The following is a 72089-nucleotide window of genomic DNA, read 5'->3' on the forward strand; positions in this document are numbered from 1 at the left end:
GTGGGCAGAGGCGAATCAGAGTCCCTAGGCGTAAGACAGCAGCCTTGTCTTACTCTTTTTCGTATTTGTGTGCAGTTGATAATTTTTCGTATTACTCTTACTGGCGCTGCTACTCGACCTGTAGTAAACATAAAACAATCACCGTATGAACAGGCCATGAAGTCCCAAAGGTACCGACCGGCCGCCGTGTCATTCTCAGCCCACAGGCGTCACTGGATGCGGATATGGAGGGGCATGTGGTCAGCACACCGCTCTCCCGGCCAAATGTCAGTTTCCGAGACCGGAGCCGCTACTTCTCAATCAAGTACCTCCTCAATTGGCCTCACAAGAACTGAGTGCACCCCGCTTGCCAACAGAACCTGGCATACCGCGACGGTGACCAATCCAAATGCTAGCCAAGCCCGACAGCGCTTAACTTCGGTGATGTGACGGGAACCGGTGTTACCACTGCGACAAGGCCGTTGGACACTGTAAACATAGAATAGAATAAATGTGCTAGACATGGCCGTCTGCTCCCGAAAGCCCTATACTGTCGGCCCGATCTACAATGTTCACCTCTTTGACGAAATTAGTTCACACGATGAGACATGTTGGAAGGGTAAAAACATTGTATAACCATTGTTCACGAAGGAGGTTCGGGGAAACTAAGTATGTCTCCTATAACGTTTGCGAAGAAAGTTTAGCTACCTTCACTTTATTCGGAAGAACTCTGACTGTAACTGGACATACAACCGCGTTGCGAAATTTTTCAAAGGGGACGTTTCATACTTTTGAGAAGAGCTTTATTTAAACGTAAAACTCTACACTACTTCGGCGGCATCTGGGACGCAGACGTTAGTTCACGTAACAGAAGGAGGGTGGTCGAAGGATTCACTCTAGTCTGAATATTTCTTTTATGTAGTGGTGCATGTAAATAGGGCTCTGTTCCTGTAAGTGTTCAAAATGGAAGACTTTAAAATTATTGAAGCTGAGGTGACAGAGGAGCTGCTTCACTTGACACACTGCTGTTTCTCAGAACAATATGCGGTAACAAAGAAAACCAATAGCGGACGAAAAAGCTAAAGTCTAACGTGGTCTGCTTATGAACAATCTGTTCTTCTGTACACGTGTAAATATTTGTAAAGACAAGTCAGGAGTTGAGATTCTGGTGTCTTGCGATGTTTCGACACTTGAAACTTATCGCGGGTAAGAGGCGGTAATCTTAAATTCAGACAGATGTAAACTTTTATCACTTCAGTGACATGAAACGAATCTAGATTTCCAATTCACTTGAGATAAACCTGCTGTTTATCTCGGAAGAAAACTCTACTTAGCATTAGGGACTGGACTGCCTTCTTGCTTTCTTCTTCCCTAGCTCTTTTTTTTTTCCTTATATGCTTGGTTTGCACCAACAGCGACTCGCTCACAGCAGCATCACTGCTTATTCTTCGGAACATCCGTGATGCTAGCCTCTTCTCTTCCTTTCGTTCCACTGTAAAAATGTTATATCCAAATTACAGCTCAATATTAATAGTTTTACAGTTTTCTTGATACGAATTCCGCATCTTTACCTTTTTTTTTGTTTTGAAAAAGTCTTTTCGCTACAGATCAGCTGATAAACTTCGCCTCGCTGTTCCATCTGGCACGTCCACCGTATTTCTCGGCCGAAGAGAGCTGTGTGCAATGCCCTAATTAAATCTGAGAAGTTGCACGGTAACCCAATAAAAGCGAGCAGTGAAAGTGTTGCGTGGACGGACTTCAGAACCACTCCTTTCCGCCGCCAGAGAGCTGTCTTTCAACTCCTTTCCCGGTCATAAAGGTCAGGAAAAATTACGTTACCGCTCAGTAAACGTGTTATCGTCGTAATCCCATCTGATAGGTCCCGCCAGAACCGGAAAGTTTCATTAGCCCAACCGACCGCCAAATTTACACTCGTGTGTTCAGGCTGCGCCGCTGGTCGGTCTCGGGCTGGCGTTCGTGACAAGAGGCCCCCGGTCGTGTCCCGCGCATCGACCCGTTCGACGTTTCTGTGAAACTACTCTCGTGCCGGCAGCGGCCTGTTTGCTACGTAGCATAGCGCCGGCCGACATTGGCTGCTCGCCAGTTTCCCACTTGCTTTGTCATGCCTGTCTGTATCTGCTGCCTATAGAACGCCTTGGAGCTCTCCATCAGCCCAGATATTTTCCATTTGGACTCGATTTCTTGTGCTGTAGCCTACGGGAAGTAAATAAAACACTTTTACTGACCATCAAAAGTTAATATACACTACTGGCCATTAAAACTGCTACACAAAGAAGAAATGCAGATGATAAACGGGTATTCATTGGACAAATATATTACACTAGAACTGACATGTGATTACATTTTCACGCAATTTGGGTGCATAGATCCTGAGCAATCAGTACCCAGAACAACCATCTCTGGCCGTAATAACGGCCTTGATACGCCTGGGCATTGAGTCAAACAGAGCTTGGATGGCGTGTACGGGTACAGCTGCCCATGCAGCTTCAACACGATACCACAGTTCATCGGGAGTAGTGACTGCCGTATTGTGACGAGCCAGTTGCTCGGCCACCATTGACCAGACGTTTTCAATACGTGAGAGATCTGGAGAATGTGCTCGCCAGGGCAACAGTCGAACATTTTCTGTATCCACAAATGCGGTCGTGCATTATTCTGCTGAAATGTAGGGTTTCGCAGGGATCGAATGAAGGGTAGAGCCACGAGTCCTAACACATCTGAAATGTAACGTCCACTGTTCAGAGTGCCGTCAGTGCGAACAAGAGGTGACCGAGACGTATAATCAATGGCACCCCATAACATCACGCCGGGTGATACACCAGTATGGCGATGACGAATACACGCTTCCAATGTGCGTTCACCGCGATGTCGCCAAACACGGATGCGACCATCATGATGCTGTAAACAGAACCTGGATTCATCTGAAAAAAATGGCGTTTTGCCATTCGTGCACCCAGGTTTGTCGTTGAGTACACCATCGCAGGCGCTCCTGTCTGTGATACAGCGTCTAGGGTAACCGCAGCCATGGTCTCCGAGGTGATAGTCCATGCTGCTGCAAACTTCGTCGAACTGTTCGTGCAGATGGTTGTTGTCTTGCAAACGTCCCCATCTGTTGACTCACGTATCGAGACGTGGCTGCCCGATCCGTGACAGCCATGCGGATAAGATGTCTGTCATGTGGACTGCTAGTGATACGAGGCCGCTGGGATCCAGCACGGCGTTCCGTATTACCCTCCTGAACCCACCAATTCCATATTCTGCTAACGGTCATTGGAGGATCTCGACCAACGCGAGCAGCAATGTCGCGATACGATAAACCGCAATCGCGATAGGCTACAACCCGACCTTTATCAAAGTCGGAAACGTGATGGTACGCATTTCTCCTCCTTAAACGAGGCATCACAACAACGTTTCACCAGGCAACGCCGGTTAACTGCTGTTTGTGTATGAGAAATCGGTTGGAACCGTTCCTCATATCAGCACGTTGTAGGTGTCGCCACCGGCGCCAACCTTGCGTGAATGCTCTGAGAAGCTAATCATTTGCATATCACAGCATCTTCTTCCTGTCGGTTAAATTTAGCGTCTGTAACACGTCATCTTCGTGGTGTAGCAATTTTAATGGCCAGTAGTGTAACTAAAATAGATGGGCATTGTATCCTGGAAAAATATAACGGCCACAAGAAAATAGGCGACGTACCCTGCCTGCCAAAAAAGTGGTACATTCGGAAGTGCAGGAGGAAACTAAATTTAACTTCGCGGATTCCACTTATCTTCCTGGCCATGCATCCGCTAAATTGATTCCACTTATCTACCTGGCCATGCATCTGCTAAACTGATTCGACTTATCTACCTGGCCATGCATTTGCTAAATTGATTCCACTTATCTACCTGACCATGCATCCGCTAAATTGATTCCACTTATCTACCTGGCCATGCATCCGCTAAATTGATTCCACTTATCTACCTGGCCATGCATCTACTAAATTGGTTCCACTTATCCACCTGGCCATGCATCCGCTAAATTGATTCAGCCCTCTGCCAGTGGTTGTTGTTGCTGTATTGCATTGGAGGTCATTACTTTTATCAGTATCTTAAATGAAACTTCAATTCTGAGAAAATGGTGGCCCAATCATTTTGTATTAATATATCAACATGAGATTATGGTTTATAAGAAATGGCAACAGCTTATTAATCATAAAATAGAAGCAACAAATAATTAGCGGTTCACTGAAAACAAACGCCACCTAAAGACTAAGGTTTATCTGCTTAATCTGTATACTGTGTGTCAAAACATGCACAACGCAATCTGAAATTATCTAATGGTGAATAGACTTTGATGGATTTGTCCTATATGGAAGTTACACTTATTGGTGCAGCTGAGAACAAGTGGCGAGACTGTGATTCTGTTTGGTCTAACGAGCCGGAGCAACAATACTCTTTCTCGATGCATCCCTCTGTCTCAGATGACCGTCATGGCACAAGCTTCACTAGAGTAGCGATGTGCGGCGCCTGTAATTCGTTATATGAAATATGAAATGTCTAGCGCAAGTTTTCTGTCCGACGGATCGCAATTACTCTGTAAGGGAGACCTGAAATATCGGCAGATTCGAGCGTGAGACACTCCCGTTCGCGAATCGTACCATGATCCAGTTTGACTCATTTATTCGGCAGTGTGCACAAGAGGATCCTGCAGACCTGATATGAATGAGAGTGTCCTCGGCACAGCGAGCTGTCCAAGGTGATTAGGTCTAAACTGCCGGTACAGCTAAGACTTCATCACAGGCTCCCCAGTCAAGACCAGGGCGTGTGGAAAGTCACGCTCAGAACAAGTGTCTCAAGTGCAGCCCACACATAACAAGAGTCAAGACGAGAAATCTCCCCTCCAGACTGGAGTCTGAATCAGAAACAAAAATATCTCCCCACGTCCTTTTCCTCAAAACTCAGTAAACTCCAAAAGTGCACCAACACAACCATCCCCATATGGGTTTCATGCCAATCACAGGACTCCACGAGCACCATATTTGCCCTCTAGCTCGTGTGCTCTACCTCCTAGCCAATCCTAACCAAAGTTAATAATGTTCTTTTCCCTGTTGGAGAAGCAGACAATCCCTGACTCATAAATTTCCGCCCAGGGAAGAAAAGACGTTACACCCCTGAACTATCTATCCCACATCCACATTAGGCAGCATGTAATGAGAATTCTCGCTTAGGCCTAAAGTGAACAACACATTTTTCAGAGAGATCACTATCTTGACGGGTCAAATGTTACAGCATGTCCGACCAGGGGCCTCGGCTAATCTAAAAGAAGTGCTTTTGTGTCCCAACACAGACCATTTCAGAGCTGCCATAAATTTTGCATTCCATCCAAAAATTCTTTTGAAAGCGTGAGACTTTCCAAGAAACTCAACAGGCAGATCGGTGACACCATCTGATGGCCCTGCCTGTAACGTTGGATCCAAGGTGAACGTGGAACCTCGCGGATTTTTATGGACGCCAGATATGAACACAATTAGTATTTACGACACTGTCGGAACTCCTTGGGTGGGCGACTCACTTTCTCTCCCATGTCCATGCCCCTGTCCCTGCTGTGCCATAAACACCTAACAGGAAGATCCAGGTGGGCAGTTTTTCGCCTCTTTGGCCGAAAGCATTGTCTGCACACCTTTGCTAGAAATTCTTGGGATCTGCATCCTGTTCCTGGTAAGTGCTTTAGTTCAAATGGCTCTGAGCACTATGGGACTTAACATCTATGGTCATCAGTCCCCTAGAACTTAGAACTACTTAAACCTAACTAACCTAAGGACAGCACACAACACCCAGCCATCACGAGGCAGAGAAAATCCCTGACCCCGCCGGGAATCGAACCCGGGAACCCGGGCATGGGAAGCGAGAACGCTACCGCACGACCACGAGATGCGGGCGGTAAGTGCTTTGAGACGTTCCTCTCCCTAACAGCTACACGTGGCTTCCAAAGCCCAAATGTCCACTGCAAGATTTACTGTTAAATAAACAAACCACCTGCTTGCTCTCAACTCCAGAAAATTCTATTTTAAAGAGAGCTACCATAAGGATCCCACATACATTAACAATGTACATGCTCCCATCAACGCCCGCTCATGTTAATACTTTCTTGTTGTCTCACAGAAAATGATGTCTGGGGTGTTGGGTTGGGTTGTTTGGGGGAGGAGACCAGACAGCGAAGTCATCGGTCTCATCGGATAAGGGAACGACGGGGAAGGAATTCGGCCGTGCCCTTTCAAAGGAACCATCCCGGCATTTGCCTGGAGCGATTTAGGGAAATCATGGAAAACCTAAATCAGGATGGCCGGACGCGGGATTGAACCGTCGTCCTCCCGAATGCGATCCAGTGTGCTAGCCACTGCGCCACCTCGCTTGGTGTCTGGGGTGTAATAACAACATGAAAAATAGCCTTGAATATGAAGATAAGCGATAGATTGACTTGTCGCCTCTCCATGTGACATTATTTCGGTGATTACAAAATCGCCTCAATTTACAAATAACATGGAAGTATGAGCCGATTTTTCAGTATAACGTTGTATCCACTCTGTCCAGGACGCAAGCACTGATTCATTTGGGATGGGTGTCTTGAAGTCATTGTATCCTTTCCTGAGGCAAGCTGGCCTACAACAGTCGTGACTAGTTATTGATATCCTGAATTTTGGTACTGGGACGAAGTTGACGTCCAAACTGATCCCACACGTGTTCTGTCAGTGACATATCTGGATGCTTTGCATGTCACAGGAGTATCTCCATCAGGTGGACAGTGAAAGACGTCAATGAAATTGAGTACATCCTCCACTAGAGTCTAGCCTATCAATTAGAAATGGCATTTTATCATTTTCATGTCTCATCTTCGTCATTTTTTGTTCAGACCCATGTCTATTAGAAGTCGTCTGTGGGGCATGTTTCTTATTTAATCTTGGCTTTACCTTTATGATCAGCAGCGTCTATTTTATGAACACTCCCGGTCTTGCATAGTATCCGTTCTTTTAGCCTAGGCTGTGGGCTAAGACGAATTTTCTACTCCCTCCAAGCTTAGAAACGTAGGGCTAAACCGTTGAAATGCATGGGACAATAGCAGTGGAAGTAAACAAAGAACAAGAAGAGAAATGATGGCAGAGGACACCAACCGTCTTTCTCTTGGTGCACGTGACTTGGGGCACGTAGATGGAACGATCTTTCCCTCGCGAATTCATTGGAGTGTGTTTCCATTGGGTGCTGGAAGTTCGCGGTAGAAGTTTCGAGACAGCCTGTCCGTTAAAACGGGCGGACAAGGAAACTATAGGGCATGTTTTGGACGTGAGCCGATTGGGCTCGTCGTGTTATGTCCCGAAGATAGAGCTGTGACTGGCCGATAGGTGCACCAAAAACGGGTCCTCTCACTGGTGTCGTAGAGTGAAAGAGCAGTTGAAGACTGAACGTGCTACGCGCTGGACGCGTTGGAGATAGCTGCTGGCCAATGGAGACACGGTGTGCAGCTGTATCGTGAGGCAATGCAACTGCTTATTGGCCTACCATTAGCTACGTCGAGATCGGATCTTGTTAGCAGTCACATTTCTTTCTTTCGTACTCATTTCGAATTGTTGAAGTCTTTGCCATGAGCGTCGTAAGTTAGATTCCATACATTGCCCTCTTTTAGGTTGAGCGGTGTGTTTCAATTACTGTAATTAGCATCAGTTTTTCTCTCGATCTGCTCTTGCCTCATGCAATCGGTTTTAAGTTTATCAGCATTGCGAATTTCTAGGAACGAACAATAACAACACTGTTGTTCTTTTCCTTCAGCAATACTTATCTCTGTTGTGGCATTTAGCATCACCTAGATGTTTATAAAATCATTTCCCTTTGTCCCCTCAGAGGAACCTACCTTGCTCATCACTTTGTCCAGTCTGCACTTCGTGAGGGACAGTAGCATTTAAGGGGGGTAGGACGTCAAAGGGGCCGACTTCGAGAAGGAGAGGCACCACAGGACATTTTAATTTCCACTCTCTATACTTTTACAAATAAATTCACAAAACCTTGTCAGCATGACCAGGAAGGATTCAGGATTCACACTCATAGCAGGGAAGTTCAAAAATACGAAAAAATAATATTTTTTAAATGTGAAATTTCATGATTTTTTCGCTTACTGTTGGCTGTATTTGTTGCTGTGGGTACACTTTACTTCATAAGTAAGAGAGATTCTTCGATGAATTTTGCACAGCTTACAAACCATACTTACAGGTGTAAGAAACTGTAGGATTTATTTAATCTATGGAAAAATGAATGGGCTGTTACGTTTTAAACTCCATGTTTAGAGAAAACTCGAATTTTATAGTTAATTATCTCAATTTTTACCACAGTTTTTGACAGATTTAGGAAATTCTAGAGTTTGGTACACCTGTAAGTATGGTTTGTATGCTGTGCAAAATTCATCGAAGAATCTCTCTTACTTATGAAGGAAAGTGTACCTACAGCAACAAATGCTGCCAATACCAAGTGAAAAACTGATGAAATTTCATATGTAAAAAGAAATTGTTTTGTTATGTTTTTTGAACTTCCTCTATCAGTGTGAATCCTGAATCCTTCCTGGTCATGCTGACAAAGTTTTATGAATTTATTTGTAAAAGTATACACAGTGGAATTTAAAACGTCCTGTGGTGCCTCTCCTGCTCCAAGTCGGTCCGTTTCACGTCCTACCCCCCTTAAAAACATCGGTTGTTGCCCACTTAACTAATTCATGTATAAAACAGCTGTAATAAATCCCAAGGTTTAAATTAAATCTTTTATTTCAAGCCTTCCAGGTGGTTTTCAGGTTCTTCAGGCAATAGATTACGAGTTATACGAGATACTGCACAACTTGGTTTCGTCCACTTAAGGCCATACAGAGTCCGTTGCGTCCGGATACAGAAATTGTTTTACATTCTTTCAGGTCAGAAATTCTTCCTTCTTTAATTAACCACATTGTGGCCATTCCACTTACGGGGCACGACACCAGCGTCAGTGGAAGTTATGAAAAATGCAATAGGGGTAAGTAGTTGATATATTCAAGCTCCATTTTTGCGTATTCTTAACCGCAATAACAGATTAGGACCACTAGTTTACTGACAGATAACTCCATACAACACATAAAAACGTAGCTGGCATCTTGCAGAAACCGCAATACACACAATGAAGAGTAGCAAAGCCGCTGGCTTGGATGACCCAAGAATGGAACAAGTAAAAATGTTTGGGCCAACGACTAAGAAGTGGATTCTAGACATGATGAACATATGTGTCTCAAGACTGCAAATACCAAAGATTTGGAGAAAAACCAAAATTGTGGCCCTGTTGAAACCTGGAAAACAGCCCACAGAAGCTAAAAACTTCCGACCGATATCACTTCTGTGCCATCTTTATAAAGTCCTAGAAAGAGTGATACTTAATCGCATCTCAGCACATATTGACCAAATACTGATAAGAGAACAGGCGGGCTTTCGTCCAGGGAAGTCTTGTTGTGGACAGATCTTGAATTTGACACAGTATATAGAAGACGGTTAGGAACGCAAACAGATACCTGGTGTTGCATTCGTCGATCTCACTGCGGCCTATAACACCATCAACCATAAGAAATTATTAGGAAAGACCTATGTCGTTGCGAAAGACTATCATCTGACGCAGTTTATGAGATGTCTATTACGAAATAGACGCATCTTTGTTACTCTACAAAACAAAAGAAGTCGAGGGAGGATACAGAATACTGGCATTCCACAAGGAAGTGTGTTAGCCCCATTGTCATATAATATCTATACCAATGACCAACCAATTGAACCTGTCACAAGATCTTTCATCTATGCAGATGATACAACAGTTGCTGCCCAAGGAAGAACCTTTGAGGAGGTGGAAGAAAAACTAACTACAAGTCTTCAAACACTGTCTGCCTATTATGATCACAATTACCTAGAACAAAATCCCTCTAAAATACAAGTGTGTGCTTTCCATTTACGGAACAGAGAGGCTAGAAGGAACCTGAACATAACCTGGAGAGGACAACAACTGACCAACTACGATACCCCAAAATACCAAAATACCTGGGAGTAAAGCTAGACTGTTCCCTCACCTTCGAAGTCCACTGCAAGGACACAGAAATGAAAGTATCTGCTAGAAACAACATCATTTGGAAACTGACAGGTAAAAATTGGGGCGTACAACCAGATGTCCTTCTCACATCTGCATTGTCCTTATGCTTCTCCGCTGCTGAATACGCAACACCCGTGTGTCAGAGCTCCAACCATACCAAACAAGTGGACATTGCCCTTAATGAAACAGGACGCATTGTCACTGGCTGCTTGCGGGCAACTCCTATTAATAAAATATATCATCTCACGGGCATAGCACCTCCACATATCAGAAGAAGAACAGCAGCTGAAAAAGAAAAGCGGAGGCAGATCCAAGACACCCCTTTTTCGGATGTGCATACCAACATCCAAGATTAAGATCAAGAAAGAGTTTCCTCCGTTCAACAGAACCACTTTTAACGTCACCTGCAAATCGTCGAATACAGCTTTGGCGTAACTCACCATCAGAGATGTACTGGAACAGCTCTAAAGTAGAGCTTGCTAAAGGTCGTCACCTGCCATATAAAACATGGAAGGTCCTCAACAGGCTGAGAAATGGAGTATCCAGATGCAAGGTCAATTTGAAGAAATGGGGCTTCTCTCCAGGAGAAGAACTATGCGAATGTGGCGAACAGCAAGATCTTCAACACCTGCTCAACTGTAGAAACCTCCCAGACCCATGCCCGATAGCCGATCTGTTATCGCCAATGATACAGCAGTTCAAACGGCGGAATTTTGGATGTCATATGGAATTTAATCATTTACTTATATTGTTTGTAAATTGATGTCATATGAAATTTAATCATGTACTTATGTCGTTATTGTTGTGGTCTTCAGTCCTGAGACTGGTCTGATGCAGCTCTCCATGCTACTCTATCCTGTGCAAGCTTCTCCATCTCCCAGTACCTACTGCAACCTACATCCTTCTGAATCTGCTTAGTGTATTCATCTCTTGGTCTCCCTCTACGATTTTTACGCTCCACACTGCCCTCCGATACTAAATTGATGATCCCTTGATGCCTCAGAACATGTCCTGCCAACAGTTCCCTTCTTCTAGAAAAGTTGTGCCACCAACGTCTCTTCTCCCCAATCCTATTCAGTACCTCCTCATTAGTTACGTGATCTACCCATCTGACCTTCAGCATTCTTCTGTAGCACCACATTTGGAAAGGTTCTATTCTCTTTTTGTCCAAACTATTTATCGTGCACGTTTCACTTCCATACATGGCTACACTCCATACAAATACTTTCAGAAAAGACTTCCTGACACTTCAATCTGTACTCGATGTTAACAAATTTCTCTACTTCAGAAACGCTTTTCTTGCCATTGCCACTCTACTTTTTATATCCTCTCCACTTCGACCATCATCAGTTATTTTGCTCCCCAAATAGCAAAACTCCTTTACTACTTTAAGTGTCTCATTTCCTACTCTAATCCCTCAGCATCACCTGACTTAATTCGACTACATTCCATTATCCTCGTTTTGATTTTGTTGATGTTCATCTTATACCCTCCTTTTAAGACACTGTCCATTCCGTTCAAAGTGTCTCATTTCCTACTCTAATCCCTCAGCATCACCTGACTTAATTCGACTACATTCCATTATCCTCGTTTTGATTTTGTTGATGTTCATCTTATACCCTCCTTTTAAGACACTGTCCATTCCGTTCAACTGCTCTTCCAAGTCCTTTCCTGTCTCTGACAGAATTAAAATGTCATCGGCGAACCTCCAAGTTTTTATTTCTTCTCCATGGATTTGAATACCTACTCCGAACTTTTCTTTCGTTTCCTTTACTGCTTGCTCAATATACAGATTGAATAGCATCGCGGAGAGGCTACAACCCTGTCTCACTCCCTTCCCAACCACTGTTTCCCTTTCATGCCCCTCGACTCTTATAACTGCCATCTGGTTTCTGTACAAATTGTAAATAGCCTTACGCTCCCTGTATTTTACCCCTGCCACCTTCAGAATTTGAAAGAGAGTATTCCAGTCAACATTGTCAAAAGATTTCTCTAAGTCTACAAATGCTAGAAACGTAGGTTTGCCTTTCCTTAATCTTTCTTCTAAGATAAGTCGTAGGGTCAGTATTGCCTCAGGTGTTCCAATATTTCTACGGAATCCAAACTGATCTTCCCCGAGGTCGGCTTCTACCAGTTTTTCCCTTCGTCTGTAAAGAATTGGCATTAGTATTTTGCAGCTGTGATTTATTAAACTGATAGTTTGATAATTTTCATATCTGTCAACACCTGCTTTCTTTGGGATTGGAATTATTATATTCTTCTTGAATTCTGAGGGTATTTCACCTGTCTCATACATTTTGCTCACCAGATGGTAGAGTTCTGTCAGGACTGGCTATCCCAAGGCTGTCAGTAGTTCTAATGGAATGTTGTCTACTCCCGGGGCCTTGTTTCGACTCAGGTCTTTCGGTGCACTGTCAAACTCTTCACGCAGTGTCACATCTCCCATTTCATCTTCATCTACATCCTCTTCTATTTGCATAATATTGTTCTCAAGTACGTCGCCCTTGTATAGACCCTCTATATACTCCTTCCACCTTTTCTGCTTTCCCTTCTTTGCTTAGAACTGGGTTTCCATCTGAGTTCTTGATATTCATACAAGTGGTTCTCTTTTCTCCAAAGGTCTCTTCAATTTTTCTGTAGGCAGTATCTATTTTACCCCTAGTGAGATAAGCCTCTACATCCTTACATTTGTCCTCTAGCCATCCCTGCTTAGTCATTTTGCACTTCCTGTTGATCTCACTTTTGAGACGTTTGTATTCCTGTTTGCCTGCTTCATTTACTGCATTTTAGTATTTTCTCCTTTCATCAATTAAATTCAATATTTCTTCTGTTACCCAGGGATTTCTACTAGCCCTCGTCTTTTTACCTATTTGATCCTCTGCTGCCTTCACTACTTCATCTCTCAAAGCTACCCATTCTACTTCTACTGTATTTCTTTCCCCCATTCCTGTCAATTGTTCCCTTATGCTCTCCCTGAAACTCTGTACAACCTCTGGTTCTTTCAGTTTATCCAGGTCCCATCTCCTTAAATTCCCACCTTTTTGCAGTTTCTTGAGTTTTAATCTACAGGTCATAACCAATAGATTGTGGTCAGAGTCCACATCTGCCCCTGGAAATGTCTTACAATTTAAAACCTGTTTCCTAAATCTCTGTCTTACCATTATATAATCTATCTGATACCTTGTAGTATCTCCAGGTTTCTTCCATGTGTACAACCTTCTTTCATGATTCTTGAATCGTACTTATGTTGTTTTCAAATTGCTGTCTATCGGCTATACATGTATATTTTGTTCTGGACACGAGTAAATAAAAAAATCTTGTAGCAGTTCATACACACATGCATGGAATATGTGGTCGACCTTCTTGCCATTAAAAATGGCAGTTCATGCTACTGTTGCATGAGAAGTATTACGTGTGGACGCAGGATGACCATGACGTACCAAGGTACAGTTCTCTGAATCGCCACCAACCTTGATTTGAAGTCATGCCCGATGGCCCCTGCACCATGGCGCCAGTAATCACAACGCTGTGCGTCTCCAAAGCATTATAGGAAGGTCGCCGCTATTTGTGTCGGTGATGCTCATCCGGGGTAGTGCAGAACCGCAGTTTGTCGCTGAACACAATGCGACATCATTCATCAGAGGTCGGTGCTTCCCTAATATCACTGTTCAGAACACTGTCGATTGTGTTGCGGTGTTACGCATGGGACAGTGATTCTCCAGTCTTGCTTCTGATAGTTTCCAGCCAGTGGTACAGGATGGTACAGAATGTTGGAGTGCATTACTCGTTCTCGGATGGGAGGCACGGTTACGACGAACTTCGTGCAGAATACGACGTTCCTCTCGTGGTGGTCAGACTTGGTGGACCAGGACCTTGAAACGAGTACGCCTGCTCTCATGTCCGCAGGTGGTACTTCAGACCACTGACCTCCAAATCTGGGTACTCCACGATTAGACTAGACAGCCAAACGGAGACTCACAATGGAACTCCTTTCACACACTGTCAGATACTGATGACGCGGACTCTCCCTCTTCTTGACAGTGATCGCTCAACATCTGATGCTGTTCGCGCTCGTTATAGACCTTACCAAGCCTGGTAACAGCACTAAAGACAAACAACACTAACGCACTCTGGCAGCTGCTCTACCTGTCACAGAGAATTTTAACTCTAACCAGTTACATACCAGCCAATGGTGTATACGTACACTTTTCGTTATTTAGCGTCAACTGCCAACTGCCACGCCATACAGCAATCTTTTCTAAATCGCTTTGCAGCTGATACTGGTCTTCGGATGACCTTACTAGACGGTAAATTGCAGCATCATCTGCGAACAACCGAAGAGAACTGCTCAGATTGTCACCCAGGTCATTTATATAGATCAGGAACAGCAGAGGTCCCAGGACGCTTCCCTGGGGAACACCTGCTATCACTTCAGTTTTACTCGATGATTTGCCGTCTATTACTACGAACCGCGACCTTCCTGACAGGAAATCACGAATCCAGTCGCACAACTGAGACGATAGCCTGCGAGGTGCCGGGGCTAGCAATGTATTTAACACTAAATTCTTCTAGAATCTACATATGTAAATGATGCTCTAAGCCCCCCCCCCCCTATTCTAACTCCGACTTTTGCTGTTGCACATGGATAAAAAAATATACGCGAACTGACTGTAATCAACCCTGCAAGTGGAGTAGACAAGAGTTTGGCACCTGTAATAATTTAATTTGATAAATAAGTTAAATAAAGGAAGGTTTCATTAATGTAGTGAGAAATGATAGGGTTGCTCTACCGATTAACAGAATGAAGGTTCTGCCCAAAATAACAATATGATTAATTAAGACTAAACACAAAATAATAAACAAAAACACATGAAACGTTTATAATACCTCAAACTGGATACTCAAACAAACGCTGTGAAGGTGAAGTTGTCCCTAAACTACACTCCTGGAAATGGAAAAAAGAGCACATTGACACCGGTGTGTCAGACCCACCATACTTGCTCCGGACACTGCGAGAGGGCTGTACAAGCAATGATCACACGCAAGGCACAGTGGACACACCAGGAACCGCGGTGTTGGCCGTCGAATGGCGCTAGCTGCGCAGCATTTGTGCACCGCCGCCGTCAGTGTCAGCCAGTTTGCCGTGGCATACGGAGCTCCATCGGAGTCTTTAACACTGGTAGCATGCCGCGACAGCGTGGACGTGAACCGTATGTGCAGTTGACGGACTTTGAGCTAGGGCATATAGTGGGCATGCGGGAGGCCGGGTGGACGTACCGCCGAATTCCTCAACACGTGGGGCGTGAGGTCTCCACAGTACATCGATGTTGTCGCCAGTGGTCGGCGGAAGGTGCACGCGCCCGTCGACCTGGGACCGGACCGCAGCGACGCACGGGTGCACGCCAAGACCGTAGGATCCTACGCAGTGCCGTAGGGGACCGCACCGCCACTTCCCAGCAAATTAGGGACACTGTTGCTCCTGGGGTATCGGCGAGGACCATTCGTAACCGTCTCCATGAAGCTGGGCTACGGTCCCGCACACCGTTAGGCCGTCTTCCGCTCACGCCCCAACATCGTGCAGCCCGCCTCCAGTGGTGTCGCGACAGGCGTGAATGGAGGGACGAATGGAGACGTGTCGTCTTCAGCGATGAGAGTCGCTTCTGCCTTGGTGCCAATGATGGTCGTATGCGTGTTTGGCGCCGTGCAGGTGAGCGGCACAATCAGGGCTGCATACGACCGAGGCTCACAGGGCCAACACCCGGCATCATGGTGTGGGGAGCGATCTCCTACACTGGCCGTGCACCACTGGTGATCGTCGAGGGGACACTAAATAGTGCACGGTACATCTACATCTACATCTATACTCCGCGAGCCACCTTACGGCGTGTGGCGGAGGGTACTTATTGTACCACTATCTGATCCCCCCTTCCCTATTCCATTCACGAATTGTGCGTGGGAAGAACGACTGCTTGTAAGTCTCCGTATTTGCTCTAATTTCTCGGATCTTTTCGTTGTGATCATTACGCGAGATATATGTGAGCGGTAGTAATATGTTGCCCATCTCTTCCCGGAATGTGCTCTCTCGTAATTTCGATAATAAACCTCTCCGTATTGCGTAACGCCTTTCTTGAAGTGTCCGCCACTGGAGCTTGTTCAGCATCTCCGTAACGCTCTCGCGCTGACTAAATGTCCCCATGACGAATCGCGCTGCTTTTCGCTGGATCATGTCTATCTCTTCTATTAATCCAACCTGGTAAGGGTCCCATACTGATGAGCAATACTCAAGAATCGGACGAACAAGCGTTTTGTAAGCTACTTCTTTCGTCGATGAGTCACATTTTCTTAGAATTCTTCCTATGAATCTCAACCTGGCGCCTGCTTTTCCCACTATTTGTTTTATGTGATCATTCCACTTCAGATCGCTCCGGATAGTAACTCCTAAGTATTTTACGGTCGTTACCGCTTCCAATGATTTACCACCTATGGCATAATCGTACTGGAATGGATTTCTGCCCCTATGTATGCGCATTATATTACATTTATCTACGTTTAGGGAAAGCTGCCAGCTGTCGCACCATGCATTAATCCTCTGCAGGTCCTCCTGGAGTACGTACGAGTCTTCTGATGTTGCTACTTTCTTGTAGACAACCGTGTCATCTGCAAATAGCCTCACGGAGCTACCGATGTTGTCAACTAAGTCATTTATGTATATTGTAAACAATAAAGGTCCTATCACGCTTCCCTGCGGTACTCCCGAAATTACCTCTACATCTGCAGATTTTGAACCGTTAAGAATGACATGTTGTGTTCTTTCTTCTAGGAAATCCTGAATCCAATCACAAACCTGGTCCGATATTCCGTAAGCTCGTATTTTTTTCACTAAACGTAAGTGCGGAACCGTATCAAATGCCTTCCTGAAGTCCAGGAATACGGCATCAATCTGCTCGCCAGTGTCTACGGCACTGTGAATTTCTTGGGCAAATAGGGCGAGCTGAGTTTCACATGATCTCTGTTTGCGGAATCCATGTTGGTTATGATGAAGGAGATTTGTATTATCTAAGAACGTCATAATACGAGAACACAAAACATGTTCCATTATTCTACAACAGATTGACGTAAGCGAAATAGGCCTATAATTATTCGCATCTGATTTATGACCCTTCTTGAAAATGGGAACGACCTGCGCTTTCTTCCAGTCGCTAGGTACTTTACGTTCTTCCAGCGATCTACGATAAATTGCTGATAGAAAGGGGGCAAGTTCTTTAGCATAATCACTGTAGAATCTTAAGGGTATCTCGTCTGGTCCGGATGCTTTTCCGCTACTAAGTGATAGCAGTTGTTTTTCAATTCCGATATCGTTTATTTCAATATTTTCCATTTTGCCGTCCGTGCGACGGCTGAAGTCAGGGACCGTGTTACGATTTTCCGCAGTGAAACAGTTTCGGAACACTGAATTCAGTATTTCTGCCTTTCTTCGGTCGTCCTCTGTTTCGGTGCCATCGTGGTCAACGAGTGACTGAATAGGGGATTTAGATCCGCTTACCGATTTTACATATGACCAAAACTTTTTAGGGTTCTTGTTTAGATTGTTTGCCAATGTTTTATGTTCGAATTCGTTGAATGCTTCTCTCATTGCTCTCTTTACGCTCTTTTTCGCTTCGTTCAGCTTTTCCTTATCAGCTATGATTCGACTACTCTTAAACCTATGATGAAGCTTTCTTTGTTTCCGTAGTACCTTTCGTACATGATTGTTATACCACGGTGGATCTTTCCCCTCGCTTTGGACCTTAGTCGGTACGAACTTATCTAAGGCGTACTGGACGATGTTTCTGAATTTTTTCCATTTTTGTTCCACATCCTCTTCCTCAGAAATGAACGTTTGATGGTGGTCACTCAGATATTCTGCGATTTGTGCCCTATCACTCTTGTTAAGCAAATATATTTTCCTTCCTTTCTTGGCATTTCTTATTACACTTGTAGTCATTGATGCAACCACTGACTTATGATCACTGATACCCTCTTCTACATTCACGGAGTCGAAAAGTTCCGGTCTATTTGTTGCTATGAGGTCTAAAACGTTAGCTTCACGAGTTGGTTCTCTAACTATCTGCTCGAAGTAATTCTCGGACAATGTCAGGATAATGTCACAAGAGTCTCTGTCCCTGGCTCCAGTTCTGATTGTGTGACTATCCCATTCTATACCTGGTAGATTGAAGTCTCCCCCTATTACAATAGTATGATCACGAAACTTCTTCACGACGTTCTGCAGGTTCTCTCTGAGGCGCTCAACTACTACGGTTGCTGATGCAGGTGGTCTATAGAAGCATCCGACTATCATATCTGACCCACCTTTGATACTTAACTTAACCCAGATTATTTCACATTCGCATTCGCTAATAACTTCACTGGATATTATTGAATTCTTTACTGCTATAAATACTCCTCCACCATTGGCGTTTATCCTATCCTTGCGGTATATATTCCATTCTGTGTCTAGGATTTCGTTACTGTTCACTTCCGGTTTTAACCAACTTTCCGTTCCTAATACTATACGCGCACTATTTCCTTCAATAAGAGATACTAATTCAGGAACCTTGCCCTGGATACTCCTGCAGTTTACCAATATTACGTTAACTTTTCCTGTTTTTGGTCTCTGAGGACGGACGTTCTTTATCAACGATGATAATGTCCTCTCTGGTAAGCCGTCAGGTATTTTATCGTTTCGCCCAAGGGGGGGTCCCTCTAACCTAAAAAACCCCCGTGTGCACGCCACATCCAAACCGTCATCGAACCCATCGTTCTCCCATTCCTAGACCGGCAAGGGAACTTGCTGTTCCAACAGGACAATGCACGTCCGCATGTATCCCGTGCCACCCAACGTGCTCTAGAAGGTGTAAGTCAACTACCCTGGCCAGCAAGATCTCCGGATCTGTCCCCCATTGAGCATGTTTGGGACTGGATGAAGCGTCGTCTCACGCGGTCTGCACGTCCAGCACGAACGCTGGTCCAACTGAGGCGCCAGGTGGAAATGGCATGGCAAGCCGTTCCGCAGGACTACATCCAGCATCTCTACGATCGTCTCCATGGGAGAATAGCAGCCTGCATTGCTGCGAAAGGTGGATATACACTGTACTAGTGCCGACATTGTGCATGCTCTGTTGCCTGTGTCTATGTGCCTGTGGTTCTGTTAGTGTGATCATGTGATGTATCTGACCCCAGGAATGTGTCAATAAAGTTTCCCCTTCCTGGGACAATGAATTCACGGTGTTCTTATTTCAATTTCCAGGAGTGTAGATTGTGATGTTTATGACGAAGTGGTATGTGGAGCCAATTCCTTGCCACTCAAATCTTAAGAGAGACACACAGCTAACCCAACATTAATTGCTGCTACCCAGGACAGAACAAAGTTAGAAAAAGACGAAGAGGCGCGCTCTGCTGAGCTCTGATTATCACCTAGGAAAATCCCTATCTGCAGGTGCTGCGGACATACATTACCAAACTGTCTTCTTAACTGCCAGAACACGATCTGGCGTACCGGAGTCGATGGCTGGTTGCTTCGACGTCTTGTCGTGGTGATGATAATGTCGCGAGTATAGCCCGAAACGAATTATCCTGGTTTGGTTGTTTCAGACTAAAGACTTCCTAGCAATACAAATGCGCCTCTGAGGGAGACGAAGAAGGCTTGCCACACAATCACTGACGGTACAGTGATTGATTTTAACAAGCGAAGTCACACTGTAACTCCGATACAGTCAACTTTAGCCAAAACTGCTCAAGACAGACAACATAGGCTGCTTGTACGCAGAATGCTCAATTGCCAACTGTACTCGGAAAGTTACGTTGAAGTCGAAACTTCAGCAACTTCGTCAAACCGTTACAATTAAATAAAAGTATATTAGACAGCCAGCGGAAAGCAGGCTGTCCAGAGCATCGAGAGCTCAGGCTTGTAACCTACTCCGACCGAAAGGCGAGAGCCGACTCCCCAGAGCACCCGTACAGGCCGAACACAGAACATTCCCGCCCGCACGACAGTGGCCTTGGTTAAACGTACCAACCAGCAACTCGAAAACCGGCGGAAAATTCCACTCTATTGCCGGATCACTACCATTCCACCAATGGAGATTCTTGGCGCCAATTTCTGCGCCGATTTTGCTACGTCACGGAGCTATGCCCTGAGCAAGCCAATCACAGTTACTATACGGCAGAAAACGTGGGAATTTTCCCGCCACAACTGCCTGGGTACACAAGTCATTCCCACACCTCGCTGGTAGCCCGCCAGAAAGTGTTTTCGCTAAGTTTCTGCGAAGTAACGGAACCTCTAGCCCAGCCGCTACTTCAGGCCCCTCCGGGCGTGTCTGTTGACAATGTCGGCGCCTGGAAAGCATTCACTTGACTCCCTCACACCCGTCGGCTTAACCCTCTCGAGATCAGCAGATCCCGCCTGTCACTGGACCACCTGGGTGACGAGAGACGCTGCGTGGGAAGTTCGCGTGTGAAGGAATAGCAACTTTTCACTGCATGCAATTAGAGAGGAAAATCGTAAGATAGAAATATGAGAGGGGGCTCATGCCACCTCTCAACCCCATAGGTCCGCAGCTTGATTAGAAGTCACTTATGTGGAACGGTGTCAAAAACCTTCCGGAAATACAGAAACACGGAATCAACTTGAGATTCCCTGTCGATAGCGGCCATTACTTCATGCGAATAAAGAGCCAGCTGCATTGCACAAGAATGATGTTTTCTGAGGCCATGCTGATTACGTATCAATAGGTCGTTCCCTTCGAGGTGATTCATAATATTTGAATACAGTATATGCTCCAAAACCCTACTGCAAACCGACGTCAATGATATAGGTCTGTAGTTCGATGGATTACACCTACTACCCTTCTTAAACACTGGTGCGACCTGCGCAATTTTCCAATCTGTAGGTACAGATCTATCGGTGTATATGATTGCTAAGTAGGGAGCTATAGTATCAGCGTAATCTGAAAGGAACCTAATCGGTATACAATCTGGACCTGAAGACTTGCCCGTATCAAGCGATTTGCTGTACGTTGGTTTCAAGTGTACAAATGTAGCAGTTGCTAGATTGGGCTGTCTTTTGATAAAATAGCTGTGCCTCTACCTGAACCTCTTGCAAAGTAGCGGCACCTGACTGATCCTGAGTAGGTCGTCAGTGCCGAATACATTTGGAATATGCGGAGCCAACCGGACCACCCTGTTTTGTAACCTGTGGAAACGCTGGGTGTGAGTCTTTGCAGCGCTTCTCCAAATAATGGCCGTATACTAGAAAGTGAGTCGAAGGGAGGCCATGTAGATTGTGGCTCCTGGTTGCGAAGGGAGCGCTAGTTGCGGGTTGAGGGAAGTGCAGAGCAGATGCATCCTTCCTGTCTCTCTCCTGTGCAGGTCGTTCACATGTTGACCCCCGTAAGGCGAGCATCGATGGTGACGCCCATTTCCTTAGCAGTCGGTTTACGACTTCTGCCTGCTATGCCGTCAGTTATATTGCCGTTCGCGTGGGTTCACAAGCGGCCACGTCATGTTACCACCGTCTGCGGTGGAGCCACTAAACCTGCGATGTCCATGCCCTCTGTCATTTATACACCTTCGCTCATCGGTGGAAAAGGTATCAGATCGTAAAGTAGGCCTGGTTCGAAAAATTTTCGTGTATTCTATATGACCATTTAGGATCTATTCACAAACACTGCTGTGACGGTGACACTGTCGAGAAGGGTCCACGATTCTTCTCACGTAGATAAAAATACTGTTGTTGTGATTCTTCAGTTTCTCCCGGCGCATTTGTTGCTGGAACAGTCCACGGGTATACTGCCGGTTCACAGTGTCCAACGGGCACAACATTTCGGCGATCAGACATGTCGCCATCGTCAGGTGCGCTGACGAACTGGACCGCTCTCAGGAGCTCAGTTCGTCAGCGCACCTGACGATTTCGACTTGTTTGATCGCCGAAATATTGTGCCCGTTGGACACTATGAACCGGCAGTATACCCGTGGACTGTTCGAGCAAAAATATTGTTGTTTGAGTGCAAATGGCTGTTTTCACACCCACCACATCGGTGCCAACAGTGCTCTCGCAGTACCCGTATCTTGATCATCGGATTTCCTGCAGACCGTTGTTGTAACCTTACCCTGATTTCTTGCAAGGCAAGATGTTTAAGTTTCCTGCTTTTTAATTTTTTGGTTTGTTGTTTCCCTTAAGTAGTATAGATACAAACCTTTTATGTCATTTTTTAGTGCTTGCTTACTGTACCGTACTATACATATTACCATATACATGACTTAACAAGTGCTAGTTACCTACATACAGCGACAGAAAAGCGGCGTGATGCTCTATCAGCAGCAATCTGACACTGTTACGCCAGCAAAAATTCTGCCTTGTCAGTAAATTTCATGTCTCTTACTAACACACATACACATATATACGTCTGTGTTCACAGAGCGCATAAATATTGAAAGTATTGGTTTAAATTACACCGTTTCCACTTCTAAATGTTTGTATTATTTACGAAAAATATATAAGCTTCGTCAGACGCACGCACGCACGCACGCACGCACACACGCACACACACACACACACACACACACACACACACACACACACACACGATGTTGCTGCATGAGCAGTTAAGATATTCGTGATGTCTAAAATGATGTATATGTGTGCTCTTGTTATTTCATAGTGCAATACTTATTGCAAGGCACGATGGACTCTTCTCCCCCCTCGCCCACCATCGCGACCATCAAATTAAGTATTTCCAGAAGTAAACTGGCTGTGTTGTTTATCAAAATACACATGACACTGCTGTTCTAAATTACAGGTTAAACTACACTTGACAACAGCGATGTTCCATCTTTGCAGAACATGTTGGTGCAAGGCACAATGTGCCCCTCAGATTAATTATTTTCGCGTCTGTATTTGGTGTATCATTGTGATATAACTGTACAAATTACATGTTAGCTAAAACAATATGCTAAGGTGGCAAAGGCAGCGATACTGGACAGTTCGCCTTAGGTGTAGCGATGCTATGTTAACTGTCACTTGACCATCATTGTATGTGGGAAGAAGATAACGCATCGTCTTCTACACTAGAAAAATATAAATGACTTTATTGATTAGCTAATATAGATTTTCGATTACTTTTGTTCTTGGGCCTACCCATAATTATTCCACTGAATTTCAAAAACGAACTTTCGAGGAAAGCTGTGACATTTGCTGGTTAGTACTAAGACACCAAGGCTCTCTGAAACAGTTTACAGACTCAATCTCCTTAATCAGTTTCTACATAATACTAAGGTGTATGAAATGTTCATCAAATAATGTCGCATTCTCTGACACTTTAGCGCATCAAAGCTTATTGCAAATGGCGGGTTTTCGCGAGATATTTAATGTGCTATATGACTTAAACTTGAGTATGCAAGAACGACTTCAAAAAACACCGAATACGATATGTTAGCTTCGTAAACACTGAATGGTCTACTTACGTCAAACTATGCACAAGGTTTCACACAGAGACTAGTCTGATCTACGAAAATTCAGTCTTTGCGCCATAGTAAATTAGCGCACCAAATTGTCTATATTGTTCATTAAGATTTGGCACTACTTAGCTAACTTAAACAGGACATGCCGACTAGAATAGTTCAGCCATTGTCCAAAGTTTCAAAGAAACCAGACGTTGTCTGTATTATGCTTCAAAATAACTAAAAAATTGTTCTATGCGTACAAACACATGTGGCTCACTTACTGGCAGTGCTGATCCAACTTACAGGTTAAGCGACATTTGATAAGAACCGACTTAAACTATCACCCTGTGTCGACTTCGCGACTCTTGGACGAATTAACATACTGAAGTGCAGTATTCCACACACTTTAACACGCATTCAGATGGGTAAGAATAAGGGTTGCTATGCTTTCAACTACCAACTTTCAACTACTTTTCAAAGTCAGCCAAACGTTACAGAGACTCCATGTACGGCATGTAAAAGGGAGGGAGATATAGATAAAAAGAAATGTGTGTGAAATCTTATGGGACTTAACTGCTAAGGTCATCAGTCCCTAAGCTTACACACAAGTTAACCTTAGTTATCTTAAGGACAAACACACACACACACACCCATGCCCGAGGGAGGACTCGAACCTCCGCCGGGACCAGCCGCACAGTCCATGACTGCAGCGCCTCAGACCGCTCGGCTAATCCCGCGCGGCAGAGGTATAGATGACGAGAGGGAATCGCGTGTGTATGGTAAATGACTTCCCTCGAAAATTTCCCTCCTTCATACCTCCTCTGTTTTACCACAGATGACGTGTCACTGGTCTCATTTCTACTAAGACTGCAGTAGACGCAAGGTGGCTAGTTGCTTCCACCGCCCAGAGTGAAGTTCATAAGTTCTGAATAACCTGCAGTCTTCTACAGTTGTTGTTCCCTGCACAGAAAACAACAAGTAGGTAGCGAGTCCGCTCCGCTATCATGAAGCTGTAATAAAACTGGTATTGTAAAAATAATTAAGTTAAAGCTGGATGCCATTCACTTTTTATTATCAGAATACGAGAAACCGCACAATTATAGCCCACTTTATGAATCACAAATGATTTCCCTTCTTCACACTGTCATAGAATATAAACAAAATAATTAACTGTATTGGCATGATTACTATCAAACTGCTCTCAATTACATGTCCAAATAATCAGAGATTGCTAATTAACTTCTTAACCAATGCCAACCGCGGCAGGCAACGTGTCTGTACTCCAAGACTTCCGATCGAGCGCTTACATTTACAAACCAGAGATTGCTAATTAAGTCTTAACCATGGAGGTAAGAATAAGGGGAGGTGGCGCTACGTATCCCAGCCGTACTCCGTTTTGAAGCCATGGGGGCGTGGCTTGCTGCCATGACACTCTGACCAAAACATTGCCAGTGTGCTATAGCGCTGCGAGTATTACAGTCGCTAATTGCACCATATACGCATGTAACGTCATCAGATTGGTTGTTTCAAAGTTTTTGTTTAAAAGAAAATCTCGTAAAGGCGAAATTTCGCGTCTCTTCTGATTAAAAATAGTTTTTAATGTAATATTACGAATAGCTTGTCTTCAATGTAAACGATACAATTTTGTTAATTCAGTAATAAACGTGTATCACAAACTAAATAATAGAAACTGAAAACTAAGTTAGCTATACCCCCCCCCCTCCAAAGCCCCATAAATACATCTTGTTTGTAATACGTACTGGGACATTTCAGTTACGTTACACTAATGGGAAACACTGTTCATTACCACCAATATTTACTGAAATACGGTACATAGAATAGCAAATCTACACAGTGTCCTGTTTAGGCCTGTACTTTACGCCAGTTAATGTAGTGTTAGCTTTTACTTTGGTACATGATGAAGACAAAGTGAGTTACTCAACACTTCGATTATCGACGATACGTACGTATTATACTGAAACGTGAACTTGAAAACTAAGAATTTAGTAACAATTTGTCCATTATATTTGGACTGTTGAGCTCCGTGGCCGTGGATAATGATATTTCATTGTAAAAATACAGCAACCAGCCACTTTTTAATGCGTTTTATTTATGCCAATATGCATTTCGGGTTTGCACCCATCTTCAGCTGGCAAATTACATGGATCTTCAGTTACTACAGTAGTACAATCTCGACAGCAGTTTGGATGCTGCAGCAGGCCTGTGCAAAAGCAACGATTCTAATAATTTACTTCAATTTCGCGAGTTTAAAGTTATGCAATATCAGTTGTTCATTTTACTTACATTCTCCTCTCCTTGTTTTTTCTTGGCTTTTCTTCTTTCTTGCAACAACACAAACACTTTTTTCCACGTATTTTACACAGGCGCACTGCGTTATCCGCCATGTTGTCGACTGGCAGTTTTTGTTTACATACAAACGGTTTATCTATGGACAGAGTTATATTTTTCGAAAGTGTTGAGGTTATAAGATAAGCTACTGTTTTCTAAACATTGACTTGGGTGACAGAAGTATTATAAGTACAATATATACTTTTTTTTTGTAGTATTGAAGATAATAAACTAACATAACACATTTATACAACGCAGTAATTCATACATTTACAATATAACAAAGATAGAATTAAGATTTTTATGTTTTATACTATTATATGCATTTGGTTAGGTTTATATTAGATTATGTTATTTCTTGATTGTGCTTAGTGAGTGGTTTGATAAGTAGAGTGTGGAAGTTTTTAAGAAATATTCGGTTTGGTAGCTCTGTTTGGTCGTTAAGTATGTCGGAAGGGGATGCATGTTTATGTGAATAAATTTTGATTTCTTCTAGGAGGTTCATTCTTTTTCCTTTGTTGGCTAGGTGGAGAACTTGTAGATTATGGGATATGTCTGTTACTTGATGTTCTTCTTCTGCTACATGTTGGGCGAATGTGGATTTATTTAAGTTTTTTAAACGAAGAGCATCCATGTGTTCTCGAAACCGTATGCTGAAGTTTCTCCCTGTTTGGCCTATGTATGTTTTTGGACATGAGTTGCAGTTAAGTTTGTATATTCCTGATTGATTGTACGGTTTGGTATTATTTTTAATGTTATGGATAGCTTTGTCCTTTATTTTGTTATTTGTATAGTAGCTGATTTTGATATCTGTTCCTCGGAACAGCTTTGCTATTTTATATGACAGCTTTCCTACAAATGGCAAGCTTACATATTTTTCTTTTGGCTGTGTTGTGGCATTCTTTAATGTTGTTTTGTTATTGTATTTGTTTATGTGGGGATTTATCTTAGAGTTTAGTTCATCTATTAATTTTGGATTGTAACCATTATTGTAAGCAATTTCTTTGATGGTGTTTAGTTCTTCTATTTGATCAGCTGGTTCTAGTGGTATTTTGTGCATTCTGTTTAGCATTGCTCTGTATGAAGCCGTCTTATGTTTATCCGGGTGGCAGGATGATTTATTAATTGTGTTATCTGTGTATGTTGGTTTCCTGTATACTTGAAATTTGTGTTTGTTGTTGGAGCTACTTATGCAGAGATCCAGAAAATTTAAACCTGCTTCTGTCTGTTGTTCTACAGTGAAGATGATGTTCTGATGCATTTTATTCATTTCTTTTGCAAGGTTATCAATTTCTTCTGCTGTGCCATCAAATAGGATTATTATATCATCAACATACCTTTTGTAATAAATTATCTTGTTTACTATCTGGGGGTTTTCTTTAAAAAATTTACATTCTAAGTTATTGATGAAAATATCTGCAAGCAAACTGGCAAGGCAGCTACCCATAGCCAGGCCCTCTTTCTGCTGGTACATTTTGTTATTAAAAGAAAAATAGTTGTGTGATAGTACTAGTGTTAATAGATCAATGAATTCATATATTTCTGGTAATGCCAAGTTTTTATGTTTAAGTAAATTGTTTTTAATTATTTCTATTGTTTCTTTGACCGGTATGTTTGTGTAGAGGTTTGTGATGTCAAGTGATGCAAACCTAGCAGTATCAGGAATCTGAATTTCCTTTAGACAATTAGTAAGTTCATAACTGTTCTTTACTGAGTATGTCTCTTCAAATTTGAATGTGTTGCTAAGGATCTCATTCAGTTTCTTGCTGATTTTATAAGTTGGGCTGCTCCGAGAATTAACAATTGGACGTATGGGACAGTTAACTTTATGAGTCTTGGGTTGTGCTCGTAGACGTGGTGCATAAGGGTTCATAACAGTGCATTCATGTATATCTTTTGCATTTAAGAGGAAATCACTTTTTTTCATCATATTTTTAAGTTTGTTCTGTAACTTAAGAGTGGGATCAGACTGAATTTCTACTATATTATTGTTACTGAAAAATTCAATGGTTTTTCTTACATATTCACTTTCATACATTACAACAATAGCATTGCTTTTATCTGCTTTTACTACTAAAGCTTTATTGTCGCTTAGTTTCTTATTAACACTTTTAAGTATTGTAGTGTCATGGTGCTTTATACTATTATTATTATTATTTGCTTTCTCTATTTGTTTGGTGATAAAATTGTTAACTTTGTGGCCTATGGCAATCTGATCATTCTGAGTTAGTTTTGCAGTATCACAGGCTATTTTGGTGCCTACTATTAATTCTTTAATATTATTTTCAGTCAGAGGTGGGGTGATATTATGTTGAAGCCCTTTATTCAGCAAACTTACTTCTTTATCACTGAAGATGATGTTTGTTGAATTTACTAGACGTTTGGAGAATTTATGCTTAGTGGAAGGTACATTGTCATTCACCTTTGGAATTTGTGACATAAGCTTTATCAACTTATTGTTATGCCTACATCTGACTTTATGCTGTTCTTTCATAGCTATTATACTGACAAAATCGAATGCATAGTTGAATTGTGTGGGAGTAAGTTGTTTACCTAGCTCTAAATGTAATCTATATAACTGGTGGTTTAAAAACTGCTTCTTTCTGTGTTGGTTTCGGATTTCAGATTGGAGCCATATAATTTCACTTCTTTCTTTAGCTATTTTCGCTGCTTTGCTTTGACTGTTGATGTTCACTTTGACATATTTTGGAGTTACATTCGCACTTAAACACTTTTTATTGAACTTGATACTAAGAATTGTTCTTTCTAACTTAATTTTGTACTTTCTGAAGTCATGTAAATTTTTTAAAGAAAACCCCCAGATAGTAAACAAGATAATTTATTACAAAAGGTATGTTGATGATATAATAATCCTATTTGATGGCACAGCAGAAGAAATTGATAACCTTGCAAAAGAAATGAATAAAATGCATCAGAACATCATCTTCACTGTAGAACAACAGTCAGAAGCAGGTTTAAATTTTCTGGATCTCTGCATAAGTAGCTCCAACAACAAACACAAATTTCAAGTATACAGGAAACCAACATACACAGATAACACAATTAATAAATCATCCTGCCACCCGGATAAACATAAGACGGCTTCATACAGAGCAATGCTAAACAGAATGCACAAAATACCACTAGAACCAGCTGATCAAATAGAAGAACTAAACACCATCAAAGAAATTGCTTACAATAATGGTTACAATCCAAAATTAATAGATGAACTAAACTCTAAGATAAATCCCCACATAAACAAATACAATAACAAAACAACATTAAAGAGTGCCACAACACAGCCAAAAGAAAAATATGTAAGCTTGCCATTTGTAGGAAAGCTGTCATATAAAATAGCAAAGCTGTTCCGAGGAACAGATATCAAAATCAGCTACTATACAAATAACAAAATAAAGGACAAAGCTATCCATAACATTAAAATAATACCAAACCGTACAATCAATCAGGAATATACAAACTTAACTGCAACTCATGTCCAAAAACATACATAGGCCAAACAGGGAGAAACTTCAGCATACGGTTTCGAGAACACATGGATGCTCTTCGTTTAAAAAACTTAAATAAATCCACATTCGCCCAACATGTAGCAGAAGAAGAACATCAAGTAACAGACATATCCCATAATCTACAAGTTCTCCACCTAGCCAACAAAGGAAAAAGAATGAACCTCCTAGAAGAAATCAAAATTTATTCACATAAACATGCATCCCCTTCCGACATACTTAACGACCAAACAGAGCTACCAAACCGAATATTTCTTAAAAACTTCCACACTCTACTTATCAAACCACTCACTAAGCACAATCAAGAAATAACATAATCTAATATAAACCTAACCAAATGCATATAATAGTATAAAACATAAAAATCTTAATTCTATCTTTGTTATATTGTAAATGTATGAATTACTGCGTTGTATAAATGTGTTATGTTAGTTTATTATCTTCAATACTACAAAAAAAAAAGTATATATTGTACTTATAATACTTCTGTCACCCAAGTCAATGTTTAGAAAACAGTAGCTTATCTTATAACCTCAACACTTTCGAAAAATATAACTCTGTCCATAGATAAACCGTTTGTATGTAAACAAAAACTGCCAGTCGACAACATGGCGGATAACGCAGTGCGCCTGTGTAAAATACGTGGAAAAAAGTGTTTGTGTTGTTGCAAGAAAGAAGAAAAGCCAAGAAAAAACAAGGAGAGGAGAATGTAAGTAAAATGAACAACTGATATTGCATAACTTTAAACTCGCGAAATTGAAGTAAATTATTAGAATCGTTGCTTTTGCACAGGCCTGCTGCAGCATCCAAACTGCTGTCGAGATTGTACTACTGTAGTAACTGAAGATCCATGTAATTTGCCAGCTGAAGATGGGTGCAAACCCGAAATGCATATTGGCATAAATAAAACGCATTAAAAAGTGGCTGGTTGCTGTATTTTTACAATTAAATAAGAATTTAGTTCTTTGAATTAACATACCTTTTGCAAATGTTTTGGGTGTGTAGGGAAAACTGATGGTACAGCATTTTCTCCGAGCCTTATTGTTGAAAGGGAAGTTCGGTCTATGTCCTCTTCTCGGAAATGCTGAGAACATAGAGTGCTCCATTTAGACGCACGCCAATTCTTCCTCCTTACGGCATTCTCCCACAGAGCTTTCCGACTTTCATTTTTAGGAAATTAAAATCATACAGGAGAAAAACACGCTATAGTACAAGTACCGATGTAGCACACGTTCATTCACAATGAAGTTGTAAAATCACACTTAACGAGACAACTTACACATGAAATGTTATTCCCTTCGATTTCGCATCACTATCAGAACGATTCGTACATCCGAACACCAGACAAGTCACCATAATAGCGCAAAATCCTTCCAAAAGCGAGCGACAAGCCTATGCACACAAGCTTACAGCAGCAATGTTTTGGTCTGACTGAGATGGCTACCCTCGGCTTCACATAGCTTCACAGCTGTGACGTCACGGCGTCTCCCTCTATTCTTACCTCCATGGTCTTAACTGACACCAACAACGGCAGAAAACATGTCTGTCCTCCGAGACTGCCCCAGCTCTGATCTTACAGCCTAACCTCTTCACCCGCCATCCACGTTTGGCGGGTTCCGAAGATCTCGGAAGTGCTTTGTCTGCCTTTTCGTTTAATTGTTGTTTATTATTCTGCTGGTAATTAATACTTTTGAAATAATGGAATTATTGCCTACTATTGACATGCTTTTATATGAAATGAAAGTAATTAACTGTTTAGTTTTTATAATACTAATAACAGAATTTTATCATTTTGGCGCGCTACTTCCGAAAGCAGCAGGCAGTCGCGGAGGAGGACCACAATTTAGGCTGTTCAAAAATGGCTCTGAGCACTATGAGACTTAACATCTGAGGTCATCATTCTCCTAGACTTAGAACTACTTAAACCTAAGTAACCTAAGGACAACACACACAGCCATGCCCGAGGCAGGATTCGAACCTGCAACCGTAGCAGCAGCGCGGTTCCGGACTAAAGCGCCTAGAACCGCTGGACCACAACGGCCGGCAATTTAGGCTGTCTTTATCACGACAGCCGTACCGAACAAACCATTTGTCACCGTATCTCACACCACATTACGACATCTTCCCATTGCTGCCTTCTCAACATCTCTAAGAAGAGCTTCTTGCAACTGAATATGGCGTCTGCAAAACCCGAAATATTACACACGCTAGGGTAAAAACTTCGTCTTGCAATAAAAACGTTTCTCATCTTCTTTTGGTAGTACCAGCTTCAGCTGTCGAAGAGTGGAGTTTACATGACACTTGGATGAAATAACATACTGAACAGTGTGTAAATACTCTCTTTCTCGGACCCTTATTATTTAATAACTCGCTGATGAATGGACTTAAAATCTTCGTTATTTTTGTATGAATGGAGTAAAGTTGGATTTAGTTACAGAAAAAGTCTTACCTCGACTGCATTTAAACTTTGGCGGCTAGAATTTTTAGAACGGAACCGACAATGGACCATGACCTATGAACTACTTCTTTAAGAGTCCTTGTATTCATTGTTATTTACATTAAGATCTTGAAACTTGTTATAGCTTTAGTATTTAATGGATTTAATCAAATACTGTAATCATAACTTTCTATCATCAATATAAATTATACTTAATCTATTACAAATAAGGACGTTTTTGATCCAGATTTAGTTTTTAGTAAATTACTTGAAAACTGTTAGAGGTAGCTTAATGGAGTCACGTAGTTGATGTTTTTACACCAAACTGAAGATCCTTACGAATTTTCATTACTCTAAATTTAATATTTGGTGCCTTCAATTTTTCGTAAAAAATCCGGTTTTGACCAAACTATTGCTCCGATCAAGTTGAGATTTATAACAGTTGATTGTGACATACATTTGCACATACTGAACGATTTTTTGCTTTATAGCTTTATTATTTTGCACCACTTGTTTTCTTTTTCTTAAAACAATATATTTTGTGAAACATATTCATTTGATCACTCTTGAGATTTAACAGTTTAAATATTGATATACTAAAGCATATGTTGAAAAAGTTTGGAAAAGCTAATTTAGTTTTTAATATCATTCTTAGATTATGGTGCAATACTCTGTATGCTACACACTGGGGCGTCATGAAGACGTGGCACTAGTCGCAATGAGCTGGGGTAAGTCCCGACACACTCGCTCGCCTCCGTATCTATAAAATGTTACAGCGCTTGTTTCGCCACACACCGATTCTCAGTTTCACGTTCATACTCCTGTTCTTTGTTTTTCTTTTTAATTTTTGAATCTCCGATTTCTTCGTTATAAAACAGCGACGCCGCCACGAGGCAGTAAGTGGCAGGGTATACGAAGTTGTGCTAGCGAAGTGCAAATGGCAATGATTCAAGCAGGAAACAGGTCAGTGTTTGCTCTCTGAAAGCTGCTCAATCGAAATGCACGAAGCTTAGGATAACGAGGCGGTAATACAACTCATGGTCCCATACGAGCGGAGGTCTGGACTTTGACCCAAAAGATAGAAAGAAAACATCTGACATTTGAGAATATTGTTCTGAGACAGATTTTTGTTACCAGTGAAGTATGGAGGCGAGCGGAGAAAAAGAAAAAGGCACGAATTACTGGAGTTACACAAATCGCTGGACATTTTGGCTGCGAATAAAGAGAGGAGACTGAAGTGGTATGGACACATAATTCGTAGAGAATGCCAGATCACCAGGCACGTCATGGAAGAAGACATCAGAGGCAACGGACCAAGGGGGAGACCACGGCTGAGATGGATTGACGGGATCAGAGAGGATATGATTACGATGGGACTAGCTGGAGAAGGCTTCACGGACCGAAGAAGATGGAGGAGGCCGACTGGCGAGGCAAAAGACCGACTGCAGTCTGTGTGGACTGCCTAGTAGCAGTGATGTGCTGAGGCCAGTACCTTCCTCCAGCATTGTTCACAGAACTGTTTGTATCCCCTTCCAACTACAATACAAGATGTTCGCTAGTAGAAAGACATGAGACATAGTAAGGAAAATTGTATTCGTGAAGTTTTTTTATCTTTCATGTAACGCAATTTTGGCGCATAATTGAAATTGTAAACCTGATAAAGTGTGGACGCCACAGAAGAAATCTCTCTGTGTGGCCTGGTTCATACAGACGACGTCCGACAGCCGAGTGCATCGAAACTTTTAAACGCAGTATGGAATGCAACCACCGTCCCCACCAATTACTGAAGCTTGGCATACGTCTTTTATGGAAACTGGTAGCGTTCTCCATAAAAAGGGGGCGCGCCACTCACCTGTTTCAGACGCCAACGCCAACGCCATCGAGTCCACCATCAACGGTGGTGTTTATCTGGACATGTTACCAGAGTTCGCTGTGTCAGAACTGGAACACCTGCAACCTGCTGTTACAGAAGTTCGCAGTGTCACAAGTGGAACACCTGCAACCTGATATATTCCAGCAGGCTGGGACAACATCCCACCGATCCCTAAATGTACGTTAATTTCTAGATTGGATTGTTTCCGGCTAGGTCGATTGGACGATATGGGCCACTGCGATGGCCTCTACGATCCCCTGATCTCACACTCCAAGATGCTACTCCAGGCGGGTGTAAAATGAATGTGCGCAACGGAGAATAATAAACGCTAAAATGAAGATTTGGCCGGTCTGTCTACCCCCTGAAGCAGATTTTAGGATCTCTTAATGGACTTTAACATATTAACTACAACCTAAACGTAAATGAATGATGAAGGCAACTAATCCTACTAAATGATAAATGTTGTTCCTGCCTGTATATTTATTGTAGATTTAAAAAAAAAACCCTTATATTACAAAGTTTATATTTCCTATGTAAAATTACTAATCAATTGACCATCTCTGCCCCTTATTATGACTGCGCAATCTAATATCAATAACACGAATTGACGGACATCATCTATGTACGAAACAGTGGAAGACCCTACTTTCAAAGATGATGTACGGTGGTATGGAGCCTCAGTGGAAATAAACTAACGTGATCACAGCTGTTTAGCTTTATAGCCCTAATAAGCCGAAGCAATTTGAGATATCACCATATGTACTGCGTCTGATGCGTCGGCGTGCTGTTTCTTGTACACCTCTGCGACGATGGAAGAACTCCAGGCACAACAATAAAAACTCTTTCAAACACTAGGACGGCAGAAGGTGGTCCTCTGACTAATATACTCAAATACTGTCTGCTTCTCTCTGTGTTCTACAGACGAGAAATGCGAACTCCCAGCCACAAGGACGGAGTTCAGATAACGTGTCAACGAAGTGCTCTCAATTACTAAACGCTGCGTACTCAACGACGACTTCCAACCCGGAGGTGATGTCCAGAATCGTATAGGTTCGCAACAGTACAGGCCTAACTGTTCTAACTATAAACTCTCCTGAGAGCAAAGACAGCAAGTCCGTCTATACCAACAAAAGCAGATATCGAGCCACCGTCACGCACGGGCGCTCACAACGGAAGACCACGTCTCTCCACCGCTGGCCTCCCAGCAAGGCTTGGCTCCCCACCATCGCCATTCCGAAAACGAATCATATTCCCGAAACCACGGAATACTCTCCATCTCTACAAATTCTTCTGAACGCCGGCCAACCATATTGTTGTCTTTTGTCGTCCAGCGCGGGAAGTTTGCGAGAAAAAAATCTAGACTCGTACAGCGGTACGCTTCTGACAAGCGAACCTCCCCATCGCACCCCCCTCAGATTTAGTTGTAAGTTGGCGCAGTGGATAGGCCTTGAAAAACTGAACACAGATCAATCGAGAAAACAGGAAGAAGTTGTGTGGAACTGTGAAAAAAATAAGCAAAACATACAAACTGAGTAGTCCATGCGCAATATAGGCAACATCAAGGACAATGTGAGCTCAGGAGCGCCGTGGTCCCGTGGTTAGAGTGAGCAGCTGTGGAACGAGAGGTCCTTGGCTCAAGTCTTCCCTCGTGTGAAAAGTTTACTTTCTTTATTTTCGCCAAGTTATGATCTGTCCGCTCGTTCATTGACGTCTCTGTTCACTGTAACAAGTTTAGTGTCTCTGTTTTGCGACCGCACCGCAAAACCGTGCGATTAGTAGACCAAAGGACATGCCTTTCCAATGGGAACCGAAAACATTTGATCGCAAGGTCATAGGTCAACCGATTCCTTCACAGGAAAACACGTCTAATATATTTTATACGACACTGGTGACGGCATGTGCGTCACATGACAGGAATATGTTGTCGACCCACCTAACTTGTACACTTGGCGAATGGGTGAAAAGATTATTCTACCTTGCCCGATTTAGGTTTTCTTGTGGATGTGATAATCACTCCCAAAAAAGTGATGAAAACGTAACAGTTTGTCAGATCATAATCGTCTGAAAATAAAAAATTAAAATTTTCACCCGAGGGAAGACTTGAACCAAGGACCTCTAGTTTCACAGTTGCTCACGCAAACCACGAGACCACGGCGCTCCTGAACTCACATTCTCATTGATGTTGCCTATCTTACGCATGGACTACTTAGTTTGTATATTTTCTTATTTTTTTCATACTTCCACACAACTTCTTCCTGTTACCTCGATTGATCTGTGTTCAGCTTTTCAAGGCCTATCTACTGTGCCAACTTATAACTAAATCTGAGGGGGTGCGATGGGGAGGTTCCCTTGTGAGTAAAAATCCTTGGAAATAACCCAGCTTACGTGGTTTCCGAGGTGACACTTCTTCGTTCCTCTCACCTGCGTCCACGATTTACGGCGTTTGGGAGTATTATCCGGTTATCCTTCCGGCCCCTACTACAATAGCGGCCGGCCGTCACCCTATTGTGCTCCAGAGCTGAGGTGCCACGACGTCTGTCTAGCTACTTCTTGTGTTTAAGCAGGACCAACACCTGTGCGGGCCTTCCACCCACAGGTTGAGTTCTGCCTGCCGTTTCATCTCCACTGGCGTTCTAACCTCTACTAGTATAGGCAATCATTCATTACGCCGTTTTTATAATAAAGACACTCCGTCAGCTTTCATGCAAGAAGCGTTAACAATTATTTACAAGGTGTACGTGATAATGTCAGTCTCCCTTAAATATTCATATATACGATGTACAGCCTATCACATGATACCTAATTGTGGTTGTAGTTCACAGCAAAGTATGTGGATGAGTTCTTGTAAGGTGCGAAATTATAGCCACGTTACAACAGCATTAGACTTCTTGACGCGCGGTTTTATAAGAGATCTGGTGAGTGGAAGGAATGTTAGAGACCTACAGGAGTTGAAGGGACGCATGCGCAATGCATCTGAATGTGTGTAAGGTGGTCATGTCATTTTGGTGTTTGTATGTCACCGATGTGCACGTCAGAGAGAGAGCAAGTTACGCTACTGTTAAACAAACTTTGGTCTTGTCGTGGCACTGTCTTTGCCTCTGCGCATTCTGATAATTCTTAGTTGAAGTGTGGTAGGTGATGGAAGAATTCAGTAGTGCTTGTGACGGTATCTGTTAGGTGAACAAAGATTTATTCTAAAGGATAGCAAGGATGAATATGATGTATACATTGAAAGGTGAAAGGAACACAAATTTTGGATATTTTTTTAAAGAGAAGAGGTCTGAGGTAAGACTGCAGCACTGCGCACCCAATTTGTAGAAATGATTATGGGAGTTAGTTAATTTTGTGCACTTGCTCAGAGCTGAGACAAAGACCACCCTACTACTTCCCTCACTCATGCTTTAACATATTAATTGATTAATAGAAATTCTCTGTTAATACTGTACACGCTTCAAATCATTGTTCACTTTGCTAAGCACAATATTTGTCAGACCCATGTTACATCTGAAGATCAAGCGAAGTACTACTCAGAGTTTTTGAATAATATTTCATTGTAAAATTGTTGTCTTGGCATGTAGTTTCATAGGAATGGCTGCTCTCCCCACCCCACTGTTTATCATTATGCATTAAGACATGCAACAATTTGACTATGTGTTTAGAAACGGAACTCTAGCTTAGCCGCTGCCTGCTTGCTGTCGTGCTTTCGAGAAGCCTTCAACGATGTTGTCAAGACGCGAGGTAAGTAGAAATTTTGATTAGAACCAGATAATTGTTTTACTTCAGTTGCGCATTCAATACAGACACAAGCGGGATTCAGATCAGTTACAGTTCAGTTAATATTACATTCTGTCTAGTCACAGGTTAGCATTTGAACATAAGCTGAATATAAGTTTGTGAATACATAGTTTTGGTTATACATAGACTTTTATAGAGAGGGAGCCAACGGCCTTACCGCAGTGGATACAGTGGTTCCCGTGAGATCACCGAAGTTAAGAGCTGTCCGGCGTGGCTGGCACTCCCATGGGTGACCATCGAGGCCGCCATGCGCTATTGCCATTTTTCGCGGTGCACTCAGCCTCGTGACACCAATTGAGGATCCACTCGACCGAACAGTAGCGGCTTCGGTCAAAGAAGACCATCATAACGACTGGAAGAGCGGTATGCTGACCACACGCCCCTCCTATCCACATCCTCAGTGAGGATAACACAGCGGTTGGATGGTACCGATGGGCCACTTGTGGCCTGAAGACGGAATGCTTTATAGAGAGGGAGGTGAAGCTGGGCTAAATTTCAGACTGAAACAAATATAGTGGGGAGGTTACATATGTCACTGTGGATATCTCGAATCGTACGTGTCCGACTAGACATTATCTGTGGCACTATGGATGCATGCACTGATGTCTATGAATTAAATGAAATGTCGTGTGGCTTCGGTCTCCCGGCGGATAGACCCCATAGCCTGGTGCAAGTCTTTTGAGGTGACGATACTCGGGCAACTTGCACGTCGATGAGGATGAAATTATGATGATGACGACACAAACACCCAGGCGCTGAACGGAGAAAAATCTCAACCCATCCGGAAATCCACGCTTGGGCCCTCCAGCATGGCAAGCCGGCGCGCTATCCATTCAGCTATGGTGGCAGGCATGTCTATGAATGACGAAACAATGTCACGTGTTGACAACCATTTGTTAATATCTGCCGGCTGGAGTAGCCGAGCGGTTCTAGGCGCTCCAGTGTGGAACCGCGCGACCGCTACGATCGCAGGATCGAATCCTGCCTCGGGCATGGAAGTGTGTGATGTCCTTAGGTTAGTTACGTTTAAGTAGTTCCAAGTTCTAGGGGACTGATGACCAAAGAAGTTAAGTCCCATGGTGCTCAGAGCCTTGTTAATATCTACATCTAAATCCATACTTCATAAGCCACCTGACGGTGTGTGGCGGAGAGTACTCTGAGTACCTCTATCGGTTCTCCCTTCTATTCCAGTCTCGTATTGTTCGTGGAAAGAAACATTGTCGGTATGCCTCTGGGCTCTAATTTCTCTGATTTTATCCTCATGGTCTCTTCGCGAGATATACGTAGGAGGGAGCAATATACTGCTTGACTCCTTGGTGAAGGTATGTTGTCGAAACTTCAACAAAAGCCCGCACCGAGCTACTGAGCGTCTCTCCTGCAGAGTCTTCCACTGGAGTTTATCTATCATCTCCGTAACGCTTTCGCGATTACTAAATAATCCTGTAACGAAGGGCGCTGCTCTCCGTGTGATCTTCTCTATCTCTTCCATCAACCCTATCTGGTACGGATCCCACACTGCTGAGCAGTATTCAAGCGGATGGGCGAACAAGCGTACTGTAACCTACTTCCTTTGTTTTAGGATTGCATTTCCTTAGGATTCTTCCAATGAATCTCAGTCTGGCATTTGCTTTACCGACGATCAACTTTATATGGTCATTCCATTTTAAATCACTCCTAATGGCTACTGCCAGGTAATTTATGGAATTAACTGCTTCCAGTTGCTCACCTGCTATATTGTAGCTAAATGATAAAGGGTCTCTCTTTCTATGTATTCGCAACACATTACACTTGTCTACATGGAGATTCAGTTGCAATTTCCTGCACCATACGTCAGTTCGTTGCAGATCCTCCTGCATTTCAGTACAATTTTCCATTGTTATACCCTCTTGATATACCACAGCATCATCCGCAAAAAGCTTTAGTGAACTTCCGATGTTATCTACAAGGTCATTTATGTATATTGCGAATAGCAGTGGTCCTACAACACTTCCCTGCGGCACACCTGAAATTACTCTTACTTCGGAAGACTTCTCTCCATTGAGAATGACATGCTGCGTTCCGTTATCTAGGAACTCTTCAATCCAATCACACAATTGGTCTGATAGTCCATATGCTCTTACTTTGTTCATATCTAGCATAGTTTTGAAGGTATCAAAGTCTTAAGTTGTAAAGATAATTAATGGACACCATGTATTTTCCTCTGAACGCGTTAGCTGTTTCTTAAAAGATGAGCTGGCTTTAATGCGCCGATACAGTAATGAGTCCCGGACAACGGTGGTAAACCAGCTTGGTCAACGGAAGTGTACGCGGCTGCTACGCTCGGCGCCGTCCGCACCGCATCCAGGAGTTAGGGGCGGGCTTTTAATTGCACATGGGGCTAATGCACGGCCGGCGATAGCGCTCCCCGTGACGTATGGGAATGGCGCCGGCGATAGCATCTGATCCGCCAGCGCGGCTCTGTCCACCCGCTCCGGAGCCTCAGTACTCTCAAAAAAAAAGGAACGCCGCGACCCCCACTTACAGGGTTTCTCACTCTCGCGGTACGCCAGCTAATTGGCCATTTAAAGGACTTAAGAGGAAATATGCAAATGAAAATGAACAACCTCCTTTCCTACAAAATAACACATCCTGTGGTTTTTAACAGGAGCTCCGTGCTGATGACATCGTAACAGTACTTAAAGACTCGGCCATTTGCTTGATAACCCAAAGCTCGTGTTATTTATACTGGATTGTGTGCTGAGGCGTTGTTTATGTAACAGCCGCTTCTGCAGGTTGAACCCGAACGGCACAGACAAAATTTCGGAGGTTACTCAGGGATATTTTCCGGGGATTTGGGTCTTAGCTAACAGTGGTCTCCGGTGGACTGTTACGGAGTACTCAAATAATTTACGGGAATTCAGCCAGGTAATATTTACAGCGCCCGCCGATATTTCGACGGGAGTACACCCCGCCATTTTCACAGGGATGCAGGTTTTTATTTAAACTCTGCTTGGAATCCTGCTTTGTTCCTTGTCAAAAAACAGAGAGACAGAGACAATGTTACGTCACCTGCTAGTTCGTAGTGTCACTATCGGTATCTCTGACTTTGGTCATCTTTGGTGGCACTAGTGTTCAGGATGTGTGTTATCTTTCCTGAAATGCTCCAAGAGCCGAGGTTTTAAATTGGCCTGTACATCGCCTGTCCGTTGCAGTTTGTGCCTTGAAAATGGCGGGGCGTGCTCCCGCCGAAATATCGGCGGTTGCTGTAAATACAGGGTGACACACGGGAGACGGACGGTTTTTAATGAAATAATACTCAGCCAACTTTACAATTAATACATGTTTATTTACACAAAATCAAAGCTCATTATTTGCCATTTTAGTTAACAAAGTTATTTGTGAAAAATAATGTCGTCAAGGTGACGTCGATCATTTCGAATGCAGGACTCAACTCTCTTCTCAACATCCTCCATCACACGGACTAAACTCTCTGCAGGGATGGCAGCAATTTCTTGAATGATTGCATTCTTCAACTCGCCCAAATTTCGTAGTTTGTGGTTATAGACACAGTTCTTAAGGTACCCCCATAGAAAAAAGTCACATACTGACAAGTCGGGAGACCTGGGAGGGCAAGGAACATTGCCAAAACGTGAGATAATCCGCCCAGGAAACATGCGTCTAAGAACTGTCGTTGAAGTGTTTGCGGTGTGCGATGTTGCCCCATCCTGCTGGAACCAAACGCGTTTTAAAGGGATTCGTCGTGTTCTCAGTTCTGGTTTCAAGAATGTTTCAAGCATACTTATGAACCAAACCGAATTAACAGTAATTGTGGCCCCGTTCTCTTAAAAAAAAAAAAAAAAAAAAAAAAAAAAAAAAAAAAAAAAAAAAAAAAAAAAAAAAAAAAAAAAAAAGGCCAATAATGACGACAGAGCCAAGAGCACACCAGACTGTTACTTTTTCTGAGTGTAGAGGACGCTGGTGGATAAGGTGTGGATGCTCTGGAGCCCAGTAACGTAGGATTTGCTTATTCACGGTCCCGTTTAAATGAAAATGAGCTTCATTGCTCATCAATAACATTTAATTTTCATTCGATCCCAAAATCACTTGCATTCTGTAAGCGAAGTCTTCTTGTACACCAAAATCAGTTTCCTTAAGTTGTCGGACAATGAGCATTTTGTAGGGATGGAATTTTAATTCTTTATGCAAAATTCGTCTAACCGATTCACGGTTGATTCGTAACTCGCTAGCACGACGTCTAGCTGACCGTCCTGGGCTTCTGACTGCCGCTTGCCTTACCCTCTCAACGTTTTCTGGTGTCGTTACTCTGCGTCTCGGGTCAGGATGCTTCTTATCCAGTATGTTTCCAGCTGATCTGAAGTTTTCCACCCATCTGAGGATTGTGTTACGGCTCGGAACAGCTCCATGTCGACCGACATTAAACCGCGCACGAAACAATCGCTGCGTAGCAATAATAGACTCACCACTTTTCACGAAACTGTCATAGACAAACACTCGCCGTTGCAAGTCCAACTGCTCCAAAGTGACTGAGTAAATGAAATGGTGTCTTGTGTGGATCAGAACTATCCCCACCACGACCACCTCCCACCACCGCGCCCTCAGTACTACGGAACTCAAAACCGTCCGTCTCCCGTGTGTCACCCTGTATTACGTACCTGGCTGAATTCCTGTAAGTTGTTTGAAAATTGTATACGCCAGGAGCAACTCAGGTCTCACATTGTTACGGAGTAATAGCGCAGTTCTGATGTATTCGGTTTGCAACCCAAAAGTATCTTTGTTTCTGAGAAAGACCTCTACAGCAATAATGAAACCTGTAATATGCATTCACCAAACTTCCAGTGCAGACCACAGAGTAATGTAACAACTCTCAGACGAAACACATACGCCATGTGGTTGCCGTCACTGAGAGAACGGTTCAGCATAGTACCGTTATGCCACCTTTCCATCGCACTGAGGAATCCATACAGGAGGAACTGTCGACAAAACAAAACTTTTCGCACCGAAAATGGCCCTCATGGGGCGTTCTCGGTAGAGATTAGAAACAGGTCGATTTCGAGCCTACTGTTCGGGTTGCATAATTCACAAATCAAGGCGCCGCTGTTACATCAGCACTACAGTCCTATTAACACTACTTTGTGATCGACGTTTCAGAGAGTCGGGTGGTAGGGGCCAGCCGCCATCCAGTCGTAGTTCTTTCTTGAGCGGCACGTGGAGCCTCGTGAAGCGTGGCAGGTGGTGCCATAGAAAAACTTGCAAGCGTCATGCAGTCTTCGGATGTGAAAAACCGACCGGTTAAAACCGATACTTTACTTCTGAACAACTGGTATTTTTCGGTATTTTTTGCCTCGGTTTTAAATGGTGTTTTTTTTTAATTTTTTGTTATTAACTGGTAAAAATAACGAAATATCAATCATCAATAGCATCAGTTCTCAAATTTTTGATTTTTGAATAAGCCTTTTTAAAAAGCGAGTAATTTTTATTGGTAAAATTTCCATTGGTTTGAAATATTGCCTTATAATAAAAAATGGGAGTACTGATCAGTGCTATTTCGATAAAAATGCCGGCAGAAATGAGCAACAAACACATGCCATAAGAATTAGTACAACGTTGCTGACACAATGATGTAACTGTTATTGGCGTGGTCTATTAGAGGGAACACGTGTACTTGTCGTGTGCAGGACTAGGACCCTTTGGTCTAAATGACAATTTCGCACTATCGTTGTCGGATAAAAGTTGTATTACAGAATGGCGCCATCCGTAGACTGGAAGAATTACTTTCTTTTACTAAGCTCGGTAGCAGTGAGATAAAATGCTCCATTTGCTTTAAATGATTAAAACTGTGGGACTCACAACGAACTTGCAACGTCATACGACGAGAAGACTTAAAACTTAACAGTTCACAGTTTCCGATGTAAATAGAAAGTAGTTGTTCCCCCGCTTGTGTCTACAGAATATGCGTGTAGCCCTTAAAAACAGACACATTAACATGAAAAACAGAGTTCTTCAACCTCAGTTTTCAGCCTTTAGCTCTGACTATTCGTAATTCCCACATAGTGATACGATCTTCGATTACAACGTGAGTTTTGAGTCAGAGTTTCAAAACATTAGAATCAGTAGGATAAAACTGGTGATTTTTTCTAATATTCAACCACTTATCACTCTTGGAGAAGAGAAGTGAATGGTGGACGGACTAAGTTTTCTTTCATTTTTCTATTTAATTTAATATTTTTTAATGTAATATCTATTCAATACCTCGTCATTAGTTATGTGATCTACCCATCTAATTTTCAGCATTCTTCTGTAGCGCCACATTTCGAAAGCTTCTATTCTCTTCTTATCCGAACTTTTTATCGTCAATATTTCTCTTCCATACATGGCTACACTCCGTACAAATACTCTCAGAAATGACTTCCTGACACTTACATCTATACTCGATGTTAACAAATTTGTCTTCTTCAGAAACGCTTTCCTTGCCATTGCCAGTCTACATTTTATATCGTCTCTACTTCTACCATCATCAGTTAATTTGCTCCCCAAATAGCTAAACTCCTTTACTACTTTGTCTCATTTCCTAATCTAATTCCCTCAGCATCACCCGAGTTAACTCGACTGCATTCCATTATCCTCGTTTTGCTTTTGTTGATGTTCATCTTATATCCTCCTTTCAAGACACTGTCCATTCCGTTCAACTGCTCTTCCAAGTCCTTTGCTGTCTCTGACAGAATTACAATGTCGTCGGTGAACTTCAAACTTTTTATTTCTTGTCCATTTTTGAACCATGACTGAACCTATGTAATCACTCCATTTCATATCCCTACAAAGTGTTACACCTAGGTATTTGCATGATTGGGCGTGTTCCAACAGTGACTCATTGGTATTGCAGTCATAGGAAACTACGGTTTTCTGAACATTTAATGCAAGTTGCCAATCTCTGCACCACTTTGAAATCTTATGACGATCTGACTAAATGTTTATGCAGCTTCTTTCAGATAGTGCCTCATTATAGATAACTGCATCATCTGCAAAAAGCCTGATTTACTGCCGGCCGGTGTGGCCATACGGTTCTAGGCGCTTCAGTCTGGAACCGCGCGACCGCTACGGTCGCAGGTTCGAATCCTGCCTCGGGCATGGATGTGTGTGATGTCCTTAGGTTAGTTAGGTTTAAGTAGTTCTAAGTCTAGGGGACTGACGACCTCAGAAGTTGAGTCCCATAGTGCTCAGAGCCATTTGAACCATTTTTCTCATTGGTTTGATGCGGCTCGCCACGAATTCCTCTCCTGTGCCAACCTCTCCATCTCAGAGTACCACTTGCAACCTACGTCCTCAACTATTTGCTGAATGTATTCCAGTCTCTGTTTTCCTCTACAGTCTGTGCCCCCTACAGCCCCACTCATACCATGGATCTTATCATCCTGTCCCTTATGCTTGTCAGTGTTTTCGGCTTATTCCTTTCTACACGGCCAATGGCGGATGAAGCAGGCAGGACATCAAAAATAGACTAGCACTGGCAAAAATCGTATCTGGCCAAGAGAAGTCTACCAGTGTCAAACACAGGCCTTAATTTGAGGGAGAAATTTCTGAGAAAAGCATTTGAGATGTGGTGCTACAGACGAATTTGAAAATTAGGTGGACTGATAAGGTAAGGAATGATGAGGTTCTGCTCAGAAAGTGAGCATGCGAAGCTCATTTCTGATCTCTGATCCTTGGCGCTTACAGGCACGTCGCTAATTGCGGCAACGCTTTCGCCCCGTTAATGCCCATGTTGGGTTAGAGCGCGAACATGTTATTACACCAGGAAGATGTATTATGCACTAGATTTGAATTTAATATCAATTAAACATTACACAGGGACGTATTGGATGTCGACAGCGATCTAGAAATACGTAGTGGTTTGATCGGGAGCGCTAGATGCGGTCCGAAGCATGTGTTAGCCTCACCGTGAAAGTAGATCACTGCCCAAGTGCTTGATAGTCACTCGTTAAATCAGAGTTCAGTTTCGTCCTCCGTCCAATATTGTTTCATCTCTTCGTCGTGTTAGATGCCATTGGCCTTTCTCTGATTGTTTCTCTTGATGAGTACATCACTGGTGCATGTGTTTATAGTCTTTAAATATAATTATTGCAGTAAGAGCTAACAAATCTGTGTCAAAAAACAAAATTTCAAACAAAATTTATCGAAGTTATTTTAAGGGCATTCGTTTCATAGGAGTGCGAGAATATTATTAGTTTGAGAAGTATGTGATTTTACATCAGACAGACTTCTAGCAAAATTTTATCTTTTACGAAGCTCGTATTTACAATGTAGGAGAAAGTAATCGAATAACTATTCTTTTCTTTGGTGTGAATGAAACTGGTAATGGTACTTTTCTCTCAAATTACACATCCAAATGGAAGGGTCAAGCTCACCAGCAATCCTTTTCCGCTTCTACTTGGGAACACTAAAATTCGCCATCACTCTCAATTAAAAAAACAATCAGGCCCAAATTAAATCGACGAATAGAAAATTTTGTCTGTGTACATAAAATTATTCACAGAAGTAGCAGACAGAACAGGAAAGCGGATGCAGCATAAAAAATCATTAAGATGAAATTGTGTAAGAGAGAATAAATGTTTAACGTTGAGCTCATAAATTTTGATCTCGAAGTTCAAATGGTTCAAATGGCTCTGAGCACTATGGGACTTAACTTTTGAGGTCATCAGTCCCCTAGAACTTAGAACTACTTAAACCTAACTAACATAAGTACATCACACACATCCATGCCTGAGGGAGGATTCGAACCTGCGACCATAGTGGTCGCGCGGCTCCAGACTGTAACGCCTAGAACCGCTCGGTAACTCCGGCCGGCGATCTCGAAGTAAAATTACGAATAATCTCAGAAAAATAAATTCAACTATTCACCGTAATGGGCCTGAACAACACGTTTACATTTTATCAGACAATATTTATTAAAATCTGGTTGAACGTATGCAACCTCTGATAATAGTGTTCGGTGAATGAAGTCAGAGCGGTCGATCGGGCAACACTGGCGATTCACAACGCTGCACCTGCATAGCGGCCGGAGTTGACAACCTGCCCCCACCGTAGTTCAGTTGAGCATTGTGTGTGTTCCGTGTTAGACCTGCTGGACGAAGCGCTTGTTTAGTGCGTTCGTTCTGCACTGAGAACAGGACAATGGACGAGAAAAGGATCAGTTTAATGTTTTGTTTTAAGCTTGGCAAGATACCTAAAGAAATGCATGCAATGCTGATACGTGTGTATTGGGATCAAGCACTGTCCATGAAGTGTGTGTGTGAGTGGTTCGCCCGTTTTCGAGGAGGCCGGGAAAGTGTTTCTGACAATCCCCGTAGCACACGACTGGGGACCGCCGTCAGTGACGAAAAGTGAGGACATTAATCACGAATGACCGTCGATTAACTGTGCGCATGATAGCGGATGAACTGCAGATGAACCGTGAATATGCGTGAAAAAATTCTTACCCAGGAGTTAGGGAAGAGGAAAACGAGTTGTTGTCCTGTGCCACAGCACGTGACTGACGATCAGAAGAAACAGGCACGTTTAGAGGCTTCACAGGATTTTATCGAAACGGTGGATGCGACAATTTTGTCACTGAGGATGAAACCTGGTGTCTCCAATACGTCCCTGAAACGAAACGGCAAAGCACGGAATGGCGTTCCCCGACATTACCTTGTCGGAAAAAAATCAGGGCCGAAAAATCACGCATTAAAATGATGCTCATCACTTTTTTCGATAGTCAAGGCATTATCCACAAGGAATTTGTACCTGAGGGAACGACGTTGAACGCTGCACGGTACGTTGAAATTTTGACCCGTTTCCTGCAACGTCTATGCAGAGTGAGACCACAGTATGCAAAACAAGGTTCCTGGTTTTCTGTTCACAACGTTCGGCCACACACATCCAATATCGTCAAACAGTTCCTGGCAGAAAAGGGGCTGGTGCAACTTGAACAGCCACCATACTTTCCGGATCTCAATCCTCTAGACTTCTTCCTATTCCCTCGACTCAAACTGGCTTTGAAGGAAAAGAAATTTGACGATATTCCTGGCATCCAACGAAGCGTGATTGAGCATCATCCAAAAGGAAGACTTCGTGCAAAGTTTCCAGGGCATGTATCGCAGAGCTCAGCGGTGCATGGTTATGGGAGGCGATTATTTTGCGGTCGGTTGGTAGCGGCAACTAACGTTGGGCGGGAGGGCGCAATAGTAGATAATGTCTGAGTTCACTCACGTGTAGTGGTCTACGAAAGTCAACTCAGTATCCAGGGAAACTGGTCTCGTTCTTGAGTTGGACGGCGTTTAAAAATGGACGTTCCATGCAAGTGTCAACTACGAGGACACGTTGAAAACTAATGCCTCCGATTTTTTTACGTGAAAACTCGGAAATATTTTTAAATAAAACAAACCTTATTAGCATTCTACGTCTTTATTCTTCATGTCTATATATTTATTTCTCAATGTAGTCACAGTGGCGACGAGCACATTTCTCCCAGCGAGAGACCAGTTTCTCGTGCTGTCGCTTTAAAATGTTTGACATTGTTTCAAGGCCACAGTCGCACTCCTGCTTGCACCGTTTCAACACTGTCAAAAGTGAAGCCCTCGAAGGTGTTTTTTAAGTTTTGGAAACAGATGCGGCCAATGGAGGATGACCGATGATAGTGAACCAGAGGCGTCGGGTTGTTGCTTACGTCACAGAGTAACTGTGTGGTCCGGCATTGTCATTATGGACGAGCATGTGCTCGAAGTGTGGACGAACTCTTCGAATTCGAAAGTCGATTACAGCACGCCGTGTCTCACACACCGACATAATTAAGCTACACACTGCCATTTTACACGCAACAATTCGGGACCCTCTAGCGACAAAGGGTTGTAGCTCGCGTCAGCGAGGCAGTAAAACCGACTGAGTAATGTGCATAACAAGTAATGTCTCAGCTGCTATTGAGAACAGAATAAAAAACACGGAGGCACTCCTTTTCAGGCGCCCTCGTAACACGTTGCCACGCTGAGGCGCTGACACCTTTCCCATGCCCGACTCTCGAAGCTGGCCAATTATCCCTTTCTCGCTCCACCGCTTTATTCGCTTCTGGCCACAGTGAAGTTGAACGCCGTACCTGGCTGACAATTCACGAGCACTGAAGCCACAGTACTGGGCGAGTGCCAGGACGTTGACTCTCGTGACCGGCGTATACTGACACATCCCGGCAGTAAACGACCGTCACAAACCCGTCTCTGGTGGTGTGTGTTGTCGTGTTCCGCATACCTCAGCTATATTCATGTTACGCTTGCAGTTCGTCCACAAACAATTACTTGAGAGCATAACACGCTACCACGCGAGTACCACCTAACTATAAGAGTTTTCCTTTTATTTTTTTTTTTAAACAGAGGCTGAACAGTCTTGGCTTTTTAAACAGATAAAAGTGTTATAACGTATATATAGAAGAACATGCGAGAATTATACGCAATCACAGAAAATCAAAAAGGGTCTATAGGTAAAACCGTTAAAATAAGAACCAAACAAATTCTCTGTTAAAAGGATGTGACACGTGTGGCTGCGGACGTTGCCAGTGGCTGTTTTTCGATTGTACATATCGACCAACTCTTCATCAATACGCTCTATCTTATGAAAAGTGTGAGCACACCTATTAAATATGGGGTGTCCAAACTTCGTCTTTATGACGCCTTAACGCTTTCAGTGCGGTGTCTGAACCTCTCGAGGCACTGCTGCCCTTTCTTCCACAAGAATCAAAACCAGAGAAGGTAATGAGGGGGTGTGGAGCGAAGTCGACGTTCAGACTCATCTCAAAGCTGTTGCATTGCGTTCAGGTCGAGGCCCTAGGCAGGCCAGGCCATTTCAGGAGTGTTATTGTCCGCAAATAAAAAAATGGCTCTGAGCACTATCAGATTAACACCTTAGATCATCAGTCCCCTAGAACTTAGAACTACCTAAACCTAACTAACCTAAGGACACCACACATCACACATCCAAGCCCGAGGCAGGATTCGAACCTGCGACAGGGGTCGCGTGGTTCCAAACTGAAGCGCCTAGAACCACTCGCCCACACTGGCCGGCTGTCCGCAAATCCACTGCCTCAGAGATGCTGCCTTACGACAGTGTGGATTATCGTGCTGATGCTATCATTGTTTCCGAACTGTTCGCCTACTGCATGTAGAACACAATGCTGTAAAATATTTTCATATCCTTCTTTCATTCGACATTTTCTTAAGCGCGATAAGGAGACCACAATCTAATCACGAAGAACACCCCCGTCCTCTAAGACTACGGCCATCTTTATCGGTTATGTCATCAATGTAGTCACTGAGGTCTCCAGCCTTATCAATGATATCAAAATTATCAAGTGACAAACCACGCCACTTTCCCCTTCACCCTTTCTTCATGTCCTGTCCTGTCGTGGTATTTAAATGAAGCAGTCAATTACCTGAACTGCGTAAAAGTGACACCAAATTCGGAGACGCACAGTATTTACTGCAAAAAAAAAAAAAAAAAAAATAAAAAAAAAATAGAAGTGGCCTTATGGTCAAAGGTACTTACGTAAAATTACATCTTTTTCAAAGCTATTTGTCTTTGAATTGTACACACACACACACACACACACACACACACACACACACACACACACACTTCTTTATTTCATACGTCATATTCTGTACTTTTTGCACATGTTGTATCTCTTATAAAGCAACACAGTAATTGTATGGGTAGCAACACACACACACACACACACTGCATAATGTTCACCTCTGTAAACACTGTACCACCTCATCACTAAATTTCATCTCATACGTGTGGGCACAAAACATAAAGAAATTGCACTTCTGCCTCATGATCTTCACTATGATTTATACACCACAGTAAATTTCAGATCTCTCTCTCTCTCTCTCATTTCACCTCTACCTTATTATAAAATTTCATCTTACATATGGGTGCACACAACTTCAAACGATATTTCTAAATCAGCATCATTATAATATGCTACTGAGTGAATAAAAGGAAAAAAAACACCAAACAAGAAGTGCTCTACATACAAATTTTATTAAAGAAAGTTCCATACAGTGAATCAAAATGAACTTAAACTTGTAGCTTAAATCGTGTGACATTTTATGCTGTCTCTCTCTCTCTCTCTCTCTCTCTCTCTCTCTCACACACACACACACACACACACACACTAAAACATGCGTATTTAATCATTTTCTTTCTCGTCTTTTAGCGTACCATTTGTTGCAAACAGTAGGTTGAAATGAAATGAAATGATCGTGTGGCACTGTTGGCCGGGAGGCCCCATCCTCGAAGTTCGACCGCCGAGTGCAACTTGCGTGCCGGTGATGGGGACAACACAACACCAAAGTCACGAGCGGAGAAAACCCCGAACCCGGCCTGGAATCGAACTCGGGACCGCTGCATGGCAGGCAAGCACGTTATCACGCTGCTAAGCAGGCGGACCACCGTAGATTGTTGGGATTTGAATAAATATTTGAAATATCTCCATTAGACAGCCAAGTTTTAACTGCTGTACCTGCCTTCATAAGATCGAAATGCTACTGAATTGCATTTTGCTTGCAACTGTATCCAGTAATGTAAGATTCAACCAGTGGGTTATACTAAAACAGAAACAGTTCAGGGTAATAAATACACTCACACCTACCGTATACTTCAAAAGCAACAAAGTAACCGTAAAGCACTCCTTCTGCAAAACACGTTCCGATCATAACCAAAACCCATGATTTTATTATATGTGGGAACTAAACACTCTCTTCTTTTAGTGATTTAATATTAATATCTCTTATAGTGTCATTGCGTGTCACTTTGTCTTTGTCTTTATGACAAGATGCATTTTAATGATCAGTTAGCAGCACGATTAGTGATAAAGTATTCTTTGTATTATTTTATTAATGGCATTACAAAATTTGTATTTTTCTGTTCCGTACCGAGTGCAATGAATGGAGGAGAATTAAGTAATTAATAGCAAGAAGAGATTCCATGAACAAGAACTTCGTTGGTGAAGCGCATACAAGTAGAAATACATCGTACTTATTCCTGTGTCTTGTCTTTCTGGACCAAGTTCATAAAGCAAAGTTCACAATTCAGACATAGTAATAGGTAGTTTCCTTTCTAAAGCAATATGAGTGGAATTTTTTTTGAAATTTAATAATTGAGGTTATCTGCTGTAATAGTTACGCAATCTGTATGTGCTGGGGTTAATTATTATTGCTTAACAGTAAATTAGTTATATGTCAATTTCTGGTGAGATTTTTCAAGTTGTAAAAATACTCGTAGGAGATCAGACAAATACGGAAGTAATTCAAATGCTTCAAATGGCTCTGAGCACTATGGGACTCAACTGCTGTGGTCATAAGTCCCCTAGAACTTAGAACTACTTAAACCTAACTATCCTAAGGACAGCACACAACACCCAGCCATCACGAGGCAGAGAAAATCCCTGACCCCGCCGGGAATCGAACCCGGGAACCCGGGCATGGGAAGCGAGAACGCTACCGCACGACCACGAGACGCGGGCACGGAAGTAATTAACGAACATAATGTTCAGTCCGTGGGTGAAAATATTCAGCCTACTGCTCAGTAAGATAAAAATTGGAATCTATTAAAGATATTATGTAGGAGAATAGAAATGTTAGGGGGAACTCTGACCATGGTACTTGACCAAACAGATGTGATTTCGGAGAACCAGGGAGCCATGTCGGCGAAATTGTCAGAGGCTAGTTTGACTAAAGAAATTCAAATTCATAAATTTAGACAAACTCAGCAAGTTTTACTAGAAGCAATGATCGCCTGACATAAAGGGATATGTGTACCGAATTTCGTTGGATTCGGTCCAGTGTTTTAGGAAGAAATGTGGAAAAGACACACACTCAAAAAATCTTTTGACAATGTAGTCTGAAATACTCTCATTCAAATTCTGAAGGTGACAGGTGTAAAATACAGGGAATGAAACGCTTTTTACAATTTGTATAGAAACCAGATGGCACTTAAAAGATTCGAGGGACATGAGACGGAAGCAGTGGTTGAGAAGGGAATGAGACAGTGTTGTAACCTATCTATCTGTATATTGAGCAAGCAGTAAAGGAAACAAAAGACAAATCTGGAGTAGAAATTAAAATCCATGGAGAAGAAACAAAAACTTTGAGGTTTGCCAACGACATTGTAGTTGTCAGTGACAGGAAAGGACCTGGAAGAGCAGCTGAATGGAATGGACAGTGTTTTGAAAGGAGGATATAAAATGAACATCAACAAAAGCAAAACGAGGATAATGGAATGTAGTCTAATTAAATCAGGTGATACTGATGGAATTAGATTAGGAAATGAGACACTTAAAGTAGTAGATGAGCTTTCCTGTTTGGGCAGCAAAATAACTGAGGATGGTCGAAGTAGAGAGGACATAAAATGTAGACTGGCGGTGGCAAGGAAAGTGTTTCTGACGAAGAGAAATTTGTTAACACTGAGTACATATTTGAGTGTCAGGAAATCTTTTCTGAAAGTATTTGTATGGAGTGTAGCCTTAGATAAGTTCGTACCGACTAAGGTCCAAAGCGAGGGGAAAGATCCACCGTGGTATAACAATCATGTACGAAAGGTACTACGGAAACAAAGAAAGCTTCATCATAGGTTTAAGAGTAGTCGAATCATAGCTGATAAGGAAAAGCTGAACGAAGCGAAAAAGAGCGTAAAGAGAGCAATGAGAGAAGCATTCAACGAATTCGAACATAAAACATTGGCAAACAATCTAAACAAGAACCCTAAAAAGTTTTGGTCATATGTAAAATCGGTAAGCGGATCTAAATCCCCTATTCAGTCACTCGTTGACCACGATGGCACCGAAACAGAGGACGACCGAAGAAAGGCAGAAATACTGAATTCAGTGTTCCGAAACTGTTTCACTGCGGAAAATCGTAACACGGTCCCTGACTTCAGCCGTCGCACGGACGCCAAAATGGAAAATATTGAAATAAACGATATCGGAATTGAAAAACAACTGCTATCACTTAGTAGCGGAAAAGCATCCGGACCAGACGAGATACCCTTAAGATTCTACAGTGATTATGCTAAAGAACTTGCCCCCTTTCTATCAGCAATTTATCGTCGATCGCTGGAAGAACGTAAAGTACCTAGCGACTGGAAGAAAGCGCAGGTCGTTCCCATTTTCAAGAAGGGTCATAAATCAGATGCGAATAATTATAGGCCTATTTCGCTTACGTCAATCTGTTGTAGAATAATGGAACATGTTTTGTGTTCTCGTATTATGACGTTCTTAGATAATACAAATCTCCTTCATCATAACCAACATGGATTCCGCAAACAGAGATCATGTGAAACTCAGCTCGCCCTATTTGCCCAAGAAATTCACAGTGCCGTAGACACTGGCGAGCAGATTGATGCCGTATTCCTGGACTTCAGGAAGGCGTTTGATACGGTTCCGCACTTACGTTTAGTGAAAAAAAATACGAGCTTACGGAATATCGGACCAGGTTTGTGATTGGATTCAGGATTTCCTAGAAGAAAGAACACAACATGTCATTCTTAACGGTTCAAAATCTGCAGATGTAGAGGTAATTTCGGGAGTACCGCAGGGAAGCGTGATAGGACCTTTATTGTTTACAATATACATAAATGACTTAGTTGACAACATCGGTAGCTCCGTGAGGCTATTTGCAGATGACACGGTTGTCTACAAGAAAGTAGCAACATCAGATGACTCGTACGTACTCCAGGAGGACCTGCAGAGGATTAATGCATGGTGCGACAGCTGGCAGCTTTCTCTAAACGTAGATAAATGTAATATAATGCGCATACATAGGGGCAGAAATCCATTCCAGTACGATTATGCCATAGGTGGTAAATCATTGGAAGCGGTAACGACCGTAAAATACTTAGGAGTTACTATCCGGAGCGATCTGAAGTGGAATGATCACATAAAACAAATAGTGGGAAAAGCAGGCGCCAGGTTGAGATTCATAGGAAGAATTCTAAGAAAATGTGACTCATCGACGAAAGAAGTAGCTTACAAAACGCTTGTTCGTCCGATTCTTGAGTATTGCTCATCAGTATGGGACCCTTACCAGGTTGGATTAATAGAAGAGATAGACATGATCCAGCGAAAAGCAGCGCGATTCGTCATGGGGACATTTAGTCAGCGCGAGAGCGTTACGGAGATGCTGAACAAGCTCCAGTGGCGGACACTTCAAGAAAGGCGTTACGCAATACGGAGAGGTTTATTATCGAAATTACGAGAGAGCACATTCCGGGAAGAGATGGGCAACATATTACTACCGCCCACATATATCTCGCGTAATGATCACAACGAAAAGATCCGAGAAATTAGAGCAAATACGGAGACTTACAAGCAGTCGTTCTTCCCACGCACAATTCGTGAATGGAACAGGGAAGGGGGGATCAGATAGTGGTACAATAAGTACCCTCCGCCACACACCGTAAGGTGGCTAGCGGAGTATAGATGTAGATGTAGATGTAGATGTATGGATGTGAAACGTGAACAGTTTAGACAAGAAGAGACTAGAAGCTTTCGAAATGTGGTGCTACAGAAGAATGCTGAAGATCAGATGGGTACATTACCTAACTAGTGAGGCGGCACTGAATAGAACTGGGGAGAAGAGTAATTTGTGGCACAGCCTGACTAAAACAAGGGATCGGTTAGTAGAACACGTTCTTAGGCATCAAGGGATCACCAGTTTAGTACTGGAGGGAAACGTGGAGGGTAAAAATCGTAGAGGGAAACCAAGAGGTGAATACACTAAGCAGATTCAGAAGGATGTAGGTTGCAGTAGGTACTGGGAGATGAAGAAACTTGCGTAGCATGGAGAAGTGCATCAAACCAGTCTCAGGACTGAAGACGACGACAACAATGAGATATGGATTCCGACAGAAACATATGTGTGATGCAGGACGGTAGTTATGTGAGTCATTTAGTTTACAGTCCTCGATTAAAGTGATCCTCCAGCGGTGTTCCTAATTTTAGTGTCATCTCTCGCTTTCCTTTATCATTTATATCATTCCTGGAAGGCTTCACTTCATAAGGGAAATCAGAGCTCGTAAGGAATGATGTAGGTGTTCATCTAGATCTACATCTACGTGATTACTCTGCTATTCACAATAAAGTGCCTGGCAGAGGGTTCAATGAACCACCTTTTTGCTGTCTCTCTACCGTTCCACTCTCAAATGGCACGCGGGAAAAACGAGCACTTAAATTTTTCCGTGCGAGCCCTGATTTCTCTTATTTTATCGTGATGATCATTTCTCCTTATGTGGGTGGGTGCCAACAGAATGTTTTCGCAATCGGAGGAGACAACTGCTGATTGAAATTTCATGGGAAGATCCCGTCGCAACGAAAAATGCCTTTGTTTTAATGATTGCCACTCCAATTCACGTATCATGTCTGTGACACTATCTCCCCTATTTCGCGATAATACAAAATGAGCTGCCCTTATTTGTACTTTTTCGATGTCATCTGTCAGTCCCACCTGATGCGGATCCCACACCGCACAGCAATACTCCAGAATAGGGCGGACAAGCGTAGCGTAAGCAGTCTCTTTGGCAGATCTCTTGCAACTTCTCTACCCACAATATTATCTATGTGATCGTTGATGTTTAGGTTATTTGTAATTGCAATCCCTAAGTATTTAGTTGAATCTACAGCCCTCAGATTTGTGCGACTTATCGCGTACTCGAAATTTAGCTGATTTCTTTTAGTACTCGTGTGAATAACTTCGCACTTTTGTTTATTCAGGATCAAATGCCACTTTTCTCACCATACAGATATCTTATTTATAGCATTTTGCAAGTCGTTTTGATCATCTGATGAATTTACAAAACGGTAAATGACAGCATCATCTGCAAACAATCTAAGACGGCTACTCAGATTGTCTCTGATGTCGTTAATATAGATGAGGAACAATAGAGGGCCTATAACACTTCCTTGGGGAACGCCGGATATTACTTCTCTTTTACTCGATGACTTTCCGTCCATTACTACGAACTGTGACCTTTCTGACAGGAAATCACGAATCCAGTCGCACAACTGAGGCGATACTCCGTAGGCACGTAGTTTCATTAGAAGACGCTTGTGAGGAACGGTGTCGAAAGCCTTCTGGAAATCTAAAAATATGGAATCAATTTGACATCCCTTGTCGATAGCACTCATTACTTCAGAAGTTTAAAGAGCCAGATGTGTTTCACAAGAAAGATATTTCCTGAATCAGTGCTGACTATACGTCAATAAATCGTTTTCTTCGAGGTACTTCATAATGTTCGAATACAGTATATGTTCCAAAACCCTACTGCAGATCGGCGTTAGTGATATGGGCCTGTAATTCAGCGGATTACTCCTACTTCCCTTTTTCGGTATTGGTGTGACTTGAGCAATTTTCCAGTCTTTACGTACGGATCTTTCTGCGAGCGAGTGGTTGTATATAATTGCTAAATATGGAACTATTTTATCAGCATACTCTGAGAGGAACCTGACTGGTATGTAATCTGGACTGGAGGCCTTGCCTTTATTAAGTGATATAAGCTGCTTTGTTACACCGAGGATATCCACTTCTATGTTTCTCATCTTGGCAGTTGTTCTTGATTGGAATTCGTTCTTTCCACGCGTTATACGAGATTGCATTAATAGAGAATTGTAAGGTGGTTCGATGAACCCTCTGCCAGACACTTAAATGTGATTTGCAGAGTATCCATGTATATGAAGATGTAGAGCCGTTGTTTACACCGTGACTGTACCCACTCGTAATTTATTGAGTGGAAATCCAGTCGAAGATACCACTGACGATTTTGACGTGAGCAGCTGGGAAGGTGTTCTGGGAATCGGTCCGCCCTGGGCTGTATCTCGTCTGTAGGCGTCACCGGTGAGCGATGGTTTGCGTCCGGGGGGCGTGTCGGCCTCCGCCGCGACCTGTTCTCGTCTTGTCTGGCCCCGTGCTCGGTACACAAGAAAGGCTCATCAAACAGTACGCTAATGGAAAGGCCGCCTCGACAGCAATTGTGCATTAGTATCAGAAGACAAGCCTCGCTCATAATTAATGACCCAACTCCTCCCCAAAGCCGCTCTCTCAGGGGCTGCCGCGTGCGCACGATACGTCGCCCCTGTGGAGCCACGGCGCCTGTGCAAAGCTTCGAGGTAGAGCGAATGCTGCCGCTCTAGCTGCTAGCATTTCACGTTAAAAAAAAGTGTTCGTGTATGGAGTATCTGCCGTATAAGCAAAGGGCAAGGATCCAAAATGTTCGTTTTTGATATAAGTTGTTTGGCCAACTTCGAGACATGGTTGGTTGGTTGGTTTGGGGAAGGAGACCAGACAGCGAGGTCATCGGTCTCATCGGATTAGGGAAGGACGGGGAAGGAAGTCGGCCGTGCCCTTTGAAAGGAACCATCCCGGCATTTGCCTGGAGCGATTTAGGGAAATCACGGAAAACCTAAATCAGGATGGCCGGACGCGGGATTGAACCGTCGTCCTTCCGAATGCGAGTCCAGTGTCTAACCACTGCGCCACCTCGCTCGGTTTCGAGACATGTCAATCTACACTATTGGCCATTAAAATTCCTACACCACGAAGAAATGCAGATGATAAACGGGTATTCATTGGACAAATATATTGTACTAGAGCTCACATGTGATTACATTTTCACGCAATTTGGGTGCATAGATCCACAGAAATCAGCACCCAGAACAACCACACCTGGCCGTAATAACGGCCTTGATACGCCTGGGCATTGAGTCAAACAGAGCTTCGATGGCGTTTACAGGTACAGCTGCCCATACAGCTTCAACACGATACCACAGTTCATCAAGAGTAGCGACTGGCGTACTGTGACGAGCCAGTTGCTCGGCCACCATTGACCAGACGTTTTCAATTGGTGGGAGATCTGGAGAATGTGCTGGCCAGGGCAGCAGTCGAACATTTTCTGTATCTCGAAAGGCCCGAACAGGACCTGCAACATGCGGTCGTGCATTATCCTGCTGAAATGTAGGGTTTCGCAGGCATCGAATGAAGGGTAGAGCCGTGGGTCGTAACACATCTGACATGTAACGTCCACTGTTCAAAGTGCCGTCAATGCGAACAAGAGGTGACCGAGACGTGTAACCAATGGCAGCCGATACCATCGCGCCAGGTGATACGCCAGTATGGCGATGACGAATACACGCTTCCAATGTGCGTTCACCGCGATGTCGCCAAACACGGATGCGACCATCACGATGCTGTAAACAGAACCTGGATTCATCCGAAAAAATAACGTTTTGTCATTCGTGCACCCAGGTTCGTCGTTGAGTACACCATCGCAGGCGCTCCTGTCTGTGATGCAGCGTCAAGGGTAACCGCAGAAATGGTCTCCGAGCTGGTAGTCAATGCTGCTGCAAACGTCGTCGAACTGTATGTACAGATGGTTGTTGTCTTGCAAACGTCCCCATCTGTTGACTCAGGGATCGAGACGTGGCCGCACGATCCGCTACAGCCATACGGATAAGATGCCTGTCATCTCGACTGCTAGTGATACGAGGCCGTTGGGATCTAGCACGGCGTTCCGTATTACCCTCCTGAACCCACCGATTCCATATTCTGCTAACTGCCATCGCATCTCGACCAACGCGAGCAGCAATGTCGCTATACGATAAACTGCAATCGCGATGGGCTACAATCCGACTGTTATCAAAGTCGGAAACGTGATGGTACGCATTTCTCCTCCTTACACGAGGCATCAAAACAACGTTTCACCAGGCAACGCCGGTCAATTGCTGTTTGTGTATGCGAAATCGGTTGGAAACTTTCCTCATGTCAGCACGTTGTAGGTGTCGCCACCGGCGCCAACCTTGTGTGAATGGTCTGAAAAGCTAATCATTTGCATATCACAGCATCTTCTTCCTGTCGGTTACATTTCGCGTCTGTAGCACGTCATCTTTGTGGTGTAGCAATTTTAATGGCCAATAGTGCATTACTACTAAATTTTATAGGTGACACAAAAAATTTACTATATGCCACACAATTAATGTTTATCCACTCAGTATACGAATAAGGACTATACATTCCAAGTTCGGGGGGTGAGGGGGGGGGGGGGGAGGGAGGAGGGGAATGTGCCCCGACTACTTCTATAGTTCTATTGTCGTATACTAGTTGACAAACCCAGAATTGACCGGGTATTCTCTTGCCAATTTTCTATTGGAAACGGAGACATGAAATAAACTGTATTTGCAGTCAATACCGAAAAAATTTCGTTTTCATGCATTCGTAAAAACACCTTTGTAATTATGAAACAACTGCTATATGTTGAACGCATTTGCTTCGTGTGTCTATGAAACCACCTCTCAAAAGACCTATAGACACCTATCGTTTTCGCTTGCAGCCGTTTGCGCTTCGTATTTGAAAGCTGTAAAAAGCGCTCCCAGGATTTTCTTATGTTGACTCATCTGTAGGAGTGTCTTAATAGTAAAGACTTAATGTATTACAACTTCATGGATGATGCTTCATTTTTTCACGTATCTCGCAGTGTTTATAACGTCGGAACTCCTGATAAATGTGTCGTACTTCGAGGTATTTGCGTAACGACATTCAAAGGCGTATGTGCATACTGTCAGTGAAATACTTTGCGAATAGAGTTAGTGGGAGAGAAGTAAAAAAAACTAAACTTCATGCTCAATGCAGGATTTTTTCACGCATTTCAATGTTTATCACGCCAGATCTACTGAACTACACTCCTGGAAATTGAAATAGGAACACCGTGAATTCATTGTCCCAGGAAGGGGAAACTTTATTGACACATTCCTGGGGTCAGATACATCACATGATCACACTGACAGAACCACAGGCACATAGACACAGGCAACAGAGCATGCACAATGTCGGCACTAGTACAGTGTATATCCACCTTTCGCAGCAATGCAGGCTGCTATTCTCCCATGGAGACGATCGTAGAGATGCTGGATGTAGTCCTGTGGAACGGCTTGCCATGCCATTTCCACCTGGCGCCTCAGTTGGACCAGCGTTCGTGCTGGACGTGCAGACCGCGTGAGACGACGCTTCATCCAGTCCCAAACATGCTCAATGGGGGACAGATCCGGAGATCTTGCTAGCCAGGGTAGTTGACTTACACCTTCTAGAGCACGTTGGGTGGCACGGGATACATGCGGACGTGCATTGTCCTGTTGGAACAGCAAGTTCCCTTGCCGGTCTAGGAATGGTAGAACGATGGGTTCGATGACGGTTTGGATGTACCGTGCACTATTCAGTGTCCCCTCGACGATCACCAGTGGTGTACGGCCAGTGTAGGAGATCGCTCCCCACACCATGATGCCGGGTGTTGGCCCTGTGTGCCTCGGTCGTATGCAGTCCTGATTGTGGCGCTCACCTGCACGGCGCCAAACACGCATACGACCATCATTGGCACCAAGGCAGAAGCGACTCTCATCGCTGAAGACGACACGTCTCCATTCGTCCCTCCATTCACGCCTGTCGCGACACCACTGGAGGCGGGCTGCACGATGTTGGGGCGTGAGCGGAAGACGGCCTAACGGTGTGCGGGACCGTAGCCCAGCTTCATGGAGACGGTTGCGAATGGTCCTCGCCGATACCCCAGGAGCAACAGTGTCCCTAATTTGCTGGGAAGTGGCGGTGCGGTCCCCTACGGCACTGCGTAGGATCCTACGGTCTAGGCGTGCATTCGTGCGTCGCTGCGGTCCGGTCCCAGGTCGACGGGCACGTGCACCTTCCGCCGACCACTGGCGACAACATCGATGTACTGTGGAAACATCACGCCCCACGTGTTGAGCAATTCGGCGGTACGTCCACCCGGCCTCCCGCATGCCCACTATACGCCCTCGCTCAAAGTCCGTCAGCTGCACATACGGTTCACGCCCACGCTGTCGCGGCATGCTACCAGTGTTAAAGACTGCGATGGAGCTCCGTATGCCACGGCAAACTGGCTGACACTGACGGCGGCGGTGCACAAATGCTGCGCAGCTAGCGCCATTCGACGGCCAACACCGCGGTTCCTGGTGTGTCCGCTGTGCCGTGCGTGTGATCATTGCTTAACAGCCCTCTCGCAGTGTCCGGAGCAAGTATGGTGGGTCTGACACACCGGTGTCAATGTGTTCTTTTTTCCATTTCCAGGAGTGTATATGTGGTACGACGACACGGTTTTGTAGGTGCGTTTAGCGTCGCATGTGGTTACTGCTACGAAAATTATTGCGAATACAGTTAGCAGCACAGAAGTAAGACATTTGAAAGTCCTGCACAATGCGTGAGTTTTCCACACATCTCAGTGCTTATGACGTCATGTCTCCAGAAATATGGTAGGTAGGGTGTTTATATGGTTCAAATGGCTCTGAGCACTATGGGACTTAACATCATCTGAAGTCATCAGTTCCCTAGAACTTAGAACTACTTAAACCTAACTAACCTAAGAACAAAACACACATCCATGTCCGAGGCAGGATTCGAACCTGCGACCGTAGTGGTCGCGCGGTTCCAGACTGAAGCGCCTAGAACCGCTCGGCCACACCGGCTGGCGGGTGTTCCTATTTCCACAGCAACTCTTGCTTGACGGTTAGGGGATCTGTATACCAACTTTTACCGAAATAGGTCCAGTGGTTTACGAGGAGATGTGGCACACACACACACACACACACACACACACACACTTAGTTTGTAATATGCATGGATATACACCCACGACAATTTTTGATATTAATTATGATACACTGTGCATACGTATACACCGTCTCTTGAGTGTAAATGTAGTGAGTGTTGTATAATGCGATTTCTAGTAGTGCTGCGCTCTCGTTTATTAGAATGTTTATACGGTCGCACTCACAAATTCACTGACACTGTGTTAGGTCGGTATTGTTTCTCACAGGAATACTCAGAAAGTCAAAATTTTGTACATGGCTGCACGTTCAGAGACCGTGAATAGTTACAATTGAAAGAAAAACAGTCCTCGGTCACTATTTTTAACGAATTAGCCGGGTTTCAACACTGCTAGGAGTGTCTTCCTCAGAATTTAAATCAGAGAATGGTCTATATATATGTCTGACCATGTTATAGAATATGGACCATTCTTTGATTTAAATTCAGAGGAAGACTCTCCTAGCAGTGTTGAAACCCGGTTAATTCGTTAAAAATAGTGACCGAGGGCTTTTTTATTTTCAATTGTAACTCAGAAAGTCGTTGAGTGAGTCCTGAAACTGGACGGCGTCGGCTAGCATTGGACCAAAACAAAAACTGACAATTGAGCGTCGTATAACAGACTCATTTTGACGAATATGATGTGTACGGAACGCTTATAGCGCTGTAATACGTTTTCCGCAGATACGCCCTATCTTCTATCGCACACACGCCCCGTTCGGCAGCATTTCACAGCGGCTCTGCTTTCCACTTTGCTGGCAAACGACATTAACTTTGTCCGCTATTAGTCGGCAGGATCATTTTTCACCCCTGTTATGACTTGCAAATGGATTCGGTAACAGCAAAATATTTCCGATGTAAATTCATTCGGGTGAATAATTCCCCGAGCTCCCTGCTATCCTCCAACGAACTTGTTTTTATGTTCGTGAATCCTATTTCTCTCTCTCTCTCTCTCTCTCTCTCTCTCTCTCTCTCTCTCTGCCTTTCTACATCTCTTTCTTGGGAATTGGAATTTCTGTTCTCTGAGAGGATAAGACGCATTTTAAACGCGAAGTCTTAAGTTTCAGACGACGGTTTTGTAACTTTGGCTTGTTCTTCTAAATACCCACAATATAAAATTACTGTTTGATTGCAGTCGTAGTTGCAGCTCGAAACCGGGGGGGGGGGGGGGGTCTGGCATTTGCTTTCTTTACACATGTGTAACGCCATACGATGCTCCTGTACCGTCTTCACAGTTAGTAAAGCCGGCCGGGGTGGCCGAGCGGTTCTAGGAGCTACAGTCTGGAACCGCGCTACCGCTGCGGTCGCAGGTTCGAATCCTGCCTCGGGCATGGCTCTGAGCACTATGGGACTCAACTGCTGAGGTCATTAGTCCCCTAGAACTTAGAACTAGTTAAACCTAACTAACCTAAGGACATCACAAACATCCATGCCCGAGGCAGGATTCGAACCTGCGACCGTAGCGGCCTTGCGGTTCCAGGCTGCAGCGCCTTTAACCGCACGGCCACTTCGGCCGGCTGCCTCGGGCATGGATGTGTGTGCTGTCCTTAGGTTAGTTAGGTTTAAGTAGTTCTTAGTTCTAGGGGACTGATGACCTCAGAAGTTAAGTCCCACAGTGCTCAGAGCCATTTGAACCACAGTCAATAAAAATAAGAAATAAAAGGAAGAAAACCTATACCCCACGAACACGTCGTTTCTTTTCATATTTAGAGCTCGTAAGTACCTACTAATAACATGTTATGTTATTGGACCTACTTTTTATATACAGGGTGGGTTGCAGAAGATGTAACTTCCCTTTTATGTCGTGGACAGTTTTCGATATAAAAAAAAGAGATTTCCGGCAAATGATAGTACGCTAAGGGGCACGTACTTTAGTATGTAAGGAATCTGAACTCTTGTATCGACCGAGATACTGAAGCAATATTATGATTTTTGAAATAGAATAATGTGATTTTTCACCGGAATCCTAAACCGTGCGAAAGCCAAGCACAGTGATATAATGCTCGTTAATTTTGAGGTTGAATCTCGTCGAAAAAGAATCCGAGTAATGTTGTAAAACTGTTAAGCAAGTCGGCCGAAATCAGCTATTGTGTTGTAAACATTCTCATGGCAGGTTATGTTGTTGTACCAAACCTTTCAATTGCTTACTAGTCTGCACTGCAGAGCTAGCAGGAACTATGTTGTCCAGCGGCAGGTCATTTCTGCTTCAACAGTTTTTGCTTGCAGACATCTAAACCAATGAGAAGACGTAAAACATGTTACTTTTACAGAGCGAGTGTCAAACAAATGCTGTTGAAATGGTAATGGAAAACTGCCTGATGAAACTTTATTGTTTCCACAAAAACCTAGGAACGTACGCTCATTTGAAATGGTTTTCCCAAGTCCTATCTGATGCGCCAGAAGCTGGAATATACCGAAGTCCCATAGGAAATAATCGTAGCTCACCTTGTATGTACGTCGTATAGGAAATGAAATTTTATCTTAGCAGCGTAAGCCAACCTACAACAACGGAGTCTGGCAGGAGAGCCCTGCGTGTTGGTTTACATATCGCAGACTCCGGCCACAACGCTTTCCTAACTTAGTGCATTTATCGGACTGTTTTACGATAGGTTTCAACGTCAATACTAACGAAAGTATTGTAATTCTCTTTCCAAGAGCGCTTGAATGCAGTTACGAAAACTACAAGGTTCCTCCTAAAAAAATTTCTTCTTTCAATATCCCGTCTGATAGAGATCAGAGCATTTACCATGCAAAATATTATTTGAGCCTCAGCGTACTATTAATTGCAGAAAACCTCGTTTCGATATTTGGATGCGTTTAGGATATAAAAGGTGTGTTACGTGACTCACCATATGTATGGGGTGTTTCCGTAAGACCGTGTAAAAGTGTAACAGACCATAGAGAATACTTCTCTGAACCCAGGTTCCCAATCTCAAATCCTTCAGTGGAGCATCCTCTACGCCCTGTTAAATTTTTGCCCTCTCTTACGGAAACATCCTGTGTAATAGGTTTCTTTTAGTTTTTGAATGTCCTAGTTACCTGACAGTTTTTTGTTGTTTGTACACACTGCCCTATCATTTGATACACTACTGGCCATTAAAATTGCTACACCACGAAGGTGACGTGCTACAGACGCGAAATTTAACCGACAGGAAGAAGATGCTGTGATATGCAAATGATTAGCTTTTCGGAGCATTCACACAAGGTTAGAGCCGGTGGCGACACCTACAACGTGCTGACATGAGGAAAGTTTCCAACCGATTTCTCATACACAAATAGCAGTTGACCAGCGTTGCCTGGTGAAACGTTGTTGTGATGCCTCCTGTAAGGAGGAGAAATGCGTACCATCACGTTTCCGACTTTGATAAAGGTCGGATTGTAGCCTATAGCGATTGCGGTTTATCGTACCGCGACATTGCTGCTCGCGTTGGTCGAGATCCAATGACTGTCAGCAGAATATGGAATCGGTGAGTTCAGGAGAGTCAAACGGAATGCCGTGCTGGATCCCAACGGCCTCGTATCACTAGCAGTCGAGATGACGGGCATCCCATCCGCATGGCTGTAACGGATCGTGCAGCCACGTCTCGATCCCTGAGTCAACAGACGGGGACGTTTGCAAGACAACAACCATCTGCATGAACAGTTCGACGACGTTTGCAGCAGTATGGACTATCAGCTCGGAGACCATGGCTGCAGTTACCTTTGACGCTGCATCACAGACAGGAGCGCCTGCGATGATGTACTCAACGACGAACCTGGCTGCACGAATGGCAAAACGTCATTTTTTCGGATGAATCCAGGTTTTTTTTACAGCATCACGATGGTCGCATCCGTGTTTGGCGACATCGCGGGGAACGGACATTGGAAGCGTGTATTCGTCATCGCGATACTGGCGTATCACCCGGCGTGATGGTGTGGGGTGCCATTGGTTACACGTCTCGGTGACCTCTTGTTCGCATTGACTGCACTTTGAACAGTGGACGTTACATTTCAGATGTGTTACGACCCGTGGATCTACCCTTCATTCGATCCCTGCGAAACCCTACATTTCAGCAGGATAACGCACGACCGCATGTTGCAGGTCCTGTACGCGCCTTTCTGGATACAGAAAATGTTCGACTGCTGCTTTGGCCAGCACGTTCTCCAGATATCTCACCAATTGAAAACGTCTGGTCAGTGGTGGTCGAGCAACTGGCTCGTCCCAATACGCCAGTCACTACTCTTGATGAACTGTGGTATCGTGTTGAAGCTGCATGGGCAGCTGTACCTGTACACGCCATCCAAGCTCTGTTTGACTCAATGCCCAGGCGTATCAAGACCGATATTACGGCCAGAGGTGGTTGTTCTGGGAACTCATTTCTGAGGATCTATGCACCCAAATTGCGTGAAAATGTAATCACATGTCAGTTCTAGTATAATATATTTCTCCAATGAATACCCGTGTATCATCTGCATTTCTTCTTGGTGTAGCAATTTTAATGGTCAGTAGTGTACTATCGCTGTAGTGAAGGGACCCGCGGCGTACGTCTGACGAGATCACGACCCTACCACGAGACAACGAAAGTCGCGAGTAATATCCTCTGGTTAGTGCGCTGTGAGAGGGTCCGTTGCAGAATGTGGTTACTCGTCCCTTCTAAAGTGGTCACGCAGGAAATGTACGCTGCACTGCGGCCGCAAAGTCGGGGTCAGACGGGAGTGTGCGTAAAGCACTTGTGTTCTGCCCGTTCCTGCGTTCCGCCAGGGAAAGAAAACATGAAACGAGCTTCCTAAATACGGTCCGTCTGCGCTGTGGTTTCTTCAGCTTAAGGAGGCTGTTTATTTAACAACGCACTGCGTCGCGTTGTGCCAAGCGATGCGGTGCTGTTGAAGCCATTTATGTGAAGGTCCGCGCACCCAGGCCAGAATTCTTAGTTACTGTGCGGGAAACGAAGTTTGCCGTAAGAGAAGTCAGATTTTTATTTCACTAAGTTATGGAGACAACGTCGCCTGGAAAAGTGAACTGTGCATTACGGTGCATCATTGCTTTCACAAAGTAGGACCGTTCCTCGTGGCGAAACAAAGTCCACTATCTTTATCTAAACTAGTTTCCTAATGTTTTGTCGGCCGAAGTGGTCGAGCGGTTCTAGGCGCTACACTCTGGAACCACGCGACTGCTACGGTCGCAGGTTCGAATCCTGCCTCTGGCATGGATATGTGTGATGTTCTTAGGTTAGTTAGGTTTAAGTAGTTCTAAGTTCTAGGGGACTGATGAACTCAACAGTTAAGTCCCATAGTGCTCGGAGCCATTTGAACCATTTGAACCTAATGTTTTTTCGTAGCCATTGAGTTATACACTTATGCTCATAAATTAAAGATAATGCTGATACATGGTGAAACAACACTGTGGTGGACGGTTTGCGGCCTTAAATTACCTCGGGGTATGACTGTGCAGTGCATTTGACATGGGGTCGTCGCACGGTGGCGCTGGCAGTAGTCCACATACGCAGAGGTGCGTTGGTGCATGTCAGAGTAGGGTGCAGCCAGTAAGTGTGCAGAAGTTTTCAGACGTGCTAATGGTGACTGTGTGTTGAATATGAGTCAAATAACACGTATTGATGACGTTATGAGGGATAGAATACTAGGGCGACTGGAGGCTGGTCAAACACAGCCGGTTGTAGCACGGGCCCTCCGTGTGCCACAGAGTGTGACCTCAAGATTATGGCAACTATTGCAGCAGACAGGAAACATGTCCAGGCGCTACAGTACGGGACGTCCACAGTGTACAACACGACAAGAAGACCGATGTCTCACCATCAGTGCCCGCAGACGGCCACGGAGTACTGCAGGTAGCCTTGCTCGGGGCCTTACCGCAGCAAATGGAACAGCTGTCTCCAGACACACAGTCTACAGACGACTGAACAGACATGGTTTATTCGTCCGGAGAGCTGGAAGGTGCATTCCACTGACCCCTGCCCGTAAAGCCTGGTGTCAAGAACACAGTAAATCGTCATTTAAACAGTAGTCCCAGGTTATGTTGACGGACTAGTCCAGGTATAGTCTGAACAGTGATTCGCACCAGTTTTTCATCTGGCGTGAACCAGGAACCAGATACCAACCCCTTAATGCCATTGAAAGGGACCTGTATGGGGATCGTTGTATGGTGGTGTGGGGTGGGATTATGATTGGTGCACGTACACCTCTGCATGTCTTTGACAGGGGAACTGTAACAGGTAAGGTGTATCGGGACGTCATTTCGCACCAGTATGTCCGCCTTTTCAGGGGTGCAGTGGGTCCCACCTTCCTCCTGATGGATGATAGCGCATGGCCCACCGAGCTACCATCGTGGAGGAGTACCTTGAAACAGACGATATCAGGCGAATGGAGTGGCCTGCCTGTTCTCCGGACCTAAACCCCATCGACCACTTCTGGGAGGCTCTCGGTCGACGTATCGCTGCACGTCTTCAAACCCCTAGGACACTTCAGGAGCTCCGATAGACACTGGTACAGGAATGTGAGGCTATACCCCAGCAGCTGCTCGACTACCTGACCAAGAGTATGCCAACCCGTTGTGCGGCCTGTGTACGTGTGCATGGTGATCATATCCCATATTGATGTCGGGGTACATGCGGAGGAAACAATGGTGTTTTTTAGCACATGTGTTTCGGGACGGTTTTCGCACCTTATCACCAATACCGTGGACTTAGAGATCTGTGTCGTGTGTGTTCCCTATGTTCCTATGCTATTAGCGCCAGTTTTGTATAGTGCCACTTTAGGTGACACCAAATTCTGCAGATATCCTTAGTTTATGAGCATGAGCGTAGTTACATTTATTTTTCCAGTTATTGTTGCGTTATCCCAATAGTTGTGAGCATTTCGCAGCTGTTATCCGCCAACGCAACTTAAAAATTAATTTGGTAAAACGAAAGGCGTCGGTAAGAGAATGGTGCAACACTGCCGGAAAAAAATCGCAGTATTAAGAAGGAGGTGTCAGACATAAACGAAAGTTTGTGTTTCTACATCTGAAAGAAGATGTCTGTTCAAATTTCGCGTGACGGTAGGTTGCTTTCAATACGCACTGCAACGGTCGTAAGCGTTAGTTACTTCTGAAGTTGGACGTGGTGAGTTGAAGTTAGTCAGGAACGTCTTTGAAGCGACAGAGACGCTGTTATCAGCACCTCACTGAGTTTGAACGAGGTCGTGTAGTAGGGATACAAGGAATTGAATGTTGCTTCTGGGGTATTGCAGAAAGATGTGGTTAGCAATGTAGCCACTGTACATGATTGTTGGTAGTGGTGTCGCAAGAAGACTGGGTTCAGGACGGCCACGTGAGAGAGAAGAGCACAGTGTTCGGCGTGTGGCTCTGGCGCATCGTACGGCATCTGCAACACCAATATGAGCCGCAGCTGGCATCATAGTGACGCAACGAACTGTTACCAATCGGTTATTGCAATGACACCGACCCGAAACCACCACCATTTCCGACTTCTGTGATGTCAAGCGAGAGCTCTTTGGAGGGCAGGGTGGAGGTCTGTTGCGTTTTATGTTGAAATATGGTTCTGTGTCGGTGCCAGTCATGTCCATGTATTGGTTAGAGGGAGGCCAGTTGAGGCCCTGCAACCAACCTGTCTGCGTAGTAGACACACTACTCATAAACCTGGAGTTATGGTCTGGGGCGCGATTTCTTATGACACCAGGAACACTCTGGTGGTTATCCCACTCTGCCTGACTAGAAATTTGTACATCCGTCTGGTGATTCGAGCTGAACTGCATTCCAGGGGGTGTTTTCCAACAGGGTAAAGCTCGCCCACATACCACTGTTGTAACCCAACGTGCCATACTGAGTGTCGACATGTTGCTTTGGCCTGCTCGATCACCAGATCTGTCTCTAACGTAGCACATATGGGGCATCATCGGACGACAACCCCTACGTCATCGCTGTATTGACCGACCAAGTGCGAGCGAGGAAGTCCATCCGACAAACAAACATCCGGCACCTGTACAACACAATACATGCACGTTTTACACTCTACATTCTGGTGGTTTCACCGGCTACTAATGTACCGGCATTTTACATTTGCAATAGCTTATTTCGCTCTTATATTAACCCGTGGTCTTGCACTGTTTACCACCTAAATATGTTACCTAAACAAACGTATTCCAAAACATACACTGGACTCGCATTCGGGAGGACGACGGTTCAATCCCGCGTCCGCCCATCCTGATTTAGGTTTTCCGTGATTTCCCTAAATCGCTCCAGGCAAATGCCGGGATGGTTCCTCTGAAAGGGCACGGCCGACTTCCTCCCCCATCCTTCCTTAATCCGATGACAACGAAGACCTCGCTCGCTGGTCTCCTTCCCCAAACAACCCAACCAACCGTTGTTGTTGTGGTTGTTGTCGTCTTCAGTCCTGAGACTGGTTTGATGCAGCTCTCCATGCTACTCTATCCTGTGCAAGCTTCTTCATCTCCCAGTACCTACTGCAGCCAACATCCTTCTGAATCTGCTTAGTGTATTCATCTCTTGGTCTCCCTCTACGATTTTTACCCTCCACGCTGCCCTCCAATGCTTAATTGGTGATCCCTTGATGCCTCAGAACGTGTCCTACCAACCGACCCTTCTTCTAGTCAAGTTGTGGCACAAACTCCTCTTCTCCCCAATTCTATTCAATACCTCCTCTTTAGTTATGTGATCTACCCATCTAATCTTCAGCATTCTTCTGTAGCACCACATTTCGAAAGCTTCTATTCTCTTCTTTTCCACACTAGTTATCGTTCATGTTTCACTTCCATACATGGCTACGCTCCATACAAATACTTTCAGAAACGACTTCCTCACACTTAAATCTATACTCGATGTTAAAAAAATTTCTCTTCTTCAGAAACAATTTCCTTGCCATTGTCAGTCTACATTTTATATCCTCTCTACTTCGACCATCATCTGTTATTTTGCTCCCCAAATAGCAAAACTACTTTACTACTTCAAGTGTCTCATTTCCTAATCTAATTCCCTCAGCATCACCCGACATAATTCGACTACATTCCATTATCCTCGTTTTGCTTTTGTTGATGTTCATCTTATATCCTCCTTTCAAGACACTGTCCATTCCGTTCAACTGCTCTTCCAAGTCCTTTGCTCTCCCTGACAGAATTACAATGTCATCGGCGAACCTCAAAGTTTTTATTTCTTCTCTATGGATTTTAATACCTACTCCCAATTTTTATTTTGTTTCCTTCACTGTTTGCTCAATATACAGATTGAATAACATCGGGGAGAGGCTACAACCCTGTCTCACTCCACTCCCAACCACTGCTTCCCTTTCATGTCCCTCGACTCTTATAACTTCCATCTGGTTTCTGTACAAATTGTAAATAGCCCTTCGCTCCCTGTATTTGATCCCTGCCACCTTTAGAATTTGAAAGAGAGTGATCCAGTCAACATTGTCAAAAGCTTTCTCTAAGTCTACAAATGCTAGAAACGTAGGTTTGCTTTTCCTTAATCTAGCTTCTAAGAAACGTCGTAGGGTCAGTATTGCCTCACGTGTTCCAACATTTCTACGGAATCCAAACTGATCTTCCCCGAGGTCGGCTTCTACCAGTTTCTCCATTCGTCTGTAAAGAATTCGCGTCAGTATTTTGCATCCGTGACTTATTAAACCGATTGTTCGGTAATTTTGACACAAGTCATCACCTGCTTTCTTTGGGATTGGAATTACTACATTCTTCTTGAAATCTGAGCGTATTTCGCCTGTCTCATACATCTTGCTCACCAGATGGTAGAGTTTTGTCAGGACTGTCTCTCCCAAGGCCGTCAGTAGTTCTAATGGAATGTTGTCCACTCCCGGGGCCTTGTTTCGACTCAGGTCTTT

This window comes from Schistocerca americana, chromosome 5 (assembly GCF_021461395.2).
Source record: "Schistocerca americana isolate TAMUIC-IGC-003095 chromosome 5, iqSchAmer2.1, whole genome shotgun sequence".
NCBI classification, from domain to species: Eukaryota; Metazoa; Arthropoda; class Insecta; order Orthoptera; family Acrididae; genus Schistocerca; species Schistocerca americana.